The 72,089-nt window shown below is 41.7% G+C and overlaps 1 protein-coding gene and 2 pseudogenes across 3 annotated transcripts; 1 reads left to right on the top strand and 2 right to left on the bottom strand.

Moving 5' to 3' along the window:
- Positions 1 to 11,271: 11,271 nt before the first annotated feature.
- Positions 11,272 to 27,825, bottom strand: LOC136749521 (cytochrome P450 2M1). Of its 3 annotated transcripts, XR_010816760.1 has the most exons (10): positions 27,526 to 27,825; positions 23,807 to 23,969; positions 23,455 to 23,604; positions 22,552 to 22,712; positions 22,270 to 22,446; positions 21,719 to 21,860; positions 19,731 to 19,918; positions 19,121 to 19,262; positions 12,034 to 12,175; positions 11,272 to 11,887 (listed from the first exon to the last, which is right to left on the bottom strand). XR_010816760.1 is itself a non-coding variant. In XM_066703916.1 (9 exons), the coding sequence occupies exons 1-9, from the start codon at positions 27,715 to 27,717 to the stop codon at positions 12,153 to 12,155; spliced, it is 1,338 nt and encodes a 445-aa protein (XP_066560013.1). In that variant the 5' UTR covers positions 27,718 to 27,825; the 3' UTR covers positions 11,272 to 12,152. The 3 variants fall into 3 exon arrangements, 2 of the variants coding, with proteins under 2 accessions (XP_066560013.1, XP_066560011.1); XM_066703916.1 differs by having other exon boundaries at positions 11,272 to 12,175; XM_066703914.1 differs by lacking the exons at positions 11,272 to 11,887; positions 12,034 to 12,175 and adding an exon at positions 17,533 to 18,337.
- Positions 27,826 to 40,768: 12,943 nt separating this feature from the next.
- Positions 40,769 to 43,198, top strand: LOC136750588 (uncharacterized; annotated as a pseudogene).
- A 20,155-nt stretch (positions 43,199 to 63,353) lies between these two features.
- LOC136749519 (cytochrome P450 2M1-like) lies at positions 63,354 to 71,871 on the bottom strand (annotated as a pseudogene).
- Positions 71,872 to 72,089: the final 218 nt, after the last annotated feature.

The raw sequence follows: 72,089 nt of genomic DNA, 5'->3' as shown, positions 1-72,089 counted from the left end.
TAAACTTTGTTAGTACAATAGAAGGCTGTGTTTAACCATGAGTGTACTATGCCACTGCTATATACAATGCATTGGGGTTTCCCAGTGGTTAAGCCTTATGTTTGTTTGGTTGCAGTATAGTTGCCCTGTTATTAGTAAACCTAATAACCCCAACTCCTGCAACAAGGAAGTTCTTGTTTATTTATTAGGGCATGCACACAGGTGTTTTATATGTTATTCTTATAGACTACTCGTAGAAAAATCGTATTCAAAAACATGCAGCTGGGAATGTAAATTTTCTGTAAGAAACTGATAATATTTGTGTACCATATTCCACTGCAGCTAGTTGTAACTAAAATAATGATGTATTTGTGTAATATCTCCCTAGTTGGACTGTCTAATTATAAAGAATTGGTTTGTTTGTGCTCTGTTTTGCTGTAATTAGTGGACTTGACTGGAAAAAAACTGTTTTGTACAACATTATAGTGTGTCAGGGGTGTGTCTTATGTAGTGCTGAGGCAATTTTCCAGGGATTATCTCTGATCCTCAAAGGCCTTAATTCTGCTAGTGCTGGACCATTGGAAGCACTACTACCAGGGCCATCCCGACGTACAGGCGAACTAGGTGGTCGCCTAGGGCCCCAGAATATCATTATCAATATTATTACATATATATTATTTTATTACACACAAAAAAAAAACACAATATACTGCGCACAATATGCCGCCTCCGAGTGGAGTGACTGATGTGGTGCGAGCACGCCTACAAACTTAGTGGGGGGAGGGGCAGGTCAGGCACAGGGTATATGCTGTTAATGCGACAGCACTACAAGGTGGAGAGAGAGATGGCATCTTTTAATAGAGTATACCACTAGGGTGCAGAAAAGAGGATGAGTACAAGAAAGTGCGAGGTATACAGATGTTATTTATTTCACCAAAGCCAACCAAATGTTAAAGAGTAATGCCACAATGAATGACCTGCTGACTAGTTCTAAATGCTGCTGCAATGTGATTAATGAAAATGTATGCATTCAGTGTTTGCAAAAGGTAAAAGAAAATATGTGATGCTCTATGAAAAAAACAGTCGAAGCTGCAAATAACGTATACAGGGAAAAGTACCAACCTGAAGGCATTTAATCGAGGTATACAGCCACAGAGAAGGAAAGGCTCAATCCCATATACTCCAGTAAATGGCGTAAAATGAAAACAAGCCCATTTCCACATTAGCCCACAGTTTATGTGCAAATGCTGATGTCTCAGATAATCGTATATATATGCTCAAATAGCTACATTTTAAAAGTGCAAGATAACTGGTCAGTTGATTGTGGGTTTTAAGGTAAAGTAAGTTGCTGATGGGTGCTACATATTTAATGGCAATGCGGAATGCTTTTGTTTCCTATTCTCATTATGCTCTTTATTGTTGTGGGTCTGTTCTGCACTGTTCAGTACTGTACATCGTGTTGTAATTCTAACTTTATAAAACACTTATATTCACGGTTTTGTAGCTACATCAGTGACGTGAAAAAACACTTAATAAGATCATTAAAACAAAGTATTAAACAACAAGGTGCAAGACACAAGACACTCCTTTGCCCTTTCCATGTAATTTACTACTACAGTAGTTTGCCAGTTGTCAGCTAATGATTTTTGATAGTATTGTATTTTATTTTTTATTTATTTTTAATGTGTACTGTGCAATATAGTATTTTCAATACTGAGTATTTTATTGCTGTTATTTCAAATGTGCACTATTTATATTTGTACATTTTTGTCTCTGCCATAAAGATGAGCACCATTAAAATGTTTTGCAGCAAGGAGGGGGGGCCCAAAAGGTTAAGCTGACCCTGATTACTGCTCTCCACTGTGTCTGGCAGGTCCAGGCACAATCTTGCTGAAGTTGTTTTAAATGATTGCAAAACATAAAGGAAATGGATAACAGTGTTGATCATTTACATCCCAAATGAATTCCACCATTCACATTTAAACATTAATGGTGAGTGTGCAATTCTGTAGGTATTCGAGTGACTGTGTTGCTGTCAAAGTCAATATTGAGTTATAACTGTTTTACCAAGTACTGAACTTTCTCACTCCACAAACTCTTCAGCTGCAGCTGTGTTCAGTCTGTGCTGGTCAGGTGTGGTCAGCTGTGTTCCCTGCAGTGTTGTCTGAGAAATTTGTCCCATCGGTGGATGATGGCAGCCTAGTGCAGGGGCTCCCTGTGCTACCTACTGGACAGCTGCACATTTCCATGTCCACATTGTAAACCAGACCAGGTGTGCTGGAACTTTTCATAGCAAAATGCATGTCGCCAATCTACAAAATTGTGAACACTCTAATGAAAATAAAAAATAGTAAATGATGGAGTAAATGGAGTAAAATCTCTATATAATCATTTGCGTGAAATTGTGCAATTTGTATTGTTAATTTGTTAGAATGTATTACCTGCTGGATGTCTTCTGGCCTGATGGTGCTTTCTCACCAGGAATCTGGACTTTTAAAAACCCCTCCCACTGACCAAAACATATTGGTGATCTTTGTCTAATAGTATGCTGTCAGGTGAGTGCTGAGAGACAAATGACTGGGGGATAGTAATAAGCTTTAGTGGGATGAAGAATTGTCTTTCAGGATCCTCATCACAGATTCAGCAACGTTGTTTGCGTTGTTGGCTCTAACTGGTAGAGAGTTCCTTGCCAGACCGAGCCCAACACTTCCTCCGATTATACAGCCTCTCCATGTACACCTTGAAATTCTGGTACCTAAAAAGTTTAACTTGGACAGTAAGTTATATCAGTTATATCAGCTTATATCAGAGGTGAGTAATACTGTAGCAGTACTGTAGGTCAGGATGAGCTCTGTCTGATGTTGCAAACCTACAGTCATTGCCATGCTCTATTTGGAGATGATGAGTGTCTTTTATCTTTTGCTTGTTCTCCCACATCTGTGTTGCAAGGCATCTGCTGTATTGATGTTGTGATTGTAGTTACTGTTAATCTGTACAATTGCTGGGAAGGCTGGCAGATGAGAATCTGTGCTCCTGAAGGGACAGTGAAAACAACTAAAACTCAGATCTGCAGTTCTGATAAGAATATTTATATTAATAATAAACAGCTAGATTGTGATGGTCATGTCCTTTTGCTAGTGCTTATCTACTCTGCCTCCCTCTGCTTACTTGAGTGTGCAGAAGAGTGGAAGTTTTGGAAGTTTTTACTTTGCCTGCCATGGGCTGTGCCTCAAGGTTTGGTGTTATGTCAGCATCTGTATTCCACCTGGAAATACTGCAATGTTTTGGCAACATCTCATTCCCCACGCTTACCATCACACTCAACCTACTTCACCAAAACTAAATTTAATTTGGTAAAATCTACATTCCATTGCAACAGGAAGAGCAGAGACAGTCAGTGTGAAGGGGAACACGATTCAGTTAACGTGTGTCCATTTACAAGTTAAATGAATGAATAAATAAATGCAACAGATCTGGGTTTCCCTCTAAAACATTAAGGGCTGGTTTAATAAATGCGTCCATACACGCCATGACTGAGACGCGCACACTTTAGTTAAATTAAAGCTGCTATATTGTAGCTGGATGATTAATCGTGAAACATGTGTATTTTGTTTCAACTGTAACTTGCCCTGGTTAAGGACGTCTGATAAGTAAATTATAAATAATACGGCAAAAAGTATCGTTTGCAGTTACAAATCTGTAGTAAGAGTAATAAATTAAGGGAGTCAAGCTATGCCGTTTTAAATACATATATACTCGCACAAATGATGACAATAATAATAACAATACATACTCGCTATTTAGTATTATTGATACACATGGAAACGTATTCTTATGGGTCAAAGCAAGGTTTATATACAGTGAGCGGCCAGCGGAGCAGGAGCCCCGGGTGTGAAGTATAAACTCACAGAAACTCGTTTACCCCTTTGAGACACTGGCCCACAATCACACCAGTATATTGGATTCATAATAAATAACACACATCAGTCCTGCTCATCAGTGGTCCATTCACTGAACCTGCGCACTGTGAGAGTGGCCGGGTCATGCCTGTAGCCAGATGCATTGTGGGATACTTGTGTATAAAACCCTCAATATAGGAAAGATTGTTAGATTCAGTTTAATTTAGAATGCCCCGTAAGATATGCATTTATGAAGTTTCAACATGTTTTTAATTTGCCCGAAGTTAATTTCATAACAGAAAAACTGAGCTTTGTGAGCTGCGCTTGCTAAGCATTGATGAAGCTGAAACGTTTGCTGTTTTTTATCTTGAGCCTTTATTAGCACACAGCAGCCATAGTTACTGCCAACTGTTTATGTAGTGTCCTAAACTAGCGCTAGCGAATTAAATCATTCATTTCATATCCGAAAGATTGATGCATTGTTATCATACACAATCAAAGACAGTACAGAACACAAAAACGTGTTTATTTTCTGTGCAATTCCATAGACTTGACAGAGGTTTTCCTGAGACTTCATGCTTTCTCATCTGATGTCTGAGACCTGACTCTGACAGCTGAGGATGTAGTTTGTTTATCAAGTCTTACTTCCCTCAAACTCATCTCTCCTTTCTGCTTCCCTGTCCCTGCTTCGTCCAAGTAATTTTCTGATGTCCATCTACAGGAGCCAATAATGTTTGAGTCAAAAGAAGATCATCGGTATTATTTAGAAAAATACTTCAGTTGCGTCGTGTTTTCATAGCCTCCCTCAGTTGTGACTGGCATGTCAATCTAAATAAATGCGCTGACAAATAAAATAAATTGTTAAAACTCAAACTTGAGATTTTACTGGGGCACAGCAGATTTATACTGTGGTACGTGCCCCACTAAAAGGGGTCTAGCGATGCCCATCTCCTGGAGAGAACAAAACATATTCAACTTCAATGCTGCATCTCTCTTTTACTCTCTCCCCCTCTCTCTCTTGATATGGGGGACTTTGCAGTTAATCATCTCTCTGAAAGAGCTTTGTAATGTTACATGATTTGTAATTTTGTACTTTTTTTTAATGGAATGATTGAACTGGTGTGATGGTTTAAACAACTTACAGGTTTGCATGAATGCACCAATAAACTGGTCAAAGTCCCTCTGTTTCTCTCTGTCTCCCCCAACTCTCCCTCTCTCCTCTTCCCATCCTCCACAAAAATTGACAAACCTTTAATGCAGGGTAATTTTAATAATTCTTCGTAGGGTTGTTGATACACTCCTTGAATTTATCTTTGGCGTTCCCTTGCTAGCTGAGGTGAGCTGGGTTACATTGTCATACAGAATCTCACAGATTCTATTACAATGTCTCATAATATTAAAAGGAGATTAATACCGCTATCTAGCTGTAAGTAATGTAAATCAAAGTATTTTGTCTTTACAGCTGACTGCTAACCAGCTATGAAAAGAAACCTCAGTAGTAAAGTAAGAGTCCATTTGTCTGATATATTTTTTGAATGAATGTCCACTAGCCAAGTTAAGTAACCACCTTGTTTTCTTGTTTTGGTGTTATGCATTTTTACATGTTTAAATTGTGAGGTTTTATTTTTTAAAGAATAGGTGTTGTGAGCAGACCTGTGGAGTAGTTGGACTGGACTGAGCTACAGGAATTGAGTAACCTGTTGATGATTACTGGAGCCTATGGTGAACTGACATCTTGAAGACTACTTTTTTGATTACTAATTTTGACTAGCCACTACCCACCTTCTCCGAACTGTCACCTCCAGAACTAGGCAAAGAAAGGGTAAATGGGTAATTGCAGCAGCACTATACTATAGCAGCATCAGCAAAAATATAAGAATTTGGAGAAGTGATTTACTAATAGACATATTGGATCTTAAAATGTTTATCCCTTCAAAAGGTTAATTATTTTACAGATGTGCTTGGTATGGGTTTTTCCACATTTTTATAATATCCCATTGTCTTGCTGGGCTTGGAATTTTTAAATGTCATGCAAAGCACTCTGGGATTGATGACGACACCAAATGCTGGAAATATCGATAATGTAAAGCAGGGGTCTCAAACTCATCTCCTGGAGGGCTTTAATTTGTCTAATTAACTATTAAATTTGATATATTAAAAAATATATATTGTGAGGTATTTTACTATTGGTCTAAACTTGCATTTGATTGAAGGTATGGTTGTATATAAAATATCCTGGGGCCTGGAAAGGTGTTTAAATGTAGGCCTATCTACCTAATTATATAGACCAATGAAGTAATTGAGGACTCGGGCGGAACGAAAACCAGTATACACACTGCCCTGCAGGGACTGAGTTTGAGAATCTTGTTCTACTACTTTCAATCCAGAAATACTTGTGAGCCTTTTATTATTCGAATATCATGTATAAAAAAAATGTAGACTTTTTGGTGGTAATATAACTTTTTCCTATAGTAAATGCTTTCAGGGCAACATGTCTCCAACATTTCTGTAGCCAAATTAGCCTTCAGGGTGTGATTTGCAGTTTTTTGGCCGCAAGCATTTCTGGATTTAAAGTAGGCCCAATTGCAAAACCCTCCTAATGCCAGCACAAACAAGGTCAATTTACACTGCAAATGGCTACTAACTTAAATACAAGTAATATGTAAATTATATACCTAACAATACTTATTAATCATAACAATCCACCCTCTCGTGTAGGCTATTGAACCGCGCACCACCGGCACCCCTCCGAGCGCTCCGCACCGCAGCGGCTCCAGCGCAGTACAGCGTTAAGCCCTCTACGCTAAAGGGCCAGGCCTCCTACCACGGGAGGCTTAACACTGTACTACTTTTACTGAGGGGTTACATCACTTTGTAACAGGCTCATTATAGTACGAATGAGCCCCGGTTACAAATGGTTTACCCCCACTGTCCTTGTGATCCACTGTGTCTGCTGGGTTTCCTTCCAAATGAGAGCTCATTTGTTTAATTGAAACCTTCATTAAATGATCTATGAGCATTTAAGATATAAAAACACTGTGGACGCTGTCAAAATTGGAGGGGATGCGTCCCCTATGCCTATAGAGCCAGACAAACATTATTGGGGGGACAGTTTAACATTCTCTGAACATTAGGGGGACACATCCCACAAGTCCACCCCTAAACCTTAATCTATATGGGCACACAGGCACAACACTTCTCCTTCGACCATTCCTCGGTCACTGTATTTTATTTTACTTGAGATCTCGAGACAATTACAAATTGTTGGGCCAACCTTGGCCCATGGTTAGCATGCAAACGAATAACTTTCTAACTTTGCCAATCATAAACCGACTTAGTTTACTATCTGGGAAGTCTCTTTAAATTCTTGTAATGACCAAATGTTTTTGCTGTGTGTGAAAGAGGATGAAATTTTTGTGTAGTTCTTGTTATATGTGAATATTTACACAAGTACCGAACACAGTATTGCAGTGGTGGGCAACCTGAATTAATCAGTCTGGCTGTCAAATAACTGCCTGGGCCACAATACCTCTTTACCACAATCACAAGCCATGAATGTTACATTTTACCTTTACAAGAGCAATATACAATGCAGGAAATATATATCAACAATGTATTAAGGGATTGACACATTGAAACAAAATAAAAAGCAGTTGTCATAAATATACTACCTACTTAATGTGACATCTGGGTGACCATATTGTACACTAGCTTTTTTAAGTTAGGAGTAAGGTGCACCTTTTGTTAAGCACCTTGGTCGTGTTCTTGTAATGCAGAGTTCCGCAGTTCTGCGCAGATCTGAAGACTCCCGCCAATCCCATTGGTGGAGCAGCACAGACCCACGCAGAAATGCAGAAATCTACGCTACACGAACGCAGCCTTCAAGCTGCCGATTTTACGAAGCAGATCCAATGGGGGACTTTGCTTCATAGGCAGAATGATTTCCACAGTGTCTCTGTATATTGAGATGTTTTTTGATTTTACAGTGTTTCATTGCAAATGAGGCCATACTATATGGCTAACTCTGGTCCTGGAGAGCTGCAATCCTGCAGGATTTCCAAGTCTCTCTTAATTACCAATCAGTGGATATCTTGAACACAGGGACTTTTTGCCTAATTAAGACCCATAATTGGTTCAATTAAGCAGTTAATGATCTGGATAAAACAAAAACCTGCAGACCCTGCGGCTCTCCAGGACCAGGGTTAGCCACCCCTGCTATATGGCATCCCCTATGCTCCGTTACAAAAAAATTGTCAGGTGGGTCTCCCTATCCTCCGTATAAATTACTATATCATCTAAACAGGCTGATGCAAACTTTAAATGTGGTCGTAGGATCCTATCTATTAGTCTTTGGAAGGTAGCGGGGGCCCCATGTAAACCAAAGGGCATCACAGTATACTGATACAGCCCATCTGGGGTTATAAAGGCTGTATTTTCCTTCGCTGAATCAGTAAGTGGTATTTGCCAATACCCCTTAGTTAAATCAAGAGTGGTTAGGTATCTAGCTCTTCCCAAATTCTCAACAAGTTCATCCACTCTTGGCATAGGGTACGCATCAAATTTTGAGACCTCATTCAGCTTTCTGAAGTCATTACAGAAGCGCCATGATCCATTGGGTTTAGGCACCAATACTATGGGACTCGACTATTCACTTTTCGATTCTTCAGTAAGCATTCTCTTCACCTCCTCACCTACACTAGCTCGATGTGCTTCTGGAACTCTATAGGCTCTCATATTTACATTAACACCGGGATCAGTCACGTTATCATGGCTCACCATGTGAGTCCTTCCTGGGAGAGCTGAGAATATATCTGAGTTACGATGCAACATCACAAACACCTCGTGGCACCGAGTCTCAGTCAATGTTAACTTCAGGAACAGGTGACTTACCACGTGCTGCACTGTCCCCAGTTGCCACATATGCCACGTCCCTGTCCTTCCAAGGCTTCAACAGATTAACGTGATAGACCTGCTCTTTCTTTCTTTTATCTGGTTGTTTTATCTTGTAGTTCACTAGGCCAATTGCTTTTACGACCTCATACGGTCCCTGCCACTTTGCAAATAGCTTACTCTCCGAGGTCGGAAACCAAAACCATTACTCTGTCCCCGGGGAGAAAAGTCCTAACTTGTGCTTGTGCACTGTAGTGTTTAGACTGTTCTGCTTGTGCTTTCTCCAGGTGGGCCTTCACTATAGGTGTCAGGGTTTGTATTCTCTCTCTCATGCCCATTACATATTCAACGATATTCTTACCTTGCCCCCCTTGGTCTTCCCACAACTCTTCTGCAATGTCCAGGATCCCCCTAGGCTGACGCCCACATAACAATTCAAATGCACAAAACCCAGTAGACGACTGAGGCACTTCCCTAACAGCAAACATTAGATAAGGAAGCAGCAAATCCCAATCCTTCCCATCTTTATCAATTACTTTTCTTAAAATGCTTTTTAAGGTTTTATTGAACCTTTCCACCAACCCATCGGTTTGTGGATGATAAATTGAGGTACGGATTGATTTAATCTTTAAAAGATCACACAGATCTTTCATCAGGCGTCAGACGAAAGGTGTCCCCTGTGAACATGTGAAACAGCTCTTTCGCTACGGTTTTCGAGGCCATGTTTTGCAAGGGTATTGCCTCAGGATACCTTGTAGCATAGTCTAGAACCACTAGAACATATTCGTGGCCCCTAGCGGACCGACTTAGGGGACTGACAAAGTCCATTGCAATCCGCTCAAAGGGCGTTTCTATGATTGGCAAAGGTACCAGCGGGGACTGGTTTTCTGACACTCAGGACATGAGTTGCAAAAGCGTTCAACATCTTTATACAGTCCGACCCAAAAAAATATTTTTAAGATGCGCTGTGTGGTCTTTTGAACTCCAAGATGGGCACCAAATAGATGACTATGGGCCAGGTGTTTTACAGTATTACGGTACTGCTGAGGAACCAATAACTGTTCTACCTGGTCACTTCCTATTTGTGTGACTCTATACAACAGGTCATTCTTTATCACATAATAGGCCCCTGCACCCCTGTTTGGGGCACCCTCCACGGAAACAACATTTATTTCCATGACCTGGTTCTTGACATTCACTAGAGTCGGATCATTAGCTTGGTCCCTCCCAAACTGTCCGCTTGGTACCACCCACTGTTCAAACCCATCAGTACTTTCTCTTTCCGTTAACACTGGTGTAGCCTCGGTCTCATCAAGTATGTCCTGCGGCCCACATTGAGTGCCAACACCCTTCATTACCCTTTTTGTACCATTTCCATATAATACCACCTCCTGGACAAAAGGTTTCTTATTCCATTGATACCTGTGAGCTCGTTTTTCCTTACATGTTTTACGTACTTTACTTTCAGAAGGTATCAGCTCTTGCCCAGTGAATGGGAACACTTGAACCCAGTCCTCTTGCGGGTCACTCTCGCCCTGTACTACTGAGGAAACCCAAACCCCATTCAATTTCACCAAATCTGCAAAACCTGGGTAATCTCTACCCAATATCACCTCGTGTGGCAGTTTGGGTATAACTCCAACCCTCATAGCGTTTTTTCTGCCATTAAAATCAATGCTAACTTCACATGTGGGGTAATAGTTGACATCACCATGTACACAGGTGATACTGGTTTTAAGACTATTGTCTACTTGCTCAGGTGTCACATATTTAGGTGACACCACTGTGATAGCAATTCCAGAATCAGCGAGAGCTTGAGCTCTGAAAAAGAGTCCTAACCCTCACCTGCTAGCAAGCGGGGGGAATACTCTGTGTTATTCTGTGGTTATTGTTTCTTTCCCTTATGAAAAGATCCTACAGGATTCCTGCAGGGATTATTGGTGTCCTGCAGGAATGTAGTTGTCCAGAAGGAACTGTACAGGTATTTTTTGTAAGGGTTGACTGCCATCTTTACAGTAAATTGTTGTGCATATAAATGGAAATGTAAAACCATCTTTTTGTTTGTTTGTTTTTTGTTTGCTAAATGTACAGAAGAACACAAAAAAGCTGAATGTAAGCAACCAATTTCCGTGATCATTTAACCAACATAAGTTTAAATTATAATGCATTATTGATTACAATATAAAGTCAATTACATTAAATACACAACATATAAAAGTGCTCGCTGTTATGTAAACCATATTGTTGATAATCAATTAGATTAGCTTCCTGAAGGTGGGTCAAAACCTTGTCCTTTACTACAAATGCAGCAAATGCATCATCTTTCCCCATAATGTGCTATGAATTATAGGCATTAAAGCAGTTTCTTTCATTTCTGGTCCATTGCTTTTACTATAATGGCATTTTATCACTAATTTCTATTTCTTTTTACTGCAGCGTCGCCCCTAGCAGGCAATGGTCCTCCCAGACACCCAGGGAATGTTTATTTCTGTATTCATTTTTAGTTTATTATTTATTGATGCCCGTATCCAGGGCGACTTACAGTTTACACAAGCATTACAAAAGATCAGTAATACAAATCAATCCAACATTCAATTTAACCATTACAAAATTGCAGTAGTATAATCAATAGAAATCACAATTTAAGAATTACAAATGTTCAGGAGTACAATTAATATAAAATAAAAAGCATACATCGTTGTTCAAAGAAATACAGACATTATGCAGTAAACTCCTAGGTATGTGCTAAAGGGAGGGTGCATAGGAGAAATCACAGTAAACCTACCACAGTTCTAACAATGTACAAGTAAAAAGAAGCATAATGAAGCATATCTGTATAATATTTGTACAAAATTGTAAGAGTACTGAACAGCTCAGGAGAATGAGCTGCTATATTACAAGTACAGGGTCACATAAAGGTCTGTTGCTCACCTTAGGAATGCAGTAGCCTTTGAACTCTGTATCTCACATCATTTTATGGGGGACACCTGTGGGAGTGTTGTCCAAAAATCGCTGGATCTCATGGATGTCGGCGTCGGTGTAGGGCATGTTCTGTCTGTCCTGGACTGATGGGCTTCGGAAGGAACCGATCACCTCATCGTTCTCCCTCTGAATCCTCTCTGAATTCCAAAAATTACAACAATCAGACTTAGAATTTGAGAGATTTGGCAATTCTCCCAGTTTCCTCAGTTTCCTCATCAGGCTTCTAGGACACTTTCTTATTTGCTTGTTTGTTGCTGGAAACAGCAGTATGATGGTTACCCACGTTGAACATGAGGATACTTCTGCATGAGCAGCAGGCCCTGTCTCAGTGTGGACGAGGTGGTTCTTGTTCCCGCTGAGAAAAGATTCCACACGCTGTTCACCAGGTTCTCATAGACAAACTCACTGTGAGGATGGCCTTTCTCCTGTGAAAGCATAGAATCAAAATGAAATTCTTGTATATTTTTGAAATGCTGTGTAAGTCTATCGACAGTACAGAGCAGAGTACATTGGTATGAATAGGGTAAACAAAACCTTTGACGGGCTGATTTTGAAAAACTGAGGCCTTAAACTATGTCAAGCTTAAGAGGCACTAAACATTACAAAAATGTATATTATTCTAACAGAAATCACTAGGCAATGAATAATTCTTAAACCCAAATACACAAACATGTTAGATTTAAATCAAAATCATTTTATTTAATCAGACTACAGAATAACAAACCACATATTCAGGATTAAAAAGGGATGTCCTTGATCTTCACAAACATATTTTAGTGTACCAATCACAAAATGGAAGTGCAAAATGTAATGAAATTTCTACATGAATTATAGTTTACTACACAGCTTTATAAGCTCTATATGACAATTATTTAGCTCTATAAGTCCTCAGTCCTGGCATATATGCCTATTTGAAATTAGAACTAAAAATAATGCAGACCTGTACTTAATATTTTTTCAAATGTATGGACCCCTCATAATGTGAGGCCACAGATCACTGCCTTTCACCATTTCTACTTTGGCCAGCAACTCTGGCAAAGTGAAGCCTGATCTCATGCAGCTACAAAGCAATGTAAGGCTGAAGCTGGATTAATTTCACCCTAGTAAAATTGAGATTTAAAAGTTTAATGTCTCCCCAACTGTTCTCAGGTATTTTCTTGATTCACAGGGTGTAAATGCAGATAACTGAGTGGTGGGGATCTCTGATATCAATAGCAGAACAATAGCATAACAAAAGGAGACAGTCCGTCTACCAGTCTTGTGTCAATAGCATATCAAAAGCTATTCACAGCCTGCCTGACATGGTTTCGGGAGGGGTAAGTTAATCACCTTCAAGAGGTATGGGTGTGGGGAACCAGTTGTTACCCTGTAATATTTGATATGGGATCATTACATCTTGAATACTAATACAGGAAACAAAACATTTTAAACGTATTTAAAAAATATTTTTGCAGTGCAATATTTTAACATATGTTTGGAAATGGGTTATAAAATGTATTTAAGCATGTTTCAAAATACATTATATATATAAATAAATTGATTTTACATATTTACTTTGTGAGAGCATTTACAAAATAGAATTGTTTAGAACTCATGCAGAAACAATAATAATAAAAACTGCATATATACAATAATTATTTGTTTAATGACTTTAAGAAATAAAAAAGACCACATAGCTGAATGAAGTGATTACTCATGGTCAAGCACAAAACATGAAACTTATAAAACCCTAAACAACAAATTGCCCAATAATATTACATGACATGGCGCATGAAGCCTCACCAAATATCTGCAATTTGAAAATAGGCAAAATTTCTTGAAAGCAAAGTTTTCATAAGTGCAAATTTCCCATGAACCAGTATTTAACCAGAGCATTTGGAGAACATACTCCGATGAGCCATAACATTATGACCACTGATGGGTGAAGTGAATAACACTGATAATCTCATTATCATGGCACCTGTCAGTGGGTGGGATATATTAGGCAGCAAGTGAACATTTTGTCCTCAATGTCGATATGTTAGAAGCAGGAAAAATGGGCAAGCGTAAGGATCTGAGCGACTTTGACAAGGGCCAAATTGTGATGGCTAGACGACTGGATCAGAGCATCTCCAAAACTGCAGCTCTTGTGGGGTGTTTGCGGTCTGCAGTGGTCAGTACCTATCAAAAGTGGTCCAAGGAAGGAAAAGCGACAGGGTCATGGGCGGCCAAGGCTCATTGATGTACGTGGGGAGCGAAGGCTGGCCCATGTGGTCCAATCCAACAGATGAGCTACTGTAGCTCAAATTTCTGAAAAAGTTAATGCTGGTTCGGATAGAAAGGTGTCAGAACACACAGTGCATCACAGTTTGTTGCATATGGGGCTGCGTAGCTGCAGACCAGTCAGGGTGCCCATGTTCACCTGTCCACTGCCGAAAGTGTCTACAATGGGCACGTGAGCATCAGAACTGGACCATGGAGCAATGGAAGAAGGTGGCCTGGTCTGATGAATCACAAGTTCAAGGTGTTGACTTGGCCTCCAAATTCCCCAGATCTCAATCCAATCGAGCATCTGTGGGATGTGCTGGACAAACAAGTCCGATCCATGGAGGCCCCACCTTGCAACTTACAGGACTTAAAGCATCTGCTGCTAACGTCTTGGTGCCAGATACCACAGCACACCTTCAGAGGTCTAGTGGAGTCCATGCCTTGATGGGTCAGGGCTGTTTTGGGGGCAAAAGGGGGACCTACACAATATAAGGCAGGTGGTCATAATGTTATGGCTGATCGGTGTAAGTTCACTGTTAAGAAAAGTGTAAAGAAAAACATTTTCTGAATAAAACAATATGGCCACAATATCACCTGCTATTGTCTGCAGCAATTATACACATTTTACTAAATCATACAAGATCTATGGCCATACAGTATAAGAACGTTGAACAAAAGCAGTGGGAAGGAACATAACCCACACAATAACAAGTGTCCAGCAACAATCTTTAATTCTATTTACTACAGATTGCATCAATCTTGTCAGGATCAAGTCACTCTTTCTCTTACCCTTCGAGGGTCCTCTTGTTTTTTCCACCTTTTCATTTGCTCCTTAGAAGGGTTTATGTCAAAGACCTAAGAGTAAAGTTCTGTAGCAGGATTGGCATGAAGGACAGATCTCCAACTATTTTCCACAGTATACATTTGTATAGCATTTGAATATTTCTACCTATAAGATCAATTATACAACACGTAAGTACTGATATAGTTCTTAGTTTTAAATATACTTTGCATTCAATGAAAAAAAAAAGTGAAGGGATTTAGTAAGTATGGAATCAGGGGAGGAAGGGTGGTCTAAATACATTTTAGTCCGTTTTTTTGCTGGATTACTTTCTGTCAGACTAAGGAATACATGTCACAGCCCCAATAAATTAGCATGTAATAATACATAACTCATTGTTCATTGCCCAAGCAGTATTTACAATACATTTTCACAATTATATGAATGGTTTTGCATTACCTTACAGAAAGAAACATAAACTGACTAAAGCATGCTTGTACCAAAGTAGTGTACCCTTATTGTAGTGGGAACATTTACTTTAATTTTTTTCTTTATATTCTTTATGTTATTAATGGTTTCATGTTGTTAATTCAGTTTTGTCTATAAAGCATATAATTAGTTTGTATTTACTACTTTCTGGGAGCTACTTTAATTATTACCTTCTTAAAGCATTTTGGTAAATAGTTTCCTTGGATTGTATACAGCTGTTGTCTTTTGGTTATTTAAATCAACTACTGTCCTTGGGTTAATTCAATCAGCCACTGCCTTTTGGATTTTCAATCCACTAAAAGAGTTAAACAATGTAAAGGTTATTTGCTTTGGGGGCACAGGTATTTGGTTGAGAACTTAAAACATCTGCTGCCTGCTGAATGCTGACCAGTATTTATGTTCTAAAAATAAACTTACTACTACTACTTACTACTTCATTGGAGTATCCTGAGAATGTACTAAACAACTACAAATTGTTAACTGTACACAATTAGTAACCCATGTTGGTTAAAGTATATTTTCTAGGGTTGGAAGGAGTCTGAAACTTTCTGGTACATTTCCAGATGTTTTCCAGAAATTTTCCATTGGATGTTAAGCCCGGGAACTACTGCACTGCCAAAGATTACATGCTTTCAGGTAAGTTTTCATTACATTACTAGGGTGGAAATGTTTTATATGACATGATATTTCAGTAAACTAGCAAATAGTAGTGTAATGTAATACACAGTAGTTTTTACAACACATGTATATTAATATGTCCCTGTGTCTTTATGTTACACACTGTATCCCCTGCTTCTGAGACTGACTGAAATTGCATGATTTTGCTATTTGCTCATCTAGGGAACAATAGTGCTATTTTGGATACTGCAAAAATACAGACTTGGGACTTTACTGTAGAAATCGTTAAGAAGGCTTGATTGTTTTAGCTGCGGGAAGACAAACTTGTTTTTAACATACAATATAAACTGCAGGCTGGCATGTCAAATTGCTTCATGCAGACAACAATGTTTTATTAATGTGGCAGTGAGGTGGTTAATTATCCCTGCCTCCCTGCCTAATGTTTGTTCGTGTTATTGGACTATGAGTCCAGTCTATACGTCCTATGACCTTGGGATTCCAGACGTGTTATGAAACTCTCATTGGGCCTTTACTTGATCTCTTTCTGAAATTGGATAGCAAATGTATTGTGTCACGTTGAACCAAATGACACAATACATCCTCTTTCCAATTTCAGAATAGTTTTTTCAAAGCATCCATGACCATGATACATTTTGATATCGAGGACTGTGAAATACCTTGTAGGTCACCGTTATACTTAGAGGTCTGTGACAGCCCCTAGGCATACAATTGTAGGGCTATGTTCATAGTCAATACAGGAATTTCATGATTCCTTCTGGTGGGTGATTCTAGATCATCTAGTTTGTTGGATCTGCATTTGCATATTTGCTGCTCAGTTAGCTAGCATCCATACATTGTTCACGTATTCCGTAAATTCTGTTTTTAGGATGTAGTCTACATCGCCGCCAAAGCACCTGGAAATCAATTTTGCAGGAACAAAGTACTAATCAAGAATCGCAGCTTGGACTTGCACCACCAGGCTGTGAGGGACGATACACTTAAAAGTAGAGTGCAAATGCTGTTATGCCTAAATCCAGCTGTTAATCTCCTCTAGAGGGCAACAGCAGATATTTTGGGATTCGTTGCAACTGAGACCTTTTTTAGTCCGCAGCTGGGGACTGACTTCAACCACCAAGTTCATTGCAATTGGCATTTAACTTGCGTACTAGTTTTGTATGGAGATGTACACTAACTATGGGATCATCCCCAGTTAGTATGCTGCTTTCAGTTCATTACAGTTAACCCATAGTTCAACATTAGCATTAACTAATTTTACTGTCTGTTTTTATATCGCCTCTATCCAACTGTTCGATTCCATTAGGACAACTTGAAATAGGCGGATATATTTTTGTCAGGAACTACCTGCCAACAGCTTTGATTTTGGCATGGTGTGAATGCTAATTAGGTACCTGCATCATTTGCATATTTTCCAAACTGTCCGAAATGGGACTTCTGAAAATTCTAGGCATTCTGACCTTAACTTGAAGCCAGACCGCTTAAATTCCACCCAAAAAAAATACTTACAGACTGTGGAAAATGCTTTGACATTCCGGCATTGTTTTACCAGTACTGTAATATTTTTCATCAAAACTTTCCAGGAATTTTGTAAGGTCCCCCAGGTCTCTAAATAACAGTTTCAAACCTCTCTCTCTTCCAAACATTGACATTTATTGAATAATTTAAAAAAAGTTTAAAAAATAATTAACATAAGTAAAAGGTGTTTTTGTAGTTGTTGCAGTAGCCTACTCTGATGTTCTCTTACCTAAATCCTGAACATCAAATATCGTCTACTACATTTCTTAACAAAACAAGTAATAATAATTCAAGATTATTATTAAAACATGTGGACAGAAAAAAAGGGTAAAAAAAAAAATCAATTTGCCTAAGAATATTTCAACAAAACATTCAGAAAGTATTGTAAGGTATCTAATTGTGTCATTAAATAACATCGTTTAGACCATTAATCTCATTGCAAACACTATGCAGATTCAAACAAAATCTTAACATTTTGTAAAATTATGTAAACTATACAGAGTTAAAACCAAAAAACAATTATTTAATGGTATATTAGGTACTTCCGAATGTTCCCCAAGATGTTATTTAAAAAGAGCCCAATTTCAAGGTACTACTGTATAAAAATCATTTACTGGGATATTTTTAAAGCAAAGGAATAAAAAATGACCAAAAAGAGCCTGGTCCTGGGAGGCCATCTTTCTCAAAACCCTTGGTTCTTAAGAGAGAAGTTTGGAAGCAGGACTTGATTCTCAACAAAACCTGAGTTTTGCATAGCAGTGGTAGCTGCGTTGGATCTTGCCAAAGCTGCAGCATTCAGGGCTGATGTTGATCTTTTCCAGGGGCTGTGTGGATGAAAATGTGAACCTCTGGAGGAGGGATGTGAAGAACAGGAACAGCTCCATTCGAGCCAGGCCCTCACCGGGACAGGCACGCTTCCCTGTTCCACAAACCATAAACTAAGTATGCTATAGCTTAGAGAATCACATTTTTGCACAACTTAGGTTTTAGTTGGATGATTCATTTTTCATTGAACCTTTGATTACACTATGCAACACAATTTTTGATCCTGGGTAATAAGTGTTATTTCCTAATTGCTTATGCCTCAAAAGTATAGAAAATGGCTGTTATTCCCCACAAGCGAAGAAGCCAGTTTTTCGAGATTTACGATTATACTGTATAGTATAATCGTAAATCTCGAAAAACTACTCGCTTCTAAATCTCTTGTAGTCATTTCTGTATTACTTTAGTATAAATACGTTAAATTTGGATTCATTCATGTTTTTCTGACTTTACGTGAACAAAAAGACACAAATTCACCCATTTTCTCACTGGAAATACGTAAGTTAAAATATCACTGCAAAGTTTGTTGGGAATAATAGCCATTTTCTATACTTTTGAGTCATAAGCAATTAGGAAATAATTTATTTTTTGTTCCTAGGTAGTAAGTGTTGTTACACGGTGTTGTTATCTACATATGCAAATGTAAGCTTTTAAAATTCTATCTTCATTGTCTTTTGTGCACACGTACTTAATACTATGGTGCATCTTAAACTTGATAATATCAAGCTTCATCATCTGGCCCTAGGTGCAGGGAAAGAGTTCCAGTTGCAATTAAACTCAAATGATTTCTCTTTTATTCATCATCAAAATCTCTCATGTCAATATTTGATTTTCTCACTCTCTCTACACGTCACAGAACTGAAATCATACAAAAACCTACCCAGTCCGAAGGGCAAAAAGGCATCGGTCTTCTTAAAGCTTCCATCCTCAGCCAGAAAGTTCTCCGGGTCAAAGGTGTGCGGGTTCTTCCACAGCTTTGGGTCGGACAGCACAGAGGACAGAAGAGGAAGGACCATCGTATCCTGTGGTAAATTCATGCAGTCTGTTAATACATTGTCATCATATGCTGGTCAAACACCCATTATGGAATCCCTGGTTCTGGAAACCCTTGACCAATTCTGCCTCACAAAATACTTTCATTTATGTCCATTAGTCTGATTTCATTTTGCCACATTTCAGTCAACTAAAATTAGAAGGCATTTATTTTTAGTTTTGTTTTTTCCCCCCCCCCCACAATATTTTGTCTTGTTATCGTCACTGAAAATAGGTTGTTGATAACAAAAATTTGTCATAGTTTACGTTGACGAAATTAAGACTGTATGAAGCAAGTACAAGTCACTTGGTCAGCTCAGGGAACTCTGGTCCATTGGTCTCTTTAGAAGTAAGTTCCAAATGATCCTGAATGTACGAAATTTACCAAAACATCTGCTTAAATCACAGAGTTTCCAAGACTTGTGAAATTTGGGTATACATACAGGCCTATCGCTCACCTTAGGAATGCAGTAGCCTTTGAACTCTGTGTCTCGCATCATTTTATGGGGGACAGCCGTGGGAACCAGGTCGAAAGTTCGTTGGATCTCGTGGATGACGGCGTCAGTGTACGGCATATTCTGTCTATCCTGGACCGTCGGGCTTCGTGAGGAACCGATCACATCATCGATCTCCCTCTGAATCCTCTCTGAAATCCAAAGATAAAAACATTCAGACTTCAAGTGCAGAAATTTGAGAGATTTGTGAATCCTTTTGGTTCTCTCATCAATCTTCTAAAGTTCAAAGTTGTATTTGTCACGTACACAATGGCAGTGAAATGCATTTTCTAAGAGCCTCCTAACTGTATATATAACATTCAATATACATACAAAATAAATACAAACAATCAAGTATTATTAATCAAATCTAAAATCAAGTGTATACATAAATATGGGGCAATGCAAATGGACAGTGCAAATTAGCAAATAAATAAGATGTATGCACTGATGAAGGTGTCCATGGGATATTGTTAGTGCTATTGTTACTAACTATTGTAGGACCTTTGCAGCATCCTCATTAAGGATCCGGATGGCTTGGGGGTAGTAACTCCTCCTAAGTCTCTCCGTATTCGCCCTGGAGCTGTGGTAGCGTTTTACTGATCGCAGCAAAGAGGCTGTTGTTTGGGTGTCTGGGATCCTTAATGATTTTCCTGGCCTTAGTCCTGGTCCTCCTGGTGTAGATATCCTCCAGGTTGGGTAATGTATCCTCTCTGGTGTGCTCAGCTGACTGTACCACTCTCTGCAGGGTCTTGCGGTCCTGTGTGGTGCTGTTCCCTTACCAGGCGGTGATACTTCCTCACAGAATGCTTTCAATGGTGTCCATATAAAAAGTGCTCAGTATCTGGGGGGCATCCTAAACTTCCCCAGGTCTCTGATGTAAGAGAGGTAATGTTGAGCCTTCTTGACCAAGCTGTCAATGTATGTGGTCCATGTCAAGTCCTCTGTGATGTAGACACTGAGGTACTTCACCCTCTTCACTGGGGCCCCACTGATCCTGAGCAAGTTGTAGTTCCTCCCCAGTTTCCTCCCAAAGTCCACTATCAGCTCCTTAGTCTTGGTGATGTTCAGGGAGAGAGAGTTATCCTGTCACCAACATGTCAGGTTCTCCACCTCCTCCAGGTAGGGTTAGGGTTAGGGTTAACCCAAACCCTAACCCTAACCCTAACCCTAACCCTTCTCATCATTGTCTGTTATCAGGCCCACCTCAGCTGTGTTATCAGCAAACTTTGATGGAATTTGAGCCGTGCGTGACCACAGTCGTGCGTATACATGGAGTACAGGAGGGGGTTCAGAACGCAACCCTGGGGGCCCCCTGTGTTGAGAGAGAGGGACGACGAGGTGCAGTTGCCCACCCTCACCACCTGGGGTCTGCCCATCACGAAGTCAAGAACCCACTGGCACAGAGGATTGTTCAGACCCAGGTCCCTGAGCTTGGTGACAAGCCTGGAGAGGACTATGGTATTGGAAGCTGAACTGTAATCAATGACTAGCATTCTAACATAGTTCCCCTTCCTTTAGTCCAAGTGAGATAAGGCGGTGTGCAGTACGTGGACTACGGCATCATCCGTAGGTCTATTGGGATGGTAGGCAAACTGCAATGCATCCAGGGTGCTGGGAAGTGAAGAGCAGATAAAGTCCTTGACTTGTTTCTCTAAGCACCTCATGGCCACAGAGGTGAGTGCTACAGGGCAATAGTCCTTCCAGCAGGCTGTTTTTGTTTTCTTGGGCACAGGGACAATAGTGGAAATGTGGGTATGACAGACTGGCTCAGGGATAGATTGAATTAAACCATGAATACTGGTGCTAGTGGGTCAGCACAGGCTTTAAGGACTTTCCTGGTGTTCACCCCCCTGAAAGATCCTCACATCATATTCTGTAAACCTAGGACACTAGGGCACTTTCTTGTTTGCTTGCTTATTGCTGGAAACAGCAGTACGAAGGTGGCCCACCTTGAATATGAGGATTCTTCTGCATGAGCAGCAGGCCGTGTCTCAGTGTGGATGAGGTGGTTTCTGTTCCTGCTGAGAAAAGATTCCACACGCTGCTCACCAGATTCTCATAGACAAACTCGCTGTGAGGTTGGCCTTTCTCCTGTGAAAATGTAGAATAAAAAAGAAACACTTAAATAATTGTGTATTGCCTCTTTTAAATTTATGTGTAAGGCCTTTGACAGTGGACAACAGTGTGAATGGGAGGGTGAGGGGGAGGAGCGGGTTGGGGGAGTGAGACCATGGGGGGGTAGTGAGAGTTGGGGGGCAGAACATGGGGGGTAGCGAAAGCTTGGGGTCAGAGCGAGAGCAATAGTCCTTGTACATTTTATTCTCCGCTTATTGAGTTGTGTTAGGTTTAATTTTACAAATCTTTCTTTCATGTCTGTAGTCCTGTAGTAGTAGGTTTGTGTGTACATTTTTCTCAAAATTCACACATTTATTTGGACAGGTGGCACTGATTTGTGGTGGGCCATCTGGCCTGAATATAGCTGCGGGAATCCCTGTCTTACCTCTTCCATTCTAACAAGGAAAGCTTCAATATAGTCTCTTGGCGACTCTCTGTCAAGATTTTCCCGTCGTTGATCAGCCTCTTTTTTCACATACTCCCGGAGTTTCCTGTGCCCTTCAAACAATTGGTGATGTGGACCTGGGAGTCGCTGGCAAACCCAGGGAAACATGTTGTAGAGCTGGAAAAAACAGTTCTCAATGACTAGAAAGGACAATTGTTTCATGGAATTCTTTAATTAAGGGGAGTATATTAATTTTATTTAATGTTTAATAACCAAAGATACCTGTCCTTTGGAGCTGTTCAGGAAACTGAAATAGCGGTCAATGACGCTCAACAGAAATTTGAATTGTTTGTCATCGTAGTCTAGCCTTTGGCCGAAGACAATGGAGTAAATTATATTGGAGACCGCATTGCATAGTAACTGTTTAGGATTGAAAGCAGAATCTGTAACGGAACACAAATGCACAAGCATTAAATCAACCTATTGTAAAGGGCATGCAGTCTGGTACAGATTATACATTATACTCTTGTAAGCCTCGTACATTGCTTCCATATAGGGGTCTATTAAATGAATACATCAAAAATAGAAATAGTATGAAATTGTGTGTTTTATTAACTTTAGTAACTTTTCCGTATTTGACTAGGATATTTAACAGTCTCTGTAAAATGCATTATCAAGAAACACTCAATGCATCTGAGAGCGAGACTGTCAAACTTTTTTTATTGGCGAGGGGGGGGTTGCATCCCTCTAAAATATTTAATTCCATCTCCACGAACAGATTTATTAGTTCATTGAAAAGCAAACATCAGAATTTCTTTCCTCTTTTGTGGGTTTGTGTACACTCTAGTTTAAGTGTGCAAAATAATTTAACAGAAAAATACAAACTCATGAAAACTGTGAGAAACTTCCTTTTGAGCTTCATTAATCCAAAGACAACATCAACCTCATTGCTGGGCCTGCAACGGGATGTATAAAGCTGGTCGTTTTTCTTTTTGATTCAGATTAGGCAAAAATGCCTTGAAGATAGAGAAGCCTGGCAGGTCACTAAAATGTTTAGCAAAATCTGGGGTGTGCCCGAGACAAACATCCCACTTTCAACAGCATTCAGTTTGAAAAGACAGCATGAAGTATGTCTGAATCAACTTCAATCCAACTTCAATAGATCAATGAAAACCTATGACATGCCTCCATGTTTCCTAAAAGCTTCAACCAGGTTCTTGGCTTCTTCTTGGATCCTTTCTTCCAGACTCCGCCGCCCCATGCCAAAGTTCTTCAGAGTTGTGATCGAGAATCTCCTGAGCTCCTTCCACCTCACTCCACTGCTCACCACTAACCCTGAAGATGTGGGAAAAAGTAGAGAAATACTTCTCAGCCCTGGGACACTGCAGGGCTACCACCCATTTGTCCAACTCCTGCCTGTACTAGTAGCATGACCTGTCTGAGTTTTCATGATGCAATGCATATATTTTTTTTCCCACAGGAGTCAATTTTTGTTTTTGTTTTGTATGGGTTGCTTTGAAAAGAAGAAGTCACTAACCATACCCTCTGGTGACCTTCATCAGAACAGGGTAGTTGGCCCTACCGCTAAATTCTTCCCCCTGGCTCACCAAGGCATCTTTGATGGTCTCATAACCAGAGAGAACCACCACTGGCTTACTGCCCAGCCACACTGTGAACACTGAGCCATACGTCTTGCTGATCTGGAGGAACAAGAGAAGAAATCACTGTGAGAGCCAGCTAGGTGCTCCTCTGGTTGTTCAGGTGCTCTCCATCTCTTCCAATGAAGCATGAGCATTTGTAATGTTTCTGGGGTTTGCATCATGTGTTGAACATTGTCATGGCAGTACGCCAGTGCTGGGGCACATTAAGTAACATGATGTCATGATTGCAATCCTACCTGCAGCATGCTGTTGCTCTCTCAATTTAAGTAAGTAAAATACTTTCCCGAAAAGTGTTTGCGACACTAATAGAATCTGGCTCCTAAAACAGATTAGGGATTTTCTACAGGTACAAAAAAACTACTTTAGAATGGGGGGTGTTGTGTGTCAAGGGGGGGCATGATGTAAGGCAGGGGCCTTCAACAGGCTGCCTGCGAGCCACATCCTGTGAAAGGTTAATTGGTTCCACGTGTGGCCAGAAAACCATGTGTGGTCTGCGCAAGTGCGAAATCAAGGCGATTGCTCAGGCATGCACGATATCCAGGGGGTGCCGGATTCATCATAATACCTGCATTCCGGGTTTAACCAGTTCCCATTCCGGGTCTCCCCCTCATCATAGACAACTTTATTTGAAAACTGATCACTGTGAAAAACAATTATGAAAATCGATTATAGAAAATCATTGAAAATGTATTCATTTCGCTACATAGGTCGCTTCCCAGCTAACACACAATGTTACAGCAACGTAATTTACCGTTTGTGGCAACGTTGCGTGTTAGATGGGTTGTGCTAAGAAACAGCTCTGATTATTGGAGTGTTTTTGATTGGTTTCCATATTTTTCTTTTTTGTAGTTTTGGTTGTAGCGAATGTAAATAACTCCAGCAGTAAATAAATTAACCATCGTACACAGTAAAATGAATACTTATTTATTGTTTTAATATGCTTTCTCACGACTATTAGTGCTCAAAAATGGTCAGTAGGCCTAATTTGAAAACTGAATTTTATCATTGACAACGATGTAATCTTCACTCGGAAGCCACTAACCTTTTAAAAACTTTTTTAAATATATATATACACATGGTTACTTGGTGTTCATGTCTTTTTGTGCCCCACCAGTTCATAAACCCACCATCAGCTTCTGGGGCTCATGTTAAAAAGAGAGAGAGAATACCACTGATTTAAAGGTTAGAAATATGTATTTACAGTATCGCCCTCTGCTGGTCAGCTTCGGCGCGGAAGATTGCAAACCCCAGAAACAATATATAAATATTGAATATGTACATTGCATATTGAATTTATATTTAAACGTTACTTATAAGATAATGCTTAAGGAATGAGTATACTTATATGCAAGAAAATCAGTCCAGATCTAAATGCCTCTTTAAAATGAGAACTAAAATTAATGCAGCACTTTGCTTTCCAACATACACTCACCTAAAGGATTATTAGGAACACCATACTAATACTGTGTTTGACCCCCTTTTGCCTTCAGAACTGCCTTAATTCTACGTGGCATTGATTCAACAAGGTGCTGAAAGCATTCTTTAGAAATGTTGGCCCATATTGATAGGATAGCATCTTGCAGTTGATGGAGATTTGTGGGATGCACATCCAGGGCACGAAGCTCCCGTTCCACCACATCCCAAAGATGCTCTATTGGGTTGAGATCTGGTGACTGTGGGGGCCAGTTTAGTACAGTGAACTCATTGTCATGTTCAAGAAACCAATTTGAAATGATTCGACCTTTGTGACATGGTGCATTATCCTGCTGGAAGTAGCCATCAGAGGATGGGTACATGGTGGTCATAAAGGGATGGACATGGTCAGAAACAATGCTCAGGTAGGCTGTGGCATTTAAACGATGCCCAATTGGCACTAAGGGGCCTAAAGTGTGCCAACAAAACATCCCCCACACCATTACACCACCACCACCAGCCTGCACAGTGGTAACAAGGCATGATGGATCCATGTTCTCATTCTGTTTATGCCAAATTCTGACTCTACCATCTGAATGTCTCAACAGAAATCGAGACTCATCAGACCAGGCAACATTTTTCCAGTCTTCAACTGTCCAATTTTGGTGAGCTTGTGCAAATTGTAGCCTCTTTTTCCTATTTATAGTGGAGATGAGTGGTACCCGGTGGGGTCTTCTGCTGTTGTAGCCCATCCGCCTCAAGGTTGTACGTGTTGTGGCTTCACAAATGCTTTGCTGCATACCTCGGTTGTAACGAGTGGTTATTTCAGTCAAAGTTGCTCTTCTATCAGCTTGAATCAGTCGGCCCATTCTCCTCTGACCTCTAGCATCAACAAGGCATTTTCGCCCACAGGACTGCCGCATACTGGATGTTTTTCCCTTTTCACACCATTCGTTGTAAACCCTAGAAATGGTTGTGCGTGAAAATCCCAGTTACTGAGCAGATTGTGAAATACTCAGACCGGCCCGTCTGGCACCAACAACCATGCCACGCTCAAAATTGCTTAAATCACCTTTCTTTCCCATTCAGACATTCAGTTTGGAGTTCAGGAGATTGTCTTGACCAGGACCACACCCCTAAATGCATTGAAGCAACTGCCATGTGATTGGTTGGTTAGATAATTGCATTAATGAGAAATTGAACAGGTGTTCCTAATAATCCTTTAGGTGAGTGTATAATACATTCATGCGTGCATAGTGACCTTCCACATTAAAGTGTACGGCTGTTTCATGTCCATCTGAAGCAGGTTACCAGCTATGGGAAAGAAAGAAGCATCAGGGGGTATCAAGCCTTTAAGGATGTTGGTCACCAGAACAGACGTTCAGAAATCCACCACAACACCCTTGTACACATCCCTGCAGAGAGCGGTAACCTGCAAAGTGGTTGCTGCGCACAACTGGGTGTGCTGCACTGCTTCGTCATTTCATTAGATATTGGTGTTTCAAGGTGCGTTTTGTAATGCGTCTTAAATTGTTTTGACGGATGAGTTGCTTCTACTGTATCTACTGCTATTGAAAATGTTTGATTACAAACGATGACGATTAACACAAGAGATGAGAGGAGAAGCCTTAAACAGGAATGTACGCTAGAGTTTTTAATCGAAATGTGATATTTAATAACGGTTTTATTATATTTTTTACGTCGAGGTCCCTGCTGATTTTAAGCTAGAGGACTCTGCGATCCAGGCTTATGCATATTACCTGTATGCGTTTATAATCTACTAAGGTATACCTGCAAAACCAGGTTTGCAATGAATAATATAAAGATTTGTTTATGCTAACATTTTAGACGATCAGAAGTTTCTCCTAATATAGCAACACCATCCGTGTGTTAAAATTAACACAAACAATTGTGTTCTCCTTAATCACACGAATAAATGTTTGGAAAGAACATCCTTGCTCCAAGAGTATCCATTACCTTTACTGTTAACTGAAAATATAGCCTTTACATCGTTTTTATTGCCTGTTTTTGGTTATTTTATTCATATGTAAAATATATTTTTTAAATGAAAACTAAAAAGAAAACACACTCAATTAATTAAATAAAACGAACGATTGTAGTTGGATTGCGTTCCAAAAACAAAATACAACAAACACACAAATAATGAGTGATTGACACTCACCTCCAGATAAAACTTGTAGGGCTGTTTTATGTCCATCTGAAACAAGTTCCCAACTATGGGCAATGGAGAAGGACCAGGGGGCAGCCTGCTGTTTAAACGCCTCTTACCCCAATTCTTCAAAACCAAGACGATGCAAAACAAGCCCATCAAAACTGAAAGGATGTTCATCCCAAAAACAGAAACAATATCCATTCTTAAAAGCTTCTATATCTTTCCCTGTAGAAGTTACTAACATGTGCGCAGTATTGAGAGAAGTATGTACTGCACGCAGCTTGATATACTGCGGCATGTGGCACTAAGCCAAACGAGTGGGCGGTGCAGGAAACCGGAGAAATAATTGAACCCGAGTCAATTTATTCTAAAGCCCGGGACGCGGCAGCGCTTTGCGTTGCTTCAGATTTGACGCGCCGCGGACGGTGTAGGGTGTTGGCGAATTGAAATAAATGAACACGTAGATGATTAGCTTTTTGGCAGCATTTTCCAAAGGCTACATCTATTACGGTGAATTTTCTAACAAGATGCAAAGTCAATTGGTAAATAAGCTAGTTTTAATAAACTGGTCAAATGTAAAATGCCACTTTGACATATTTGTGACAGAACTTAATAATAACTGTAATATGGTCAATTAAAAACAAAATCAGCTGTTAATTCGCTCAGATAAGTAATAGTTATTGTATCTGTACTCCAAAGTGCTGCCAAATGTTGTCATGCACTGCAATTATAGACGTGCGATCATATTATGTTTTATGTCCAGGTGGGATCGGGTGATCACATTTTACATTATTTTTTTAAAGATCTTCAGAAATTGTTTTCTGCTTAGATCGTGAAGCGTGCAACCAGGCGATTAATGCTTCAGAAGAAACGTTAATTATGTTTATGATTTGAGTGTTTTGATCATCGATTAAATGCAACCATTATGGTAAGCAGACACTATTTAATTTTAGATGTGGCATTATTGTCATAAAAAGAACATGTCTACGAATGCTAAATGCAATGTTCTAAGTAAATCGTATTGAAATAAAATATTGTATATGCCTGTATCTGTGAGTCTGCAGTAGCAAAACTAAGGATCTCTTGCTTGATATACTATGGTATTGCACACCAGAAGCATACATTGCAACAGTTGATCTTTTTACCTTCTTATAGTTCCAATCTACCATACTATTAAAAGTGTTTTGAAATTAAAATTATCAAATATTACACTTGAATCATTTAATAAGTATTGTTAACATAACATTTCTAAGTAATTTTGTTTTGGATACCTGCAGTTTGACTCTATTTATGTTTAAGAATTAACAGTATAACAATTAAAATCTTTGTATACAGAATCATGTAGAAGTCAACCTGTTTGGCTTCATTATTTCTGAACTTGTTTCAGATACTATGAATTGTGTTTTGTGTTGAACAAAACATCTACTGCTAATGAAACTCACCAACCACCTCAACAAGAAGGAAGTCCCTCACGCTCTGACCCATCCTGCTCAGTGTCTGACACCAATTTACTAAAAGTGTTTTCATCAAGTTTCAAATAAATCATTACACTTCAACCTTGTTGTGTACACTTTATTTTGGCACGGAACACACAACAGTCACATTTCTGGCATTCGTGCCATTGTCTGAATAAAACAAAAGAAAGTTTTATGAACACGATTTGTGTAGGTATTCAAGGACTACAGACAAGATGTTTAAAAATGGTAATATGGAATCATATAAAATTAATATAGAAACAATGAGATACATTCTGCTTATAATCATGAAACATTTAATAAGGAAAGCATGTTGTATATGGAATCTATTCATACTTGCTTTTTGAAATCTGTGACTTGCAATAAGATGTTTTTCAACAGTGCATTTCAGTGGAACAAAACACATTGGACATACTTAAACCAATTTGCATATGAAGCCTGTGGCTCTTTAGGACCAGAGGTGAGGATCAGTGATCTACATGCACCCAAATCCTGGAGAATTCTGTTTTCTGAAATGCATGTTAGTCTTCATAAATGAAATGTAGGTATCTGATAAAGGCAGTCTAATAATATATCCACAGGTGTTGGACTTTGGGAACTCTGAACTACTTAAAAATTATTATATGGAAGGCTGTGGCTGAATTCCTGACTGTGGTAGTGATCTCAGCACTGTTGTAAACAGGACATTGTCCAGGGATGCAGGACTTCATTGTTCTGAAATCCAGAAATGAAAGACACATTTCATAATCATTAAAACCTTTTACAGTACATACTTTTCAAAATACTTCCAGGTGTCACACTACAAATGTGTAACCCCTTAGATATCACACACCATATTTTTAAATGGTAATGGACATAATTATTTTTGTTGTGGACATAGGAATTTAACAAAAATTCTAAAAGAAAAAACTAGGTCTTCCTGCAGTTATTGCTCTTCTGTAGTCCATAAATTGTTTAAAATTTGGGGTTTTATTGACTACTGTAAAATATATACGTATTGCATAAACAAACTATCATATGAGGTAATCTGTAATTAAATTAATCTGATGGGAAATCTCCCAAATTAAGAAATTACATATTACGTTAAAATAGGTAATAAAACTATGGTATTCCTATGATTAATTACAAATTCAAGGCAATAATTTAACACTGCAGTCACTGAAGTCTCTTGTGCAACACAGTTTTTACATTTACTTATATTATAGGCAATATATTCATCCCATCCATCAATACCATAAGACAAGAAGGCGATTACACAGTAAGAGTTTTTAAAACGCATACATCACTACAAAAGTAAATATTACTAATATCATCCATAAGGGAACTGCTTTCTCCGTGTACAATTGGATTGATTTGCCACAGTGACTGCATAATTAATTTGCTATCTCAGTAGGTTTTACCACAACGGATAATACAGTTTAATATGGAAAAACAATACTCACATCTCAAACGTCTTCAATTATTATTCATTGAAAATAATACTGTAGCGATCTGGGACTGGGGGGTGGTGCATGTTCGTGTGTGTGTGTGTGTTGAGTTCTGTGTGTTGGGGATGGGCTGTTTGTGTGTTAGTTTAACAGGGTTTCGGGGTTAAAGGTTGGCCGTGCGCAGGAACACGGGAGGCGCGTGATTGTGGAAGACAGTCATGGGGCCAGAAGACATAAATAGGAGTGCCCGGTTCCCGCTGGGAGGGAGGTAGCGGAGTGAGGAGTGGAGTAGAGTCGGGAGTGTGCGAGAGTGTGGAGGGTAGAGAGTGAGGCGGTTGTCCAGCCTGATTGTGCTCAATAAAAGTTTGTGTTCTGATTACCCTGCATCCTCTCCATCATTGCTGCCTTAATGGTGAAGTCCAACAGCGATATGGCAATACAATATCCACAGGGGTTCTGGCCTCAGCGAGAATCGAACCCGGGCTTGACGCAGTGCAGCGCCCTTACCCCGTCATTCCAGACCCCGGCCTCAGTGAGGCCTCGGCATCGCTTCACTGATATAATGTAGTTCGTTAGAGTGCACCAGGAAATGTGATTCACCATATACCTCGTTTTAATTTGCTTCTGTCCATAATTTCACATTGCAAACTGTCTTCACTTACATGTTAATTTCTTTCAATTCGCCTCAGCCTACCCTCTAATAATCACATTATCTGCATTAGTGAATTGAATTTGACAAAATACAAATATTACACATTATTCACATCGTCAAAGAAGATAAATATTACTCACATGTAGTTTCTCCAATCAGAAGCATTGTACAGCACTGCCTATGTAACCTCCCCTTCCGTTTTAGAGTTAATGATGAGTTTTCTCTTAATGTCGTTGTGTTTTTCCTTTTTGTTAAATTTTTTCCTTTTTGTTGTTGTGTTTTGCACTTCAGGGCCACCGTAACGAAGACCTGGAGTGCACGGCATATAGGCATCCTATTGGTCCCAGAGAGAGACTGGCTATATGTCTCGGGTAAGAACCTATAGTAGACCGAAATACTGTATCGGTATGTAAGGTGTTAGAGATTTAGTTTATCGCTGCATTGGGTGTTCGCCATGAAAATATGCTTCTAAATTAAGGTTCGTTGTCATCATCAAGAGAAAATACAACAAAATGTATTCTTCAACCATGTACTTTCTTGCCATTCTTAAATGATTACAAACCAATTGTACAGTGTCATTAAACATTTTATGCAAGTACCAGTACTTTAAATCTAAAACAGAACTTAAAGCAATTTGCATTGTATTATAAATTAATGAATAAATAAGTTATACATTATTTTTAAACTGGCGTAATTCATGTTACGATTAATGTATAACAAACAGTTAGGAAAAGATTAAATTTAAGAGCAGGCATAAAACGGAAGCTACATTAAAGTAAACAATGCTGCAGTTCTGAGGCAACCTTGTTCCGACTCCAGAAAATAGACAATTCTTACATTGAAGAACAATGCGGCCAAACTATAATACACACAAACACGAAAAAGGCAGGGATCCAGTGCTGCCACAATCTCCCTCTCGCTTTCTCTCTCGAAAGTGTATTTTATAATGCCTGGTAACCAAGTTATTCTTCAGTTGGAAAGAAGTACTACAAGTGGACAGGAAAGGGGCGGGGGGAATTGGGTGGTGCAGATGGGGGTATAGGGACAGATTAACAATGAGACAAAGAGAGTATGGCTAGAGGCTATTAAATTTAATTCTGCGTCCATCACATTCTGACATACAGCATTCTTCACTTGTGACTGCAAACGGGTATTTGTTTAATAGTCTTTTATGCTGTAAAAGAAGGCTGCCATTCCATCCATAGGTTTTTTCGTCTTGGCGACGCCTCTCTCTCTTTCTACATTTCTCATCTTTCCCCTAAATATTCGAAAATTGTGTCCAGCTGTGATGGCTTTGGGGTTTTCCTTCTTCTTCCTTTTTGTGGGTATGGGAGCTGCAAGTAGAAGCAGGGTTGGATGACTCATTTCATGGGTCCTCAGTCATGTATGTTTCTATTTCAGACATGGTGCTGGTGATCCCTTCACCAACACTGATATCCTGCAGATTTGTAGTTGTCCTAAAAACATAAAATGCATTTTAAAATTAAAAGTTGAATACAGTATAAGCAATTATATTTTTCATTAAATAAAATAAACTACATGTATGCATTTTACTTACTCTTGTGTTTACAAAGGGAATAAGAAATTCCATTTGCTTTGCATATCTCCAGCACACCGTGTGTTTGGTAGCCTGTCCGCTCTTCTTTCCCCGTATCTTCTTTCTGTGTTTACATTTCCATCTCGCAGACTCTTACATCTTCTTTTGCAGATTTCAACTGAAGACTAATATGTAAAAAATTTCTATTTTCTCCTTAGATTTTTAGCAACGGGGGACAGGTATAAAACAATTGCTTTCAGTTACAGAATCGGAAGATCGACTGTTGGGAATATTGTTGCACAGTTGTGTGATGCACTATGGACTCGATTAAAGCCAAAGGTGATGCCAGATCCATCCAAACAAATGTGGAAGTTGGTGGCAATTTCTGGAACTTCACAGATTGAATTGGAGCTCTGGATAGGAAACACGTCACCATCCAGGCACCAAACATCAGTGCATCCCTTTGTATTAATTACAAGGGGACTTTCTCCACAGTGCTCCTTGCATTAGTGGATGACAGGTTCTGTTTCATTGCTGTAGATGTTGGAGGGTATGGGAGAAATAGTCACGGGGTGTATTCAGCAACTCTGTACTAGGACAAAAAAAAAAAAAAAAAAACTGAAAGGAAATAATGTTGAGTTAAGTTAAGTTATTAATGTTAAGTGAGAGCACTGGAGTCCCTGTTTGCGATGCTGCAATCTTTGATTTCGCCGCCAGTTTCTTTGCTTTCTTTTTTTTCATTTATGGGTTTTGGCACTGTTTTGTCGTGAGGGCTTAGAGGGAGGCGTAGGTCATGGCTTTCCATTGGTCCATTAGGTTTGAGTAATGGTTCTTCCTAACCTAATCAGTGAGCAGGTGAGCTGGTCTGACAGTCACTATGCAACTGAGTGGATGAAACAACATGGCTTTGGAATTTAATTATAAACAAAGCATGTTTTTAATGAAAGTTATAGACAATCGCTTTCTACATATTACATGTGTTTATTTTATACAGCCTTTATTCTCATCTTTATCAATGGTGCCAGTGATTTTGTAGGTGACTGTGCATATGCGTATACAGTGAGGGAAAAAAGTATTTGATCCCCTGCTGATTTTGTATGTTTGCCCACTGACAAAGAAATGATCAGTCTATAAATTTAATTGTAGGTGTATTTTAACAGTGAGAGACAGAATAACAACAAAAAAATCCAGAAAAATGCATTTCAAAAAAGTTATAAATTGATTTGCATGTTAATGAGGGAAATAAGTATTTGACCCCTTCGACTTAGTACTTGGTGGCAAAACCCTTGTTGGCAATCACAGAGGTCAGACATTTCTTGTAGTTGGCCACCAGGAGGGATTTTGTCCCACTCCTCTTTGCAGATCCTCTCCAAGTCATTAAGGTTTCGAGGCTGACGTTTGGCAACTCGAACCTTCAGCTCCCTCCACAGATGTTCTATGGGATTAAGGTCTGGAGACTGGCTAGGCCACTCCAGGACCTTAATGTGCTTCTTTTTGAGCCACTCCTTTGTTGCCTTGGCTGTGTGTTTTGGGTCATTGTCATGCTGGAATACCCATCCACGACCCATTTTCAATGCCCTGGCTGAGGGAAGGAGGTTCTCACCCAAGATTTGACAGTTCATGGCCCCGTCCATCGTCCCTTTGATGCGGTCCAGTTGTCCTGTCCCCTTAGCAGAAAAACACCCCCAAAGCATAATGTTTCCACCTCCATGTTTGACGGTGGGGATGGTGTTCTTGGGGTCATTCCTCCTCCTCCAAACATGGCGAATTGAGTTGATGCCAAAGAGCTCGATTTTGGTCTCATCTGACCACAACACTTTCACCCAGTTCTCCTCTGAATCATTCAGATGTTCATTGGCAAACTTCAGACGGGCCTGTACATGTGCTTTCTTGAGCAGGGGAACTTGCGGGCGCTGCAGGATTTCAGTCCTTCACGGCGTAGTGTGTTACCAATTGTTTTCTTGGTGACTATGGTCCCAGCCCCATTGAGATCATTAACAAGATCCTCCCGTGTAGTTCTGGGCTGATTCCTCACCGTTCTCATGATCATTGAAACTCCACGAGTGAAAGACCTGAGGTCTTGTCAAATTTAAATACAATAAATGACATATCAGCTCTGCATAAATATTAAAATGTATATGAATATGTATATATATTTCCTTGAATGGAATATATAAAATGTTGTTGTATAGTTCTGTCTGTCTGTCTCTCTCCCCCTGCACACCCACTTTTCTGGTTACACATGTAAAACACGTGGAACAACTCTTCCCTCCCCCTGCACAGCGACTTTTCTCTTTGTCTGGTTCCACGTGCAAAACACGTCGAACCACTCTCTCCCCCACAGACCTTTGTGCATCCCAGAATGCTTTGCAGAGGAAACGGTGACATCACCCCCGGTGTTTGGTAACCCTACACTCCAGAGGAAGTAGAGAAGCAAGGACCGAGCCAATCGACATGCACATCCGGGACACTGCCCTCAGCTGATTGGACATTAGTCACCTTTTGTTTAGAACTGTATAAAAATGCAAACCCGGAAGAGATCTGTAAGAAAGCTGTATGAACACGAGTTCACTCTGGTTTTCTTCCGGGCCGGCCTGATTAAAAGACTTTACCATTTGCAACACAACTCCTGCGCTGCCATTTTTGTCAATTCAAGAGGGTTTCTTCAACGAAGTGAGATCTTGCATGGAGCCCCTGAACGAGGGAGACTGACAGTTATTTTGTGTTTCTTCCATTTGCGAATAATTGCACCAACTGTTGTCACCTTCTCACCAAGCTGCTTGGCGATGGTCTTGTAGCCCATTCCAGCCTTGTGTAGGTCTACAATCTTGTCCCTGACATCCTTGGACAGCTCTTTGGTCTTGGCCATGGTGGAGAGTTTGGAATCTGATTGATTGATTGCTTTTGTGGACAGGTGTCTTTTATACAGGTAACGAGCTGAGATTAGGAGCGCTCCCTTTAAGAGAGTGCTCCTAATCTCAGCTCGTTACCTGTATAAAAGACACCTGGGAGCCAGAAATCTTGCTGATTGATAGGGGATCAAATACGTATTTCCCTTATTAACATGCAAATCAATTTATAACTTTTTTGAAATGCTTTTTTCTGGATTTTTTTGTTGTTATTCTGTCTCTCACTGTTAAAATACACCTACCATTAAAATTATAGACTGATCATTTCTTTTTCAGTGGGAAAACGTACAAAATCAGCAGGGGATCAAAAACTTTTTTCCCCTCACTGTATATACACCAATCAGCCATAACATTATGACCACTGACAGGTGAAGTGAATAACACTGATAATCTCATTATCATGGCACCTGTCAGAGGGTGGAATATATTAGGCAGCAAGTGAACATTTTGTCCTCAAAGTTGATGTGTTAGAAGCAGGAAAAATGGGCAAACGTAAGGATCTGAGCGACTTTGACAAGGGCCAAATTGTGATGGCTAGACGACTGGGTCAGAGCATCTCCAAAACTGCAGCTCTTGTGGGGTGTTCCCAGTCTGCAGTGGTCAGTACCTATCAAAAGTGGTCCAAGGAAGGAAAAGCGGTGAACCGGTGACAGGGTCATGGGTGGCCAAGGCTCACTGATGCACGTGGGGAGCGAAGGCTGGCCCGTGTGGTCCGATCCAACAGACGAGCTACTGTAGCTCAGATTGCTGAAAAAGTTAATGCTGGTTCTGATAGAAAGGTGTCAGAACACACAGTGCATCGCAGTTTGTTGCGTATGGGGCTGTGTAGCCGCAGACCAGTCAGGGTGCCCATGCTGACCCCTGTCCACTGCCAAAAGCACCTACAATGGGCACTTGAGCATCAGAACTGGACCACAGAGCAATGGAAGAAGGTGGCCTGGTCTGATGAATCACAAGTTCAAGGTGTTGACTTGGCCTCCAAATTCCCCAGATCTCAATCCAATCGAGCATCTGTGGGATGTGCTGGACAAACAAATCTGATCCATGGAGGCCCCACCTTGCAACTTACAGGACTTAAAGCATCTGCTGCTAACGTCTTGGTGCCAGATACCACAGCACACCTTCAGAGGTCTAGTGGAGTCCATGCCTCGATGGGTCAGGGCTGTTTTGGCGACAAAAGGGGGACCTACACATTATTCAGCAGGTGGTCATAATGTTATAGCTGATCGGTGTATTTACATCCACAAATTTGCAATTTATTAATGTCTGAACAATAAGTTACGAGTATAACATTCAATCCCTGGACACTTATGTAACAATATACAGTGCAATCCTGATCCTGATTTAAACGATTAAGATACTATGAACTGTCTTGTCTTGAAACTGACATGTAGTCTGGCTGTGGCTGTGTGTGTGCGCGGAGCGGAGAGCAGAGTGGAACAGCAGGCGTGTTTAATTGGGTGAGACTTGCTGCTCGCAGACACAGCCGAGAGCCGAGAGCCGCCCAATGTGACGTCACCCAAAGAAGCTTTTGGTAGCGAGCCAGTACACAGTAACGTGATAGTTGGTTTACTAATAGGCTCATGTTACAATAACTATATATGCTTTATTAAATCATCCCTAAATATAAGTGCAGCAACGTAAATTTGGAAAATATAATATTAACATCATGGTCGGAGTTTGGGGGGAGGGGGGACTGGATACGTTGATACATTTTCAGTAGTTTACATTTAAGATTAAACATAAATTTGTAAATTTTGTGCACCAGTGATTCCTCATGTGAGGGTCAAAGCAAACCAGAACCCAACTGCGCTTCTGCCCATCAATCCCAACAGTATTTTCATATTGTAAAGCAACATTCCTGTTTTGCATGCAACATTTTTCAAGTTCGGTTATAACTCGCGAGAGTGAATGCTAATGTAAAAGTGAACTATCACGCTACTACAGTTTTCACTTCGAGTTGTACATTTGCTGGACACATGTAAAGACTAGGAATATGGTTATTCGGATTTTGTTTTGTGAAAGTTACATCAGGCTGGCAGATGATTTAATGCAGGATTTACATTGCATTATGGAAATTATATTATTTATATACAAGACAAGGTTTATGTAGGTATGTGTAGGGAGACACCATGATTCATAAAGTGCGTGTTTTTTTTTTTTTTTTTGTTAATGTAGGTAAGGTGGTAAAAAAATCAAGGGTAATTAATGAACGTAAACCATATTTGTGATTTCAAGTGAACTCTTAACACTCCAACTATACAAACTTGCTGTACATTCAGAAGATTAGAAGATGTATTAAAACAATAGTATTCAGTGTTTCCCCTATCATGTACATGTCACTTGATACAGACAGGACTCTTGTAAATATAGCTTGTAGTTATTACTGTTATATACACTCACCTAAAGGATTATTAGGAACACCATACTAATACTGTGTTTGACCCCCTTTCGCCTTCAGAACTGCCTTAATTCTACGTGGCATTGATTCAACAAGGTGCAGAAAGCATTCTTTAGAAATGTTGGCCCATATTGATAGGATAGCATCTTGCAGTTGATGGAGATTTATGGGATGCACATCCAGGGCATGAAGCTCCCATTCCACCACATCCCAAAGATGCTCTATTGGGTTGAGATCTGGTGACTGTGGGGGCCATTTTAGTACAGTGAACTCATTGTCATGTTCAAGAAACCAATTTGAAATGATTCGACCTTTGTGACATGGTGCATTATCCTGCTGGAAGTAGCCATCAGAGGATGGGTACATGGTGGTCATAAAGGGATGGACATGGTCAGAAACAATGCTCAGGTAGGCCGTGGCATTTAAACGATGCCCAATTGGCACTAAGGGGCCTAAAGTGTGCCAAGAAAACATCCCCCACACCATTACACCACCACCCTGCACAGTGGTAACAAGGCATGATGGATCCATGTTCTCATTCTGTTTACGCCAAATTCTGACTCTACCATCTGAATGTCTCAACAGAAATCGAGACTCATCAGACCAGGTAACATTTTTCCAGTCTTCAACTGTCCAATTTTGGTGAGCTTGTGCAAATTGTAGCCTCTTTTTCCTATTTATAGTGGAGATGAGTGGTACCCGGTGGGGTCTTCTGCTGTTGTAGCCCATCCGCCTCAAGGTTGTACGTGTTGTGGCTTCACAAATGCTTTGCTGCATACCTCGGTTGTAACGAGTGCTTATTTCAGTCAAAGTTGCTCTTCTATCAGCTTGAATCAGTCGGCCCATTCTCCTCTGACCTCTAGCATCAACAAGGCATTTTCGCCCACAGGACTGCCGCATACTGGATGTTTTTCCCTTTTCACACCATTCTTTGTAAACCCTAGAAATGGTTGTGCGTGAAAATCCCAGTAACTGAGCAGATTGTGAAATACTCAGACCGGCCCGTCTGGCACCAACAACCATGCCACGCTCAAAATTGCTTAAATCACCTTTCTTTCCCATTCAGACATTCAGTTTGGAGTTCAGGAGATTGTCTTGACCAGGACCACACCCCTAAATGCATTGAAGGAACTGCCATGTGATTGGTTGGTTAGATAATTGCATTAATGAGAAATTGAACAGGTGTTCCTAATAATCCTTTAGGTGAGTGTACATGTACAATGTCTGACATTTACATTGTCAATATCTTAAAGCAGGCTTTGGGATGTGGGTTATTTGATTGTAATGATTATTTACATTTGCTCTTGTCTATAGCAGGTCAGCACCCTGTCCCATGTATGCTTGCCCCAGGCTAGGCTAGGCTAGGCTTCACTTCCTGGAGTTTAAGCAGTACAAAATCTTCACACACGTTTAGGGTTGGCTGTGCACCGGCTCCGGAGCCTGGAGTCAGCTCCAGGACCCGGAGCCGGAGCGGAGCTGTACAGTTTTTGTTAGTTGTGCTCCGGAGCCGGAGCGGAGCTGGAGCTGAGCTCATCGGAGCCAGAGCTGAGGTCATGGAGCTGCTCCACTCTTTCCCCCCTTCATTAAACTCACCCTTATTGCTCTTATAAGGGTTTCCTTGTTCTTATTTGGATTTCTCTTTAACTAAAGAATGTCCACGGCAGTAGAAATTAACTAACCAAAACTATATAACATGTTCTTATCAGCACAGTGTGTACTGTGTCCTTGATATCAATGCCCCCCTTTCTGGACTAATTGCAAAGAATACCTTATTAAATATTGTTTCCCATGTCTCGGAGCTGCCCCAGGTCATACCCCAAGAAAATATCATCCAGGTTCGGGAGTGCCCCGAAACTCCTTTGAAATACTGCTTGTAGATGTATAAAAGGCTGTGTAAAACTTTCAATAAACGAAGATAAAGGAACAGACATTGTGTCAGTGACTTTACTTCCCAGGCCTGTCTCCTGCTGAGAGTCTACACTGTTACTGGAAGTGCTGACTGGGGTGCCTGATTCACTGGGACCCGAAGGGTTGCTTCAACTGAAGTCGGAAGCACTGCCCAAGGGGGAGGGGATTCTGTGAACGTCCGTAGGAACCTGATCGAAATGTCACTCTAACAAAGCTGTTATTGGCCCCTGCGCTCGTCACTCAGAACAGGTCCCTTCCCACATCCTGTTCTATAAAATGTGACATCAGTGCAGGTTCGTCCTCTTTTGCCTCTTCGCCTAGACCTGAGAACATGAGCTCTCCGTGTCGTCTTGTGCATTAGACTCTGATTGTTTATTAACAATTATTATTACTCGGTTGGTTGGCTTCACGGCTGTGCTGTCACCACCATTATTATTATTGTTTGTGTCTATTTGTGTTATTAGTTATTATTATTGATAACTAATCTGACTCTGTTCCGTCCGTCCGTGCGTGCATGCCTCGGTTTTAGATCCTGCTATGGCTGGTGGTCTACTACCCTCCGCGTCACCCGGTGTCCCCGTAAAGCCCGGCACACACAGTGTGGTTAAGACTACGGGCCTACACGGCGCTTGTATCCAGCACCTGGTGCTTGGTATACAGTGTTCAGTCCGGCAACAGCAAGGTTGCATGTGGTTGGTGTCGCAGCACCCCCGTGTATATAAACGTTGCCGGGTGGAGACGCACTTACAGCGGTTTGCCCGCTATGCGCTCCACTTGTTGCAGAGGTGTTCCAGTTGTTGTGTGCCCCCGGTGCAAACACTGATTGGCGCCTCTGCTGCATGTTTCCCTGTGCATGCGCGTGTGCACTCGGCTTGGCAATGAGCTCCTCTCATTGTGCCGCTTGTGGCCAGCACACCTTGCCCGCCTGGAGTGGGGAGGTCCTATGCCCCGTCTGTCTGGGCACCGACAGCGTGCACAGTTTGTCCGCTACAGCTCCCCTGGCCCTCTGATCCTGCCCCGCCGCGCTCCAGGTTTGAGAGGGGTCAGCACGTGTAGCGGCCCACACAGGCCCTCCCGCTGCTGCCTGACCTCCTCGATGAGCTGAGGGCTACCTGGGACCATCCGGCAACAGCCAGGAGAGGGGAGGCTTATGTCAGGACCCAGGGCGCGGCAGAAGCGGGCTTGGTGGATTTTCCCCGTGTAAATTCTACCATAGCCGCGCTCGTCTCCCTACCTCCGCTGTCCACGGAGCCCCAACAGGCAGTGTTGTGTCACAGTGACGCTGCTCCGGAGTACCTGCAGCTGGCCCGAGTCTACCCAGTAGCACCTCAGGTTCAGCAACGTAGGCTGACTGCGGCAGCTCGCAAGCGGGGAGGCCCCCCAACCACGGCTCCCAGGCCACAGCCCTGCCCACCTGCCAATCTCCGCCAGCGCCTCACTGGCAGGCAGGTGCCCCCCCAGGATCACTGCCCTGGCCCCCGGCGGCCCACGGCAGCTTGTGGTAGGAGGGGACCCGGCCCAACCCCACCTCCTCCACCACTCGAGCCCCGCCCCTGAGGCATTACAGCAGCCTCTGGCCCACCCTTACACCCCCCAGCAACTCTCCAATTGACAACTCTGCATTATATCAGTTGGATACTCCCTGCAATTTCAGACACGTTCACCCCCCTTCCAGGGCATGGTGTGGACGCGAGTGAGGGACCTGTTGCAGTGTGCGGCACTTCACGTCGAAATCGCCGCTCTCCTGGAGAAGCGAGCAATCCGTGAAGTGCCCCCACCGGGGCAGCACAAGGGATTTTATTCACCATACTTCCTTGTGCCCAAGAAAGATGGCGGTTTCCGCCCCATCTTGGATCTGAGGCGCCTGAACCGCAACCTCAAGGTGCTGCACTTCAAGATGCTCAACCTGCGCACCATATCCCAGGCCATCAAGCCCGGTGACTGGTTCACCACGGTGGATCTGAAAGATGCTTACTTTCACATCCCCATTGCGCAGGCACACAGGAAGTTTCTCCGCTTCGCCTTCGAGGGCCGAGTGTTCGAGTTTGCTGTTCTCCCCTTCGGCCTGTCGCTAGCGCCACGCACTTTTTCCAAATGCATGGACGTCATGCTAGCCCCCTTGCGTTGCCAGGGGGTCCGCGTCCTCAATTATCTAGACGACTAGCTGGTTTGTTCTCACTCGAGGGAGCAGGTTCGGATACACACCGACCTGATTTTAGGCCGTCTCTCCGAATTGGGCCTTCGGGTCAATCGAGAGAAGAGCCGACTGACGCCAACTCAGCAGGCACAGTTCCTCGTACTGCGCCTCGATTCCGTTGCCATGCTCACCACGCTGGCGCCAGAGAGAGTTGCCTCAATACACTCGTGTCTCTTCCTCTTCCGACTGAGAGCTCGTGTCAGGGTGTCCCTTTGCCAGAGGCTGCTGGGGCTCCTAGCGGCTGCATCACAGACCCTTCCCCTCGGCCTCCTCCAGTTGAGGCCGTTGCAGTGGTGGTTCAGGTCTCTCAGGAGTCACAGTCACTCCGGCGTGCTGGAAGGCGCTCCGTTGGTGGCGGAGCCCCCACAATTTGACCCTTGGTGTGCCCCTGGGGCCAGTTTACCACCAAGCAGTCATGACGACAGACGCTTCCAAGCAGGGTTGGGGAGCAGTCTGCGACAGACATGGAGTACGAGGCAGGTGGACGGAGCCAGCACAGGCCCTCCATATCAACATCCTGGAGTTACAAGCAGTACTCCTTGGACTGTCTCATTACCTGCCAGTCCTGCGAGACAGACATGTGCTGGTCCGGACGGACAACACAGTGGTGGTTGCCTATATCAATGGGCAAGGAGGTCTCCGGAAACGCAGACTGTACTATCTAGCACGCCGTCTGCTTCTGTGGGCACAGCCACAGTTCCGCTCCATCAGAGCAGTTCACCTCCCAGGCAAGTCCAACACGGCGGTGGACCTCCTCTCTCGGGGAGGCCCCCCAGTCTCGGAATGGCGCCTCCACCCGCTTGTGGTACAACAACTGTGAAGCCAGTTCGGCAGGGTGGACGTGGATCTCTTTGCCTCGGCAGAGTCCACACACTACCCACTATGGTTCTCTGTCCGAGACAACTCAGGAACCCTAGGGATCGAAGCGCGGCCACATGTGGGCTAGTGCGATCTCCTTTACGAGATCCCACTGTTCCCCCTTCTCCTGGTGGTCCTGGAGAAGGTCAGGAGAGAACGAGCAACAGTTCTACTCGCAGATTCTGGTTCGCGGACCTGATCACCCTCCTCCAAGGAGAGCCTTGGCAGCTCCCAGTGAGAGCGGACTTGTTGTCCCAGGTGCAGGGCACACTTTGGCACCCCAATCCGGGCCTCCTCCAGCTCTGGGCCTGGCCCCTAAGAGGGAGCGATTGATTGCTTGGGGTCTGTCGGACGCAGTAGTTGCCACTATTCAGTCGGCGAGAGCTCCCTCTACAAGGTCGTAGTATTCCTACCACTGGCGGATGTTTAGCACCTGGTCCCAAGACGGCGGTCAAGACCCAATTAATTGCCCCATCGGGGTCATATTGCAATTTCTAAAAGAGCTGTTGGACCAGGCAAGTCCCCATCCACGCTCAAAGTGTATCTGGTGGCCATCTCCGCATGTCATGTTCGGATTGATGGCGAGCCTCCTGGGTCTCATTTTCTGGTTGTGCAGTTTTTAAAGGGAGCTTGACGGCTACGGCCTCCTTGAACCCCCCTTTCACTGCCCGCATGGCGTCTTGATGTAGTGCTGGGCGCACTTTCCCAAGCTCCATTTGACCCACTGAACTCAGCTGAGCTGAAGCTGGTATCACTTAAGACTGCGTTTTTGCTGGCAATCACCTCTACAAAACGCGTGAGCGACTTACACGCCCTGTCAGTACTCTCATCGTGTGTCCGTTTTGCAGGAGATGGCTCCAGGGTCACGCTACTGCCTAACCCTGCGTTCCTCCCAAAAGTGCTGTCTCTATTTCATGTCAACAGGCCTATTGACTTGATGGCTTTTCATCCCCCTCCCTTCGCTTTAGAGCAAGAGAGTCGGCTTCACCTGCTCTGCCCTGTGCGAGCCCTCAGGTGCTATTTGGAACGCACTAGGAGATTCGTTGCTCAGACCAACTGTTTGTGTCTTATGGAGCACGGATAGAGGGCCAGGCGCTTTCAAAGCAGTGCCTCTCGCATTCGATTGTGGACACCATTACCATGGCCTACGAGTCCACCAGGACCCCAGTGCCTGATCACCTGGTGGCCCACTCGACTCGAAGCTTGCCACATCATGGGCCCTTTTTCAAGGTGCCCCCTTGGCAGACATTTGTGCGGCTGCAACTTGGGCCTCGCCGCTTACATTTTCCCGGTTCTACAGGTTGGATGTGACGAGACCGGTCCCTTCCATTGAGAACCCGGTGTTGGCTGCAGTCGAGCCCCAGTAGCTGCTGCCTTGAATCAGGAGTTTTAGCCACTGATCAACACCGAAAATTTGTCAAAGTGAAAAATACGATCTGCATTTTTGTCTAAATTAATTACAAATACAAAACAGAAAATAATTTAATGCATAAGTAAACACCCCTTCAGTCAATATTTGGTAGAGGCACCTTTGGCAGCAATGCATGAAAACTCACGAAACTCACAAGTGTTGTAGAAACCACTTATACCTACAAATGCAGTGAAAACTTCACCTGCTGGTGTCATGGTGTTTCTAAATATTGTGATAGGAATCTAAATTGTGAAATGCAACAAAAATCTTCTTCTCCAAAATCTAATGGCACATGCATATCCCACTTCACACACATGCATACCTTATACCCCACTATTACACTTGTTCATCAGAAGTTCACCGGGCGCACGCTTTGTCTGCCATGTAGCATTCTCTGATTCCAGCTTTGGTGCCTTGTAATCCATGCCACTTTTACCCACTGTGCCACAAATTGGTATGCATGACACTAGTACAGAGTACTACCAAGGTTGTTAAAGGTTGCCCAGTGAAAAACATGGGTGCTGTGAGCTGATGAAAAAAAGTATGCGTCGCTACAGACAAGTATCACATTACCTCTACACTGGAATGCAGTATGCACATGAAACTCAGCACCTATGTCTATGTCTGTTCATTGAACATAAAACCTAATAATTAAGTTTGTGAGGTACATGGTTAAGCCGCAATGTTGAATTTAACATGTGTCCGCGTGCGCAAATGAAAACAGCTACTATTCTGGATCTCTAAAGCCCAGTGCCCTGAAACTTTGCATGTATTACATAAATACTGCTATCTATCACGTCTGCAAGAGGCAAGTGACTGTGTTCAACAACATGGCAGCCACAAGAAAATGACTGTGCATGAATGCAAAATACACATATTTATAGAAGCATGAAATTGACCCCAGAAAAACCTATCAGCAAAATTCCAAATTATTACAATATGTCACTTATGAGTTTCCATTACAGAATATGTATATTTAAAGGTAAACAGCCATCAGTCTATTGGCATAAGAGACAGTGTAAGCTTATAGATTAATAGATGGAAATACATCTTGGGTGGTGAGGGGAAGGGGTGCTCGAGCTTTAACTTTGCGGGTTGACCTCCAAATTCCAGGCCACCACTGCGTGCGACATACACACAACAATGGCAAAAAAATAACAAAATTAAAATAAATTTTGGCAAAATAAACTAACGCACCACATTGTCCAGAATATGGACATGGGAAACTGACTGAATTAAACAACATTGTTTTGATTAGTTGGGGGGGCATTTAGAGGGCCAATCAGATTTCAGCAGGGGCCAGTGCCCCTGTGCCCCCTCACCCCCCCTGGCTCCACCTCTGTTTGTATGGAATAAGGTCTTGTCAAAAACGCTCGCATGTGTGTAAAATAAATCGTTATGCAGACTCAAAAAGAGCATAAAATTCTGTGTCTTATGTGTGGAAAGGGTACAAATCACTAGTGATGTTACACTCGTGTAGGCTTCACAATGCAGTACCGACTTTTCGAAGCACAATGAGTCGATACACTGTGTTGAAGTCCTGCGACTCCTTGCCAGAAACCATGTGATCACTGCAAATGAGGCTTGGCTACCAGAATCTGACTGTGTTGAATTGGCGTGGGGCATGTGTTGGTTTACCAAAATCCCCAAATGCTGATTTGCGGACAGTACACAATATATTTATTGAGCAAGAGCTACAGTCAGCCCCAAAACTGTAGAAACAATTACTTTTTAAAATAGAAATCTTTAAATTACACCAATTGAAGAATTCGATGCGGACGTTCGATGGCATGCGGTAAACATTATCACTACTATATTCATAATACTACCAGTGGTGTAGCCAGGGCTGCATCCCATGCACATTTGCTCCCTATACCCTTTGACAAGTGAATACTTTGCGTGATGTTGTGCTGATGTCTGAGAGTGTGTACCGAGTGTGTACTTGAGTGAGGAGGGTGTAGGTGCAGGGCGAAGCTAAACTCATTCAATGGGACAAACTTCAGCTTTTCTTGTCAGACTGTAGTTTTAATACATTTGCGAGGCAAGTCCTAATAATATTCAGTTGTAGGTTCACTACTCTTCCGTAGCAACTTAGTTTTACGAGGAAACACAGGATTACATACAACTAACTTAACTTTTGATTACTTTGCACTACTCAGAGTCGGCACTGCACTCAGCCCGCGCATCCAGACTTTCACACGGCTCCTTCTGACATACCCAACTCACTTCTCCTCTTGTCAGCCCACAACACCCGCAGCAGCTACACCTGCAACAACACCAGTATCTGCCCCCAAACAAAGCACAAGAAAGGGCTTCTCAACTTCCTGCATCCTTCACATCTCGCACCCACATCAGCATAAAGGAAGGACCTTTACACCTACAATGCAATCAGAACCCCAACAAAGCCAGTCGCCTATCCCCCTTTCACTATCAGCAGTCCAACCAGAGTAAGAGATAAACGGGAACAATAAAACAAGGAATCAGAAAATTTGGGAACATTTAGAAATAGACTGGATAGGATCCTTGGATCACCCAGTTATTAATGGACACCAAACAACCATGAAGGATCAAATGGCCTCCTCTCGTTTGTAAACTTTATGTTCTTATGTTCTTATGAAGTAAAATATCACGCTATATTTATTAATTAAATTAGCATTCTAACAATGTATTGCATATATACAGCTCTGGAAAAAATTAAGAGACCACTGCAAAATTATCCGTTTCTCTGGTTCTACTATTTATAGGTATGTGTTTTGTTTTTTTCTATAAAATACTGACAACATTTCTCCAAAATTCCAAATAAAAGTATGAATGGAATGAAATGGCTGCCATACATGTAGAAATGCTGATTTAAGATAAAATTGCAGTGGTCTCTTAATGTTTATATATATTGCTTCTATTCAGAGAAATCTGTTAGAATAGGTAATAGGTAATTGCAGGCTTATCCATCAAGTTGTCAATACATTCTGCAGCTCTACAACAAAACTTTTAGCTAAAACAGGAATAGTTTAAAATATATATGCAAAATGCATGAAACTGTTTCTGTAGAAGTCTATTTCCAACAGGGACAGGAAATAGCGGACAAATCTGTCCAGCAAGGTGAAAACTAGGCCCAGGTAATCCACACATTTTTTAATTCCTCAGGTGATGGGGGGGCATGACTGGTTTGATTGGTGGAATATCAGTTGCAGAATGGCCTCAGGAGTGAGTATACTACTGTGCCTGGCCACAATCATCTTGTTGTATGTAACCCACAGAGGATACAAAAGGATGCACAGACAGCTTACTGTTATTACAGTTCAAGGTAAATGCAGAGCTCACTATTATAAAGTTGACACTAGGCCTTTTTTGGGCAAGGACCAAAAGAGGGAAAACATCTAGTAGGTTTGAAAGGCAGGTGCTTCTCATTTAGTTTGAAGCTGTTTCCATGAGACTGTTTGCTTTAAGCTTAGTTGGACTATAGTTAAGTCCGTAAATATTTGGACAAGGACACAATTTTCATCATTTTGGCTCTGCATGCCACCAAAATGGATTTGAAAGGAAACAATCAATATATTCTTTAAGTGTAGACTTCCATCTTTAATTTGAGGATAGTTACATCCAAATTGGGTGAACAGTGTAGGAATTACACCCATTTCTATATGTGGTCCCCCCAGTTTTAGGGACTCAAAAGTAATTGGACAAATTAACATAATCATTAATTAAATTGTGAGTTTAAATACTTGGTGGCAAATCCTTTCTTCCCTCCCCAGGCCTGTACTGCAGCTGTCTTTAGTTCCTGCTTGTTCTTGGGACATTTTGCCTTCAGTTTTGCCTTAGAAATCAAAACAAACCAATCTGAGAGACAGCAAAATCAACTATTTGGTACATTCTTAAAAAGAAAGAATGCACTGGTGAGCTCAGGAACACCAAAAGACCGGAAGACCACAGAAAACAACTGTGGTGGATGACGGAAGAATTATTTCCGTGGTGAAGAAAAACCCCTTCACAACAGTTGGCCAGATCAAGAACACCCTCCAGGAGGAAGGCATATCTGTGTCAAAGTCAACAATCAAGAGAAGACTTCACCAGAGTAAATACAGAGGGTTTACCACCAGATGTAAACAGGAAACAAGAAGACCAGATTAGAGTTTGCCAAAAAACATCTAAAGAACCCTGTACAGTTCTGGAACAACATCCTATGGACAGATGAGATAAATATCAACTTGTTCCACAATGATGGGAAGAGAAGAGTATGGAGAAGGGAGGGAACTGCTCATTATCCAAAGCATACCACCTCATCTGTGCAGCATGTTATGTACGGCTGCCAAGGGAACTGGTTCCCTTGTATTTATCAATGATGTGACTGCTGACAAAAGCAACAGGATGAATTCTGAAGTGTTTAGGGCTATATTATCTGCTCAGATTCAGCCAAATGCTTCAAAACTCATTGGAAGGCGCTTCACAGTGCAGATGGACAATGACCTGAAGCATACTGCGAAAGCAACCCAAGACCTCTTAAGGTGAAGAAGTGGAATATTCTGCAATGGCCAAGTCAATCACCTGACCTGAATCCAATTGAGCATGCATTTGATTTGCTGAAGGCAAAACTGAAAGCAAAATGCCCCAAGAACGGGCATGAACTAAAGCTGCAGTACAGGCCTGGCAGAGCAACACCAGAGAAGAAACCCAGCATCTGGTGATGTCTATGGGTTCCAGACTTCAGGCAGTCATTGACTGCAAAGGATTTGCAACCAAGTATTGAAACTCACAGTGTAACTCATGATTATGTTAGTTTGTCCAAATACTTTTGAGCCGCTAAAATTGTGGGGAACACATATAAAAATGGGTGTATGTCCTACACCATTCAGCTACTTTGGATGAAATTCTCAATTTAAAGTTGAAGTGTACACTTAAAGCACATCTTGATTGTTTCCTTTCAAATCCATTGTGGTGGCGTACAGAGCCAAAATGATGACAATTGCGTCACTGTCCAAATATTTATGGACCTAACTTGTATATGACTGCAAACTATTGTCTATCTATGAAGACACAAAAAGACTTCTCCAATTCACATCCTTAGTTCTTTTCTTCACTTTTTCCTGGTGAACCTGTATTTATGTTTTCGTGTTACTTATTCATCAGTGTATCCTGAACATTTACAACATGTGCCCTGGACCCTCTCCCTTCTCGCCTCTTCCAAGCGACCGCTCCTGATCTTCTCCCCTTCTCCCCTCACTCCTCTCTGGCTGTTTCCCCTCTGCATTTAAACAAGCTGCTGTCATCCCACTGCTCAAGAAACCAACCCTTGACGCCACCTCTCCTCAGAACTACCGCCCTGTCTCCCTACTCCTCTTCCTCTCAAAGACTCTTGAGCGGGCAGTCCACCATCAGCTCTCTGACTTTCTGTCCCAACACTCACTCCTTGATCCTCTGCAATCCGGCTTCCGCACAGCTCACTCCACTGAGACGGCTCCTCCTGGCAGTCACTGACCTGCTCAGCTGTGCTTGGGCGGCCTCCCTCTCCTCAGTCCTCATCCTCCTTGACCTCTCCACAGCATTTGACACAGTTGATCACTCCATCCTCCTCTCCTGCCTAGCTGACCTTGGGATCTCTGGGACTGCTCTCACCTGGTTCTCCTCCTACCTCAGCGACCGGTCCTACCAAGTGACATGGCGAGGCTCCTCATCCACCCCCCAGCCTCTCCTCACAGGCGTTCCCCTAGGCTCCGTCCTGGGCCAGCTCCTGTTCTCTCTCTACACTCGCTCCCTGGGCCCCCTCATCGCTTCCCATGGTTTCTCCTACCACTTGATGATGCCCAGATCTTCCTGTCTTTTCCCTCTTCTGACCCTCTCATCCCCTCTCACATTTCTTCCTGCCTGTCTGCTATTTCCACCTGGATGTACTCACACCACCTCAAGCTCAACCTCTCCAAATTGGATCTCCTGTTTTTCCCCCACTCTTCCTCACCTCCTGCTGACCTCCCTATCTCAATCCCCTTGGAATCCACCACACTCTTTCCTTCTTCTTCCGCTAAAAATCTAGGAGTCACCCTCCATCCTGCACTCTCCTATACCCAGCACATCACCACGCTGACACGCACCTGTAGATTCTTCCTGAGCAACATACGCCGGATCCATCCCTTCCTCACCGACTACTCGACTCAGCTACTCGTCCAGTCACTGGTCCTCTCCCGCCTGCACTACTGCAACTCCCTCCTGGCCGGCCTGCCTGCATCTACTACCCACCCACTCCAGCTCATCCAGAACTCTGCGGCTCGTCTGGTATTCTCTCTGCCATGGTTTGCACACGCTACTCCACTGCTCCGCTCCCTCCACTGGCTCCCGATACCGGCACGCATTCAGTTCAAGACATTGACCCTCACCTACCGCTGTCTCGACCACACTGCACCAAGCTACCTTCAGACACTCGTCTCTCCATACATCCCCTCCAGACCACTGCGCTCCTCCAGTGCTAGAAGACTAACTCTGCCTCCTCTCCACTCTCCTTCCTCCAGAGCCGCTCCTTCTCATCCCTGGCCCCTAAATGGTAGAACGACCTGCCCACTAAAGGCAAAACAGCAGAGTCCTTGACCTCATTCTGGCGCTTACTCAAGACACATATTTTCAGACTCTACTTATAATATTAGTCCTTTTATCCCTGCTAGATAGCACTTCACAGTTTTTATTATGCTTCTTGCATTCTTGATTTGTTTTCCTCCTTGCTCCCTTTCCCATAACCCCTGACTGTGACCCTACATCTTGACAGCACTTAGCTTTCACCGTCCAGGATGTAGGAACTCACTTACTGTACTTGTGTAAATTGTAAATTGGAATTTGTAAAATGTATTTTAAATTGCTATGTTTTAGTTAAATTGAATTTGTAATGATTGATGCCTTGTACTTATTGTATTCTTGCACTTATGTTGTAAGTCGCTCTGGATAAGGGCGTCTGCCAAGAAATAAAAATAATAATAATAATAATTTATAAAACTACTACAACACAGAGGTGTCCAAACCCAGTCCCAATTTAAATACAATACAGGACTTTATAGCTCACCCAAATCAATGCCGTCTACAGTGGGAAAACACACAAGCTATTGATCAGTAAAAGCAAATATTCTGCTCATTTCAGGGAACTTGTACATCACCTGACAAACTGAGCAAACTGATGGTACCATGTTGATGATTAGCCATGAAACCTGCTGATAAAGAGCTCTCAAGGTCTCTGTCTGGTCACCCCTCCTAAAATAAACTTCACAAAAAGATGCTAAATATTTTTAACTATTTTCTATAGATTGCATCAATCTTTTCAGGATCAAATAACTCTTTCTGGTCCTCTTGATTTTTCCACCTGGTTTGCATGTCAAAGACCCCTAAAAGTAAGGTTCTGTAGCAGAATTGCATTAAACCAAACCCCCCCAAAAACTGAAAGGATTCATAAAGACAATCCAAATAACGTCATTAGTTTATATAAATAAGTATAGAATCAGCAGCGGAAAGTTGGTCTAAACACATTTAAATCACATTTTTTGTTGGATTACTTTCAGATTTAAGAATTGATATCTGTAACTTCTGATTATTGTGTTGCGTTAAGTCACAGCCCCACTCTCGCATGATAATTTAGCAGGAAATATTACAATACAGTTTCACAAAGATATGGTTTTGTATTACCCTTATAGAAGGGTAAAAGCATAAACTGACTAAAGTATACTTGTGCCACAGCAGGGTACCCTTAATATGTTAACTGTACACAATCAGTTACCTATTTTGGGTCAAATATATTCCCTGTGTGTCTGTGTAAACAAGGTCAAGGTCTACACTTATCTACATCTTACATTGCTACAGAACTGTGCTATAGTTCATAGCCAGAACAGTGTCTGAAAAGAATAAAAGTTTTCACCAGCAATTTGGGCTTGATACATCATACAAACCCCTTATATTAAACATTACATATGCCTTAATTTAACCCTGGTTTGACCATTTTTGGATCTTCCTGACCAGTTGTCAGGCAGAAACTGATTTTTCCACTCATCACGGGACAGACATGTGAGACCTGTTATCTTTCTCTCCTGTGTGGTCTGCATAGAAGTGCCTGTGCTTCACAACCTATTCTAAGACTGTTCTTGAGATTGCCTCTCTTGAGCCTCTTCCGTGCAGCTGCTCACAATTAAATAAATTTAATTTAAAATACAGCTCTATGGATTTCTTTGACCATTCAACAGTACATAACTTTCTTGCGCAGGTGCAATCTAGTTTACAGTATTCAATAGAAGATTAGTGCAAAATAGACACCATTCATTTCCCTGTCAGTTTCACTCGTGGAGGACTTATTCCAGTGGGGAAGATGAAGCCTTGCTGAAATGTTATTTGCATCTTTTACCAGTCAGAGGCAATATTTTTCATTGTAGTTAAAAGTAGTGGTATCTCTGAAAATATATTTTAAGTGAACTGCATTGTGACAACTATAATAAAATCAATATAATCCAATAGGATACTTTGAAATTTGTTTTTATATAACTTTTAACCAACCGTTTTAGCTATAGAGGACATATCAATATTCAGGGGTGGGGGACAGGTAGCAGGGATAAAATCAGCATTATCAAAAACATGCATGGTTCAAGTCTTTGCCATGTGTTCATACTTACCAGTGACTAACATATTTCTTAGATGTTTGTTTTCATCCTGTCACTCGGTTTTCCTTTTAAAGGTTGTCAATCTTTGTCCTTAACTGTCACTAAACTTTTTCTTCTTCTCCCAAATTTCATGTTCTTTTTTTTTTGCTGTGTCCACTTATCATAAACATTTATTTCACAACTGTCACGATTACCTCATGGGAGGACCGTAAAGCTGTTAGAGACAGGACCCAAGTGCAGAGCTACTGCAATGAGCAGACCAAAACCAAGGAGAATCCAAAGGCAAGGTCGAGGTCACAGGCAAAAGGTCGAAATCCAGGAAGTCAAGAGAAACAGATACAGAACAGCAAGAGAAAGAGAGAGATAGAGATAGAGATAGAGATAGTGACAAGGACAGGGCATAAAGCGAAAGAGGAAGGACATGGAGCGAGAAAGAGACCGGGTTAAAGGGCAAGGAACAAGGAACCAGGAGAACACAGCTTGGTGAAGCAGGGAGAGCTGACAACACTTTGCCAAGAGTGAGGGGTTTAAAAAGGATTATTATTATTTGCTCATCTAGGGAACAATAGTGTTAGTTTAGATAGCGTAAAATGTTAGATTTGGGACTTTACTGCAGATGTATAGATAATGAAGCTTGATTGTGTCTGGTGCGGGAAGACAAATTTGTTCTTAACATACAATATAAACTGTAGGCAATGTTGTATATTAAATAAATGGTGAAACTACATGTTATACATGTTAAGACTGAAATTTTGGGTTTTACCACTTTTAGAGACTTCATAGGAGAAGGTCAAATGACAAAGGGCTAGTGGCAGCTATCTTTAAATGATTTAGAGATATCTGCAAATTAGAGATATCTGCAAATCATTTAAAGATATCTGCAAATCAATCAATCAATTTTTATTTGTATACCAACCATCGCATGATAGCCACAGAGCGCAAATTAAAATACATTAAAAAATAGACATTTAACAGTTGAAATGGTCTAAAATAAAGTAAACCAATATTAAATAAACTATTAGGCACAGAGTAGGGAGGTGCCAGTCCCTTTTTGCGAGATCTTCAAATGATTTCAGTTATGTAGCCCAAGATTATCACTTCCTGTTCACTTATTTGTAAGTGAATGAGGAAATAGGAAGTGATAGTCTCAGGAACATACAGGAAGTCATTTGAAGGTATATTTAAATCATTTAGAGATATCACTAAATTAACAGGAAGTCATTTTACGATATCTCAAAATGATTTAGAAATATCTCTAAATGAACAGGAAGTAATTTGCAGATATCTCAAAATCATTAAATATCTCTCTAAATTATTTAAAGATATCTGCAAATCATTTTCCTGTTCATTTAGAGATATTTCTAAATCATTTTGAGATATCGTAAAATGACTTCCTGTTCATTTAGTGATCTCTCTAAATGATCAGGAAGTAATTTGCAGATATCTCAAAATCATTTAAATGATTTAAACTTACAGCCTTCTGAGAGTTTAGTGGCCCCACATAAACCCAGTGAAAAAAACATTGACGAACTAGTGGCAGCTCTTACAGGACATTATAATCCGAAACCTTCTGCCATAGTACAGAGATTTAAATCTGATAGTTGCTCTCACAAGCCAGGGGTATCACTGCTTTCACAGGTGAGCTCAGAGCATTTTCAGAACATTGCGAGTTCAGAAACACATTGAATGATCAATTGAGAGACAGACTAGTATGTGGAATTAATGATGAACACATACAACGCCGACTACTGTCAGAATCTATTTTGGACTATAAAAAAGCATTGGATATTGCGCAAGGAATGGATATCACTGAAAAAAATACTTCAGATCTGAACACAACAAGCAGCATGACACAGGAGAAGGCAGGTAGGCTACTGTCAATGTGATTGTTTATGGTAAATCAGGAAAACAGACAAGTATACTGCTCAAAAATATTAAGGGAACACTTAAATCACACATCGGATTTCAATGAACAAAATATATTAAAGATCAAAATCTTTACTGTACTTTGTGTAATTCGTTGAGAATAAAATGATCTAACAACGGTCAACGGACACCAAAATCACCAACTGATTGGGGCTGGATTCAAACTCACACTGAAAATCAAAGTAAACAATTGAAATCACAGGCTGTTCTAACTTGCGTGAATTTCATCATGGCAACTCATAATGTGACTCAGTAGTGTGTATGGCCCCCATGTGCCTGTATGCTCTCCTGACAATGTCTGGGCATGCTCCTGATGAGACAGCGGATGGTGTCCTGGGGGATCTCCTCCCAGACCTGGATCAGGGCATCAGTGAGCTCCTGGACAGTCTGTGGCGCTACTTAGTAGCATTGGATGCACCGATACATAACTTCCCAAAGGTTCTCAATTGGATTCAGGTCTGGGGAACATGAGGGACAGTCAATCGAGCTGCACGGAGCTGGGCTGTGAGCACAGGTCCCACTAGAGGCCCTCATGCCACCCTCATGGTGGCATGACAGTTTGGTCAGAAACATGCACACTAGTAGCCCACTGGAGGTCATTTTGTAGGGCTCTGGCAGTGCTCTTCCTGTTCCTCCTCGCACAAAGGAGCAGATACCAGTCCTGCTTCTGGGTTGATGCCCTTCTACGGCCCTGTTCAGCTCTCCTTGTGTAACGGCCCGTCTCTTGGTATCTCCTCCATGCTCTTGAGACTGTACTGGGAGACACAGCAAACCTTCTTGCAATCTCACGTATGGATGTGCCATCCTGGAGGAGCTGGACTACCTGTGCAACCTGAATGGGCTGCAGGTACCGCATCATGCTACCAGTAGTGACAAGGACACTAGCAAAACACAAAACTAGAGAAGAATCAGTCAGGAAGGATAAGGAGAGAGCAATTGTCTGTGACCACTACCTGCAAAACCATTCCCTTTTTGGGGGTTGTCTTGCTGTTGCCTCTCCAGTGCACCTGTTGTCACTTTCATTTGCACCAAAACAGGTGACATTGATTCACAATCACTTAGGCTTCCTAACTGGACAGATTAATATCCCTGAAGTTTAATTGACTTGGTGTTATGCTGTGATGACTACGTGTTCCCTATCCCTTTCCAAATCATGTCCAATCTACTGAATTTACCACAGGTGGACTCCAATCAAGTTGTAGAAACATCTCAAGGATGATCAGTGGAAACAAGATGCACCTGAGCTCAATTTTGAGTGTCATGGCAAAGGCTGTGAATACTTATGTACATGTGCTTTTTTTGTTTTTTATTTTTAATAAATTTGCAAAGATTTCAAACAAACTTCTTTCACGTTGTCATTATGGGGTATTGTTTGTAGAATTTTGAGGAAAATAATGAATTTAATCAATTTTGGAATAAGGCTGTAACATAACAAAATGTGGAAAAAGTGAAGCGCTGTGAATACTTTCTGGATGCACTGTATATACAATGCCTGTCACTGTAGAGGTTATTTTAAATGACCAAGAAATCACCATGGAGATTGATACAGGTGCTTCAATATCAATAATTAGTGAAGCTTCTTACAGCAGAAATTGGCCCTTGGATAACGCACTTGCATTTAACACATCGGACGTGGTTCTGTGCACCTACAGAAAAACAAGTTCAAATACTGGGGTCCTTCAGCATTTTGGTTAAATACCAAGGACAAGAGATATATATTTCAGAGTGGTTTATGCACACTCAGGGGAGCAACAGGAAATGTACAGGTGGATCCAGATGCCAGGCCATGTTTGTTTAAGCCAAGACCGGTCCCATACGTCATGAAAGACAAAGTGGATCAAGAACTTGCCCGATTGATAGCAGAAGGGTTGATTGTACCAGTAGTTTTCTGATTGGGCAGTCCCGATATAGTGCCAATCCAAAAACTGGATGACATGGTACTTATATGTGGAGACTACAAAGTCAAAGTTAACCAGGTGGCAATAATAGATACATACCCCCTTTCCCAGGACTGAAGACCTCTATGCTACACTCTCAGGAGGCCAGAAATTCACAAAATTGTATTCGAGCAATGCTTAACTTCAAATTCTACTGGACGAAGGATCCAAGCCGTATGTGACTAGTAATGTCAGCTGCACCTGGCATTCTTCAGAGAATAATGGAATTGTTATTACAAGATATACAGTGTGTGTGTGTGTACCTAGATGACATTCTCATTACAGGATTAGATTAAGATGTACACCGACTCTACAAATCAGGAATCAAATGCATTTTTCAGGGTCCAGAAGTCACCTATTTGGGACATAAAATAGATGAAGCTGGCCTACACACTGTGGAAGAGAAGGTGAAAGCCATAGCAGAAGCCCCTTCTCCAATATCTGTTACTGAGTTAAAATCTTTTCTCAGACTCCTTAACTATTATGGAAGTTTCTTACCAAATCTGTCCACAGTTTTAGCACCATTGCATAAACTGTTGCAGAAACAAATCAGATGGCAGTGGGGTCAGGAACAGACTAAGGCATTTACGCTGACCAAGATTCTGCTTCAGTCCTCAGATGTACTGGTGCATTATGATTGTAAGAAAGCCCTGGTGTTATCATGCAATGCTTTTCCTTATGGATTGGGAGCGGTGCTGGTACATAGGATGTCGAGTGGCTCGGAGTAGCCCATCAACTATGCACGCTATCACACTCCTTGGCACCAGTAGAGAAAATGTATTGTACTGGAGAAGGAAGGGCTTGCTGTTATTTTTGGTGTAAAGCAACTCCATTGCTATCTGCTTGGCAGACATTTTACATTAAATTCAGATCACAAGCCCCTTCAAAGATTGTTTAATGGAAATAAACCGGTAACCCCAATGGCCTCTGCAAAAATCCAGTGCTGGGCCCTAACGTTGGCTGCATACGACTACAGTTTTCATTCTGAACCGGGGTGGTGAGCAGACTACCCTTACCCGAAAGCCCATTAAAAGTGCATGACAGCCGAAACAGTCCTTTAACTGTTTGTCTTGCATTAGATGCAAGACAAGTCAGCCTGGCTACTGAAAGAGACCCTGTGTTGTCGAAGATGTGCAGGCTGGTTAGAAATGGTTGGGCAGGGTTGCCAAAAATAGAGAAACCAGGCCTTATTATTGCAGGAAAGTAGATTAGGTAGAATGACTCTCAGCTCTACTTACTCGGGCTACAACTCCACAATATGTTCAAGGTTTGGGGGGCAAAAAAAAACAGTAATCTAGAGGATGTAGAATATATTAATACTATATTTATGCTGACTGTGTAAAGTGCCTACAATCTTGTGTATGTGCATATGAATCTAAAATGTATCGCTTTTCCAGTTGAGACAGTCAAACAACACCAATGTATTGTTGTGTATAATGTAGAAAAAACTTATGTAGGTGAGGTGGGTGTACAGAACCACGCTAATGATATCAGGTAATGAAACACAACTGGAGATGTGACTAAATGAATCTCTTGACTCAAGCCCTCGCCGGGGCTGACACGCTTTCCTGGATTATCAAGAAAGAGAGGGTACATGTAGAGCTGAATTTAAGCATAAACTAAGCAAGTTACAACTTTGCATGATATACGTTTTAGTTAGAGGATACATTTTTTATTGTACCTTCGCTTATCTATATATGGAAATGTAAAGCTTTGATTAATCTATCTTTATTGTGTTTTGTGCATACATACTTAATACACTGTTTGTTAATGATAGAGGGACTTTGCTCACCTGGTCCTGGGCACTTGGGGTGGGGGAGGAAGAGTTCCAGTTGCAATTGATTATTCTTCTGTTCATCTGCAATGTCTCTTATGTCTATTTTTTCCCTCCACCTTTCCAGCAACCCTGAGAATGGGGAAAAAGCAGAGAAATACTTCTCAGCCCTGGGACACTACAGGGCTACTACCCATCCCTCCAACTCCTGCCTGTACTAGTACCATGACCTATATCAGTTTTCATGATACAATGCATGATTCTTCCCCTCAGGAGACAAACAGTTGTTTATTTTGTATGAGTTCCCTTTCAAAGTAGAAACTCACCGTACCCTCTGGTGATCTTCATTAGAACACGTAGTTGGCCCTACCGCTAAATTCTTCCCCCTGGCTCACCAAGGCATCTTTGATGGTCTCATAAACAGAGAGAACCATTTGTCCTGCACATTTGGGGCACATTAAGTAATACGATGCCATGTTTGCAACCCTATTTACAATGCTTTGTTGGCACTTTGTTTGTATTGTTCTCTCCATTACAGTAAGCAAAATACTTTCCTGAAAAATGTCTGTGCTAGGGTTGGTCATGCACCGGCTCCGGAGCAAGGAGCCAGCTCTAGGACTCGGAGCCGAAGTGGAGCTGGACAGTTTTTGTTAATTGTGCTCCGGAGCCGGAGCGAAGCTGGAGCTGGCTTTGCTGGGGCGGGAGCTGAGGTCATGGAGCTGCTCCACTCTCTCCCCCTTCCAATAAACTCTGCCAGATATTAAGTATAGTTTCTTGAATTAACAAAATATATAATTTCACAGATATAGTTGTGTGTTGGGGGTTATAAAATACGATCAGTTCTCACTCCATAATGTACATAATTCATTATTTTGTATTAATTGTAAATTATATGACACCTTCACATTCTCACGTTCAAGAAGTGATTCTATGATCTTAGTGCACATCTCTCGTCAACCACTTGCAAAACAAGGAAAGTCCATGTTAACTCTAAAGTTTTAATTATCTCCAAATTATTTTATTTCAACCAAATTCTGCCTAAATTAACCTCATTTTATATCCATCTGTTATCTGAAATGTCCTGACTTTAGTTTGTCCAAAAATTGGTTGCCAGGGAGTTAAGGTCACATGCATGTCAACATGTTGAATGGGAGGTTGAGTGCAAATTGTACACTGATAAAAATTTTAATGACATATCCAATAGATTACAGTAATTAAAATAACCTGACATCTTCCAAAAATACTGGACAGAGGGTCAAAGTACATACACTACATGGCCAAAAGTATCTGCACACCTGCTCGTTGAAAATCTCATTCCAAAATCATGTACGTTAATATAGAGGTGGCCCCCCTTTTGATGTAATAACAGCCTCCACGCTTTTGAGAAGGCTTTCCAGCCAGAAGAGCATTACTGAGGTCGGGCACTGATGTTGGACGATCAGGCCTGGCTCACAGTTAGCGTTCCAATTCATCCCAAAGGTGTTGATGGGGTTCAGGTCAGGGCTGTGTGCAGGCCAGTCAAGTTCTTCCACACCGATCTTGACAAACCATTTCTGTATGGACCTGCTTTGTGCATGGGGGCATTGTCATGCTGAAACAGGAGAGGATCTTCCCCAAACTGTTGCCAAAATTTGGATGTGCAAAATCCTCTAGAATGTCATTGCTGTTTATGCTGTAGCATAAAGATTTCCCTAAGAGGCCTAACCATGAAATACCCAGACCAATATCCCTTCCTCCAAACTTTACAGTTGACACTTTGCAGTCAGGCAGGTAGTGTTCTCCTGGCCTCTGCCAAACCCAGATTTGGCCGTCTATTCTACTGCCAATGCTTGTCTAAGGAGATTGCTGTGTGGCTTTATTTTACAGTGGCTCTTCACCCCCTTGGACTTTTTCAAATTTCATTGAGTTACAACATGAATTCAGAATGGATGTAATCAGGAATTTGTGCCACTGATCAACACAGAAAATGTCCATATTGTCAAAGTGAAACATATAATCTACAAATTGTTCTAAATTAATTACAAATACAAAACTGAAAATAATTGAATGCATAAGTAATCATCCTGATCATCCTAAAAACGGATTAAATCCATTCTGATTGAAATGTGGAAAAGTCTAAGGGGGGTGAATACTTTTGAGAGCCACTATATACACCTGTCAGCAATGGGTATGGCTGAAATAGCATGTGTCCACATTTGGTAAAATACTGGCCCAATGACAACCTTAATTGCCACAGACATCTTTACAATTTTCTACTTTTTCATGTTTTAAACAGATGTTTGTTATTAATATTTTGTTTTTGTTAAACAGTTATTTACATCAAATAAGTTAAAAAAATAAACATTATAAATAATGATCCCATCCTAGTTTGCACTGTTTTTTGTGGCTCCGGATTTGGAGCTGGTAAAAAGCAGCCAGAGCCAGGTGTAGAGCTGCACCACCTGTAGCCCCTGCTGTGCCACATTTGCCCTACGCAAGCATGTACAAGACAACAGTGAAGGATATGAGGAAATCTCAGATTCTATCAACAAAGCCTTCTATGTTGATAACTGCCTTCAGAGCCTGACAATGGCAGCCAGTGCCAAACAGCTTATTGACCAGCTGCGTGAGCAACTATCATCTGAAGACTTTGAGATCAGACAGTGGGCAAGCAACCTTCTGTTATTGAGCATTACTGAGTTGGCATTATGTGGACACAGCCAATAATCCTGCAGATGACATAACAAGAGGAAAGCTCTTGGTAGAGTTGAGGTGGAGACATGGTCCTCCTTTCCTGTTTCAGCCAGCAGAGACATGGTCAGTGATGCCCTCAGAAGAGTGGGAAGAGGGCTCTGCTGAACTGAAGAAGGCTATGTTCTGTGGAAATATTTCTGTACAGCAGTCTAATCACCAGCCAGATCCTAGTCAGTTCAGTACATGGGATGACCTGGTCATGGCCACCCACCAGTCGCTGGATGGGGTGGCTGACAGTGGATCGAGCACTCGGTACACAGCTGAATATCGAGTGGAGATTGAGATCCTTCTTCTCAAACGAGTTCAGGCAGATAGCCTTCCAGATGAGCTCAAAGTCCTGCAGATAGGCAAGGAAATGCCTGCAAACAGTTGTCTAATGACTCTTTCCCCAGAGTATGACATGAGCCTTGGACTCAAGGCTGGTGGGTGGTAGGTTGCATCAAGTGGAGTGCTTGAATCCAGACATGATACATCCAATTGCATTGGACCCAAGTCATCCTATAACTAAGCTCGTCATACAAGATTACAATGAGAGACTCCTTCACCCTGGTCTGGAACAAGTCTTGCTGAGATCCGACGCAAATATTGGGTAGGGACCTGGTAGGGACAACACCAGAATCACTGTATGCAATGTTGTAGATGCCAAACCCTGAGGTGGCTGATTTACCTCCAGCATACTTTATATATATATATAAACCTCCTTTTATGATTAAAGTCAGCAGAAGGATGGAGAAACGACAGGGAATAATCTTCAAGTGCCTTACCACCTCTTGCAACTGGACCTGTACTGCATACTATTCTAATTGAGGTGGAAGAGATACTGGGGTACATGTCTTCAGATGTTGCTGACCCTGACACAATAACACCCAATGTACAACAGCCCCACCTGGGATTTGAACCCACAACCTTCTGGTTGAGTCTAGAGCCTGTAGCGACCTGCAGACAGCACAGAAGCAAACTTCCTAACTACATCTCCTGATATACCACGTTCCGACTTCACACGTTTATCATTTACGCTACCTTGGTAAACATCAAAGTCACAGAGTATTCCAGAAATTCCTGTTCTTGCCCAGACTTTAATCCCCCAAGGATGGGGCTACCCACACATGGATTGTCTAATTCAAACTGAACCTCCCCTTAAAAGGAATCATCATTTCATCCACAGTTATGCTCCTCAGGCACTATCTGTAGACAGTTCTCTTTGAATGCATCTAACCACAGTGTAATCTTCCAAAGTTTGTCCTAATTTCTCTTCATCTGAAGCAGCCAGGTTGTTGATGAAGTGGATGGATGAAATTAAGTACTGAAAGCGGTTACGAGACATTATGTCAGCTACAGGGCCATAACGAGTGTCGGTTTCCCAGTAAACCCTAACACCAGGCACTTGCACTATACCCATTCTCAGGTACATGCCAATCATTTTTTCTAATTCTTTGATGGAAGTGTCAACAATTCTCCCATGCATGTTTCTGGAGACTGTCTTCATTGCTGTTGACCATCACATTCGGAAGCATCTCTGAGGACACAAATCTCTGGATATACTGCAATGGTGTTTGCAGAGTGCAATTGGAGGGAGCCTCAGTATTAGCAACCTGTGAAGCTGGTGTTGGAGATTATGAACTCTTTCTTTTGCCAACGAAGCTGACTTTGACCTGGACCATTCTGCCTGCACTGTGCTGGGCCAGGCCTATCTTCACTTTCACTACTCTCGCATTCTCTCGGGCTTTCCCCCTCACTTTCATTTTAAATCGAAAAGTCCTGATCCTTGCTATTCTGTACTATTCTTTTTTCATCGCTATCACTGTCCTCTGACTCAATCTCAAAGTCACTCCATGGTGTTATGGAGCTCTAATTGTATATAACATATTCTAACTACAGATAGAAGTTGCTGGCAGGGGCATCGCTAGACCCTATATAGGGTGTTGCATTTTTGCAAATAGGAGCTAGGGTGGACTAAATCCTGAATAACAGATATCAAGTCTCTACTACATTACATTTATTTTTGGATTTTTTTTTTAATAAATAAAATACGTGGTCAGAAAACAGTATAAAGAAAACTCAATCATGAAACGAAGTCTTTTTGCCCAAACAACAATTATATTTCAACAAAACATTCAGAAAGTATTGTAAGGTACCCAAGGTCATTAAATAACATTGTTTAGATCATTCATCTCATTGCAAAGAACTATGCAGACTGGAAAAACATTAACATCTTGTAAAACAATGTAAAAAAATAAACAGTTTGTGTATTAGGTACTTCCCAATGTTCCCCAGGATGTTCTAAAAAAATTAGCCCAATTTCAATGTGCTATTGGACAAAAATTATTTATTGGGATATTTTTAAAGCAAAGAAGTCAAAAACAACCAGAAAGAGCCTGGTCCTGGGATCATCTTCCTCAAAATCCTTTGGTCCTTAAGAGAGAGGTTTGGAAGCAGGACTTGATATTCATAAAAACCGGATCTTTACATAGCAGTAGTAGCTGCGTGGGATCTTGCCAAAGCTGCAGCATTCAGGGCTGATGTTGATCTCTTCCAGGGGCTGTGTGGATGAAAAGGTGAACCTCTGGAGTAGGGATGTGAAGAACAGGAACAGCTCCATTCGAGCCAGGCCCTCCCCGGGACAGACACGCTTCCCTGGATCCACAGGAAAGAGAGGGTACATGCAGTGCCAGATTTAAGCACAAACTAAGTATACTACAGCTTAGAGACTAACATTTTTCAGGATACATTTTTCATTGAACCTTTGCATATCTATATATGGAAATGTAAGCTTTGAAACTTCTATCTTCATTGTCTTTTGTGCACACATACTAATACACATTGCAATTCAACTCTCAAATGATTATTTTATTCATCAGCAAAATCTCTCATGTCAATTTTTTTTTTCTCATTTATTTCTGTCAGTGCTACACATCAGAGAACGGAAACCATACAGAAGCCTACCCAGTCCGAAGGGCAAAAAGACATCTGTCTTCTTAAAGCTTCCATCCACAGCCAGAAAGTTCTCGGGGTCAAAGGTGTGCGGGTTCTTCCAAAGCTTGGGGTCGGACAGCACAGAGGACAGAAGAGGAAGGACCATCGTATCCTGTGGAAAATTCATGCAGTCTGTTAATGCATTGTCATCTCATGCTGGTCAGACACCTGTTATGGAAACTGGAACCCGAAGTCTCCATCCCTGGTTCTGGAAACCTTTGACCAATTCCGCCTCACAAAATACTGTAATTTATGTCCATTAGTCTGGTTTCATTTTCATTTTGTCACATATTAGTCAACTAAAATTAGAAGGCATTTAATTTTAGTTTTGTTTTTTTTCACATTATTTTGTCTTGTTATTGTCATAGTTATCGTCGCTGAAAATAGGTTGTTGATTAACATTTTTCATCATAGTTTACGTTGACGAAATTAACACTGGATGAAGCAAGTACAAGTCACTTGCTCAGCTCAGGGAACTCTGGTCCTCTGATCTCTTTAGATGTAAATGATTCCAAATGATCCTGAATGTATGGAATTTACCAAAACATCTGCTTAATCACACAGTTTCCAAGTCTTGTGAAATTTGGGTATACATACAGGCCTATTGCTCACCTTAGGAATGCAGTAGCCTTTGAACTCTGTGTCTCGCATCATTTTATGGGGGACAGCCGTGGGAACCAGGTCCAAAGATCATTGGATCTCATGGATGACGGCGTCAGTGTACGGCATATTCTGTCTGTCCTGGACCGACGGGCTTCATGAGGAACCGATCACATCATCGATCTCCCTCTGAATCCTCTCTGAAATCCAAAGATAAAAACATTCAGACTTCAAGTGTAGAAATTTTAGAGATTTGTGAATCCTTCTGGTTCTTTCATCAATCTTCTAAAGTTCAAAGTTGTATTTGTCATGTACACAATGACAGTGAAATGCATTTTCTAAGAGACTCCTAACTGTGCAAATAATAATATAGCATTCAATATACAATAAATATATATACAAAATAAATACAAACAATCAAGTATTATTAATCAAATCTAAAATCAAGTGTATACATAAATATGGGGAAATGCAAATGGATAGTGCAAATACACAGGTGTGCAAATTAGCAAATAAATAAGATGTATGCACTGATGAAGGTGTCCATGGGATATTGTTAGTGCTATTGTTACTAACTATTGTAGGACCTTTGCAGCATCCTCATTAAGGATCCAGATGGCTTGGGGTAGTAACTCCTCCTAAGTCTCTCCGTATTCGCCCTGGAACTGCGGTAGCGTTTTCCTGATCGCAGCAAAGAGGCTGTTTTTGGGTGTCTGGGATCCTTAATGATTTTCCTGTCATTAGTCCTGTTCCTCCTGGTGTAGATATCCTGCAGGTTGGGTAATGCATCCTCGATGGTGTGCTCAGCCGACCGTACCACTCTCTGCAGGGTCTTGCGGTCCTGTGTGGTGCTGTTCCCATACCAGGCGGTGATACTTCCTCACAGGACAGCGGCGTAGCCAGCCATTTTTGCCGGGGCTGCAGCCCCAAACCTTTTGAGTGTAGCCCCAAATATAATTTGAATATCTTGACAAAAAAAATGTAATGTGTGATAGTTTTCATAACATGCTGTAACAGTCTGTCAAAATAAATTCAGTGTCTCTAGCATGTCAGTGAACGTCTCTAACTCTGTCTGAGGGGGTGTGGGTCTGATGGTCTGCGCTGAGTGACACTAGTCAGTGACTGCAAGAAGAGAGAGTCAGCGGGAAGAGACTAGAGGAGAAATGGCAGAACTAGACAAAAACAACTCAGTATTTTTGGATTTTCCCAAAATAGGAATATGGGTAAGAATCTAGCTTATGCAGAAACTTTTGAAATTGCCTGTTGATTTATGATATGAATTGGATTTGGCACCTACAATCATGATGAAGAGAAAAGTACATAGCTCATCATGATTTCCACCATTGTAATTGTAGCTAGACTACTGTAGCTAGCTACTGTAATAGGCTAAACTTAACTTTATAGACCATTGTCTTTTAGCAGGGTTTCTCTCGTCATAAATAAATCAAATTTCCATAAAACGAACTAAAATTGTAAGTACTCATTCATTTTACAGGCAAACAAACAAAAGTTAACCATTGTCATAGTCAGTTCAACTGTTGGTCAAGGTTGGGCTAGCTGGCTATTTAGCCTAAGGGGACCCATTATCGACCAGCAACCATCTCTTGACACTCGTCAGGAATTCTATGAAAATGTAGCTAGACATAATACAAATAAAAAATGTTATGGCAATTTTGATTCGTTAAAATGTTAATGCTACTCATCATGCCTGTACAGAGTCAGACAGCAGCAGATGATGGAGAGAGAGAAGAGAGTCAGAAAGCAACAGATGATGAGAGAGAGAAGAGAGTCAGACAGCAGCAGATGATGGAGAGAGAGAAGAGAGTCAGACAGCAGCAGATGATGGAGAGAGAGAAGAGAGTCAGACAGCAGCAGATGATGGAGAGAGAGAAGAGAGTCAGACAGCAGCAGATGATGGAGAGAGAGAAGAGAGTCAGACAGCAGCAGATGATGGAGAGAGAGAAGAGAGTCAGACAGCAGCAGATGATGGAGAGGTGAACAGTGCAGCACTACACTGTATGAACTGTATCTGAGATGTGTGTGTGTGAGAGAGAGATAAAATAGTAATATTCCAACAAACTAATGTTAACATAAATACATGTAACAGTTTTTCTCTAGTTTGGTAGTGTAGCATGTCAGTAAATGCTTAATGATAGCAGTTGTGAAGTATTCTGTTTCTACTCAATACTAATACAAATTACTAACAACTACTACTATTTTAACATCACATTCATAATTAATCTGGAAAGAAAAGTTTTTGAGGTTGGCCTACACATTTAAATTTTTCAATTATTAAGACATGTACTCTGAATGTAAGTAAGGTGCCAGAGTGCATAAAAAAGAATCAAAAAAGCATAAAAATAGAGCTTGTTACCTAACAAAATTACGGGGGAGGATCCCCCCGGACCCCCCTACAGACGTGCAAGCTAAGCCCCGGATGTCCTCAAATCCTACCAACACCCCTGTCACAGGTTGCTTTCAATGGTGTCCATGTAAAAAGTCCTCAGTATCTGGGGGGCATCCTAAACTTCCCCAGGTCTCTGATGTAAGAGAGGTAATGCTGTGCCTTCTTGACCAAGCTGTCAATGTATGTGGTCCATGTCAAGTCCTCTGTGATGTAGACAGTGAGGTACTTCAAGTTACTCACCCTCTTCACTGGGGCCCCACTGATCCTGAGCAAGTTGTAGTTCCTCCCCAGTTTCCTCCCAAAGTCCACTATCAGCTCCTTAGTCTTGCTGATGTTCAAGGAGAGAGAGTTATCCGGTCACCAACATGTCAGGTTCTCCACCTCCTCCAGGTAGGCCTTCTCATTATTGTCTGTGATCAGGCCCACCACAGCCGTGTCATCACACACTTAACGATGGAATTTGAGCCGTGCATGGCCACACAGTCGTGTGCATACAGGGAGTACAGGAGGGGGCTCAGAACGCAACCCTGGAGGTCCCCTGTGTTACGAGCGAGGAATGACGAGGTGCAGTTGCCCACCCTCACCACCTGGGGTCTGCCCATCACAAAGTCAAGAACCCACTGGCACAGAGAGGTGTTCAGACCCAGGTTCCTGAGCTTGGTGACAAGCCTGGAGAGGACTATGGTATTGGAAGCTGAGCTGTAATCAATGACTAGCATTCTAACATAGTTCCCCTTCCTTTAGTCAAAGTGAGATAAGGCTTTCCTGGTGTTCACCCCCCTGAAAGATCTCTTCACATCGTGTTCTGTAAGCCTAGGACACTAGGGCACTTTCTTGTTTGCTTGCTTATTGCTGGAAACAGCAGTACGAAGGTGGCCCACCTTGAATATGAGGATTCTTCTGCATGAGCAGCAGGCCGTGTCTCAGTGTGGATGAGGTGGTTTCTGTTCCTGCTGAGAAAAGATTCCACACGCTGCTCACCAAATTCTCATAGTCAAACTCGCTGTGAGGTTGGCCTTTCTCCTGTGAAAATGTAGAAAAAAGAAACGCTTAAATAATTGTGTATTGCCTGTGTGAGTGGGGGTGCGAGGGAGAGGTGGAGGAGTGGGTTGGGAGAGTGAGACCATAAGGGGGTAGTGAGAGTTGGGGGGCAGAACATGGGGGGTAGCAAAAGCTTGGGGTCAGAGCAAGAGCAATAGTCCTTGTACATTTTATTCTCCGCTTCTTGAGTTGTGTTGGGTTTAATTTTACAATTTTTTCTTTCATGTCTGTAGTCCTGTAGTAGTAGGTTTGTGTGTACATTTTTCTCAAAATTCACACATTTATTTGGACAGGTGGCACTGATTTGTGGTGGGCCATCTGGCCTGAATATAGCTGCGGGAATCCCTGTCTTACCTCTTCCATTCTAACAAGGAAAGCTTCAATATAGTCTCTTGGCGACTCTCTGTCAAGATTTTCCAGTCGTTGATCAGCCTCTTTTTTCACATACTCACGGAGTTTCCTGTGCCCTTCAAACAATTGGTGATGTGGACCTGGGAGATGCTGGCAAACCCAGGGAAACATGTTGTAGAGAGTTATCTCAAGGACTAGAAAGGACATATTCACAATTGTTTCATGGAATTCTTTAATTAAGGGGAGTTCATTAATTTTAATTTTAGTTAATGTTTAATAACCAAAGATACCTGTCCTTTGGAGCTGTTCAGGAAACTGAAATAGTGGTCAATGACGCTCAACAGAAACTTGAACTGTTTGTCGTCGTAGTCTAGCCTCTGGCCGAAGACAATGGAGTAAATTATATTGGAGACCGCATTGCACAGTAACTGTTTAGGATTGAAAGCAGAATCTGTAACGGAACACAAATGCACAAGCATTAAATCAACCTATTGTAAAGGGCATGCAGTCTGGTACAGATTATACATTGTATTTGCAGTCACAAAGCTTTCTGTCTATAATGTTTATTTTCACAATGTGGTGCTTGTGTGCTTAATTGCTCATTAATTTCATTAATCTTTGATTAAGTTAATTTATCTATTTTAATATCTCCACTATTGCATAATACTTACTATGATTTCTATACTAAACGGTCATTTATTTGAGCAGGATTTATCCTTTCTAGGAGTTTAGGTTATTTTATTTATTTATTCCCATTGTGCATTTTTACATGTCACTTCCGGGTTTATTGTCCGAATTAAAGGATTTAACAATGTTATCCTCACAATGTTCAAAGTGTTTTCTGTACTAATACAAGTCATCCAACTAAGAAATCTCAAGATACAAACCCCCCTCTTAGCTCACAATCAGGCAAAAGTGGTATGTAGACTTATTTTTTCTAGTTATGAGTTTAAAGTCATGCATGTTTTTCACATTACTGAATGTGTGATTGATGGGTTTGTCTTTCATATTTGTCCCTTTTATTTAGTTCTACGATGTTGATGTTGATGTTGATGCTGATGCTGGTGTTGGTGTCGGTGTCTATGTCAGTGAATACATTAAACATCTGTGAGAAAGGAACCTCAGCCTTCGCGTTGTGGGGCAGCACATACATTATACTCTTGTAAGCCTTGTACATTGCTTTCCATATAGGGGTCTATTCAATTAATCTCTGTCTCTGTAAAATGCAATGTCAAGAAACACTCTGATGCATCTGAGAGAGAGACTGTCAAACTTTTTTTTGTATTGGGGGGGTTGCATCCCTCTAAAATATTTAATTCCATCTCCACCAACAGATTTATTAGTTCATTGAAAAGCAAACATCAGAATTTCTTTCCTCTTTTGTGGGTTTGTGTACACTCTAGTTTAAGTGTGCAAAATAATTTAACAGAAAAATACAAACTCATGAAAACTGTGAGAAACTTCCTTTTGAGCTTCATTAATCCAAAGACAACATCAACCTCATTGCTGGGCCTGCAACGGGATGTATAAAGCTGGTTGTTTTTCTTTTTGATTCAGATTAGGCAAAAATGCCTTGAAGATAGAGAAGCCTGGCAGGTCACTAAAATGTTTAGCAAAATCTGGGGTGTGCCCGAGACAAACAGCCCAGAATTCATTTTGGAAAGACAGGATGAAGTAGATCTGAATCAACTTCAATCCATTTGTTGTCTTCAGTTTAAATTTGAATCCAGATTGGAAATGCAAGAAAAATAAATAGATCAATGAAAACCTATGACATGCCTCCATGTTTCCTAAAAGCTTCAACCAGATTCTTGGCTTCTTCTTGGATCCTTTCTTCTTCTTCAGCCACACTGTGAACACTGAGCCGTATTTCTTGCTGAACTGGGGGAACAAGAGAAGAAATCACTGAGAGTGCCATCTTGGTCCTCCTCTGGTTTGTCAGGTGGTCACCAGGTGCTCTCCATCTCCTCCAATGAAGCACGAGCATTTGTAATGTTTCTGGGGTTTGCGTCATGTGTCGAACATTGTCATGGCAGTACGCCAGTGCTGGGGCACATTAAGTAACATGGTGCTATGATTGCAATCCTACCTGCAGCATGCTGTTGCTCTCAATTTAAGTAAGCAAAATACTTTCCTGAGAAGTGTTTGCAACACTAATAGAATCTGGCTCCTAAAACAGTTTACTGATTTTCTACAGGTACAAAAAAACTAATTTAGAATGGGGGGGGTTATTTTTACATTGGGTAACATAACTCTCCTCTAAACCACATGCACACAGTTCCCTGCCCCACCCACAATAGTGAACAGCGTTCACTGCCTTGGCAGATCTGCACTTTGCCGAAATGTCCTTTCTTGCCACACATGTGGCAGGTAACATTTTGTGAAGGCCATTTTCCACAATTAGAGCATCTATTTTCCTCCGGCTCCTGCTGCCTCTCTGCTTTCCCCTTAAACTGCATGTGCGTTTTTCTCTTGGGCTGCGTGTGTTTCTCTACTGCATCCACAGCATAGTTAGCGCTGCTCGACTCGCCCCGTCTGTCCGCCATGCTTACAGCCTTAGTTAAAGGAAAATCTTGATCCAACTGTAGTCTTTCCCACAGCGCAGTGTCTCTCAGACCCACAACAAGTCTGTCTCTGATCAGGTCATCGTGTAAAAGCCCGTAGCTGCAGTTTTCAGCCAGCGCAGAGACGTAATGAACGAGTCTGCTGTTTCGGTCGATGCTGCGCTCTTCTGCTGAATTTAGCCCGCTCGTAAATAACATTTTTCTTCCGCACGAAGTGTTGTACTGTATCCGTTCCACCTCGTCTAATTTTAGCCCTATAATCACATCATCCGCTTCGTCTCCCATACAACACACTAAGGTGTTTACCTGGTTTTCTTGAGACGAAGTCTGCAGGCTGCTGGCCAGACGGAACCGCTCGAATCGTCGGATCCATTGTCCCCACTCTTAAGGCTCCGGAGGTTGAACAGTGAACGTACCGCTTGGAGGTGCTGTGTGCCGGGGCTCTGCCGCTCTTTGGTCGCCGTCCTCCATTGCTCGCCCGACAGCCTTCGCTTTTGCTTTTATGTATATATCACCACTGTTGTAGTTGCAGCACTGTGACACCATGTCGTGTTGAGGCGTTTAAAAAGGATTCACCTCTGCAACTGTAGTGCTATTCAACTCGTTCATTACAGCGTATTGTACAGACACACCATGAGGCTTCCCCAGGTCCCGGTGAACTGCCAACTCTGCCAACTCTGCCCCCTCTCAACCCTCGCGTCACCTTATGCATATGCATAACACCACAATGATAATATTCATGAGATGGGGGGCTTATTATAGAATGCCAATGACATCAAACAGAAGTATTTACAAGTTGCCACAGAGAGAGACAGGAGAGTACAGGTGAGAGGTAGCCATCTTGTTGTTTGACTAGTTTCAGAATAGTCTTAGCATT

This window comes from Amia ocellicauda, chromosome 5, assembly GCF_036373705.1.
Source record: "Amia ocellicauda isolate fAmiCal2 chromosome 5, fAmiCal2.hap1, whole genome shotgun sequence".
NCBI classification, from domain to species: domain Eukaryota; kingdom Metazoa; phylum Chordata; class Actinopteri; order Amiiformes; family Amiidae; genus Amia; species Amia ocellicauda.
The sequence above is the reverse complement of the archived record's forward strand: the minus strand, read 5'-3'. Positions and strand labels throughout refer to the sequence as shown.

Bases quoted from the DNA above. Each gene is read 5' to 3' on its own strand.
- LOC136749521 (XM_066703914.1), bottom strand. From the start codon at position 27,717: ATGGATATTGTTTCTGTTTTTGGGATGAACATCCTTTCAGTTTTGATG. The intron at 23,605-23,806 runs GTTAGTGACTTC...CCACATCTTCAG, and splicing joins GAAGGTCACCAGAGGGTATG to GGTTAGTGGTGAGCAGTGGA. The intron at 19,919-21,718 runs GTGGGCCACCTT...TTTGGATTTCAG, and splicing joins GAAGAATCCTCATATTCAAG to AGAGGATTCAGAGGGAGATC.